At 31.4% G+C, this 72,089-nt stretch overlaps 4 non-coding genes across 4 annotated transcripts; all 4 read left to right on the forward strand.

The window, feature by feature from the left end:
• The first annotated feature begins 24,660 nt into the window (after positions 1–24,660).
• Positions 24,661–24,733, forward strand: TRNAK-CUU (transfer RNA lysine (anticodon CUU)). Its single transcript has one exon. It is a non-coding gene; the product is annotated as a tRNA-Lys (tRNA).
• Positions 24,734–36,795: 12,062 nt separating this feature from the next.
• Positions 36,796–36,868, forward strand: TRNAK-CUU (transfer RNA lysine (anticodon CUU)). The gene has a single exon. It is a non-coding gene; the product is annotated as a tRNA-Lys (tRNA).
• A 12,050-nt stretch (positions 36,869–48,918) lies between these two features.
• Positions 48,919–48,991, forward strand: TRNAK-CUU (transfer RNA lysine (anticodon CUU)). The gene has a single exon. It is a non-coding gene; the product is annotated as a tRNA-Lys (tRNA).
• Positions 48,992–61,060: 12,069 nt separating this feature from the next.
• On the forward strand, positions 61,061–61,133 carry TRNAK-CUU (transfer RNA lysine (anticodon CUU)). The gene has a single exon. It is a non-coding gene; the product is annotated as a tRNA-Lys (tRNA).
• Positions 61,134–72,089: the final 10,956 nt, after the last annotated feature.

Below are 72,089 nucleotides of genomic sequence, written 5' to 3' on the forward strand. Positions count from 1 at the left end.
TGAAGAGAACTAAAAAGTCACTCCAAAGGTAATATAGTATTATCTAGAATGACTATTGCCTAAAACAAGAAGACTAGAAAGTCTTGAAACAAGACTAAGGACTAGAACAACATTGACAAGAGTGAAGAAAGCTTTACTCTTGCCTCCATACATATTCTTAACTAGGAGCTACATGGTGATGTCCTATAGGACCTCCAAAACATGTTGACTTTACTAGCCACATGTCTTAACTTGCAAGGTAAGTTATCTATGTATGCACCACATAGTTAACTTGTTCCACAAACTACCAATATGTGGTTAACTTATTGGCCAAGTTTCTAACCTACAAACACATCTAAAGTCAAAATTGCATCTATGAAGCTTCTAAAAAGTTTTACTAAAAGATTTTATAAAATTAATCTATATTTATTCACTTCTACCTAATCATATAAGTAATTATTGAGGTAAATATATATGTCCTTGACATTATCCGCCCTTCTAGAGATGAGTTCATCGAGGAGCGATCTTCATAAATTGAGGAAGTCTAAGATGCGGCAAATTGTATTTGCCACAAACTCCGATCTTTGCTCTCTTTGAAGATAGTTATTAGGCCCTCTTAGCCATTGATAGTGTCCCATACCAGGGAGAGAAGACCACCTTGTTATTTGGTCGTTGTTGAGGCCTTCGTCACTTCCTTCAAATAAAACATTTAGAGTATCGTCAAGAATTGTACCTACCTCTAATAAAATCACCAAACAATGAGAGTCTCCTTGAAGGTCGTGATACTAGACACATATTTTGCCATCTAATTGAGGAAGAACATGTTGTTCTTTAGGATCTTCATCTTGATTTTTCCATCTTCAAGGTTAAGACAATCACAATGTCACATCTGGTAAATCCACAAATGAAAGCTCTTGAGTTGAATCTGTTGAGAGTTGGTTTTCTATCTCTTTAGCATTACAAATACACATAAGCTATAAAAAAAGATGGAAGGTAGAAGATTATCTTCTTTTGATCTTATTTCTTTTATAACAAAGATTTGCTATTCTTCATCTTGGTTGTGATGGAATTTGTTGATGAAAAGCTTCAACTTTCTTTGTTGCATTTGCAAGATTCTTTGATGGCTATCATGTGCATTCACTAATATCATATCCGCTATCATATTTTAACATGACTATATGATGAAAATATAAATAAAAAAGATATTATTAATATTTAATCATCTTGGATGTTGGAAACAGTGGCCAATTCTAGTGCTAATATTCAGGGTCAGTTAATGTCACCCCATCAGTGTCATCAAATCAAGTACTTTCTATACCAACGGGACAACCAAGAGTCAAGAAAAGGAAAAAGGACCAATTCAATATTCAGGTGAGTTTGATGTGAAGGACCAATTTGACCCAATTATAGGGACATCCAATCCAGGTTTTAGTATGGGCTTCTTATCTAGTATGAGACCTGACTTGGTTGGGCAATCCAATGAGGTCCCGAATACGGAGGCTTCGGTTCCATTTCAAGCTGTTTCGTTCTCTATCCCGTTTTGGGAGAAACATCCTTTTCGTGGAAAGATCCTCTTAGAGATATGAATTTCGGAGAAGCGCGATCGGTTGTTCCGATTTGGAGTCCAAGGCAGGAAAAAATGGGACCACACGGAGTTAAAAGGGAGGAGAGGATAAGAAAAGAGGCATTCGAAGATCAAGATTTTGGGGTCGGAGAGCTAGCTTCAAGCTCCTCCGAAAGGTGTAGAATTGGATTTTTATAGGATTTGAGAGGACTTTTGCAATCGTTTCTGAAAGTTAGTGTTTGTATTGGTGATTTGGATTTTTTATGCAATAAAATTAAGGCTGGTACTCTTGACCGTTTTGTGAAATTGGAAAAACTTCTGCAGTTGAAAATTAGAGGTGTCTAGAGGGTTGAGTATGCCGAGTGCATGCAAAAGTTTGTGTTAATCTGATGGAACAGATAGAGGATATTTGACCATTAGTGTAAAGAGATATCGGAAGTTAGCAGATTGAGATTGTTTAGTGTTTCTGTAATATCTGGAGATCTACTAGCTGGAATAAGGTGACTTTTAGCGTGATAAGTTGAGGACTTCTAAGCGGCAGTCAAGATACATCAGTGTAGATTTACGGTATTTTCTTGCAACCTATAAGTTAGATTGGATTAAAACTTCTTGAGCATTTAGAAGGCTTACAAAGATGCTAGTGGTAGAAGTTTATAACAATCGGACGGTCAGATTGAGAATTACAGCTTGCCAAAGCTCACCGTTCAAGATTAGGGTTAAAAATAAAATAAAATAAAATAAAAATAAAAATAAATAAAATAAAATAAAATAAAAAATAATAACTAATAAATAACAAAAGACTTTGTGCTTATAATATCTTGAAGTTTTTAAAAATAGTATTTCTAAGTACTTTATATTGAGATTAAGCTTTTACATTGAAATCCAAAATAGTTTGTATTTAGATGGTTGAAATCCACTAGCCTACCTGAATACTTGTAAAACATTATTTTATCTTCCACAGCTAGACATCCAATGCATTCTCAAGTAAGATAGTATGTAATACGACATAAGTGGTGAACCCGACGTGAAAGCTTGAGGTAGAAGGTATTGGATTTCATTTATTTTTATTTTATTTTATGGAGAACGAGAATTAAAATTTTGAAGGATCTTTGGGAGGAGCTTCAAGTAGAGCTTTTGGTGGAGTTCCTTCCAAAGGACAAGATATACACATGGATCCATCCATTGTTAGTATGTTTTAAGCCTGATCATTATTTATGCAGTAATAGCAAAGCAATGATCGCAAAGAAGCTTTAGCAACCAAAGCTTTGCAAGCAGTGGTCAATTAAATTGACAAGTTTGATGGAAGGGATATTTCAAAGTATTTAAGATGTTATGTTTGAGAAATAGAATTAAATCAGGTTTTTGAGAAGAAGATGATTGAATTATTTGGACTAGCCATGATACTAGAGATAAGAGAGCATATTACCTCAATTATAGAGTATTATAGAAATTCATGGGAGATTTTTTGATATGCATTAAAAGACAAATATTTATTGGAGGACACTGATTGTGTTACTAAGAAACTATTTCTAAAATGGATTGAGCAGCTTAATAAGAATTTGCAAGTAATAGAGCTACTAAGGGAATTTGAGAGGTAGTATTTTCAATTATCAAAGGTAGAAAAATTGACATTAGAGCCGAACAAGGTTGAATTATTTCTTCAAGTTGCTGATGGAGAATTACAAGGGAAATTAGAGTTTCTTCTTGAAGACAAAGAAGAAGATGAAGGATTGACAATAAAGTAGAAAAATATTGAAAATGTGGTGGGTTTGCATGCAAAAAGAGAAAGGAGGAAAGATAGGAGTAATATTCCAAAAGTAATACAAGCACCTAAAATTTCAATACATACAATAAGACCAACAATGCCTACTATTCAACCTTCAACATCTTTATTGAAGAAATGAGAGATGGAGATTGAAGAAATTATACGTGGAATACAAGATCTTCAAATCAAATTGGCAAGACTTCAAGAAAATACTTCTACAAATAATTTGAAGAATGTTTCAAAACAAGGGTATGTACAAAGATGTATCTGGTGTGATGATGCTTCACATACTAGGAAGGATTGCAATGAATTTAATAATATGATACAGTAAGGAGTTATTTGCTAGAAAGATGGAAAGATTGCATTAAAGGATACAAAAGATCTCTTTCAAACCAATTTTGGCAAAGGAGGTATGAGAGCATTGGTTCAAGATTACTTAATAGAATATGGAATAACAACACGAGAGAGTGTAAGTTATGGTGTTAGAGTAGATGATGACTTTGGCAGAAGTATAGAAACTAGTGAATTTTGGGCTTCTACCATTTTCACAATGTAAAAAGGAAAAATGCCTCGAGAAGCGTTATTGAGGACTGCAGCTACAATAAGAGGTGCAACAGGTTGAGAAGATCATATTGAGTTTCTTTCAGTTCATGCATATATTACTAAGAGCCAATATAAAGCTTTGATGGAAGAAAAGAGATGAAGAAATTTTGATGATACAAGAGAAGGAAATTCTTCTAAGAGGTAGAGTCGAGGAAATGAGGCTCATGAGGCGGTTTCACAAAAATTACATATAAAAGATACTTCAGCAATATTGGAAGAAAAAACAAAGGAGACATAAGATAAAGGTAAATCAATTGCTTATAAGCTACTTTCTAATATTGAAGCGGCAACAAATTTAAAAGAGGTATTGGAAGAATGTATATTAAATACTAAGGTGGAATTTACATTGAAATAAATTTTGGAAATTGCAAAGAAGGAGTTTCATGATGTTATCATTGACAGTATTAAGCAAAAGAGGTAATTAATGGGCGAAGCTGGAATGAGTTATGCTATTGATGCAAAATTATATAAAGATGAAGAAGAGGTTGATAATGGTTACAAGCAATCAACAAATGAAAAAAATAGATATAATCAACGAGTACATTTCGAAGATTATAGTAATAAGGAAATGGAAGCTTCAAGCCATTATACTCAGAAACATTGGATAAGGGCAATTACTGAAGTATTGGTGAAAGTAGGAGATATAGAAGAACTAATTGTTGCTTCAATTGACCATGGTTTTGAAATAAATCTTATATCTAAGGATCTTTATAAGAAGCGGAAATGGCCAATTGATATGGAACATGGATGGACAATATGAGTAGCTAATAACATGTGAGGTGAATTATATGGAGCTTGTCCAGATGTCAAAATTTGGATTGGAGATGTTGCGACAGAACAACATTTTTTTGTTCAAGATACAATGTCTTATCCATTGATTTTAGGACAACCTTATATTATGGCAACATAGATGGAAACAAAAATACTAGATGATGGTTTTGCTTATGCAAGGGTACATAGTAAAGATAGAAGGAAAAATGTACATTTTCTAACAATACCTCCTAATCATGAACGGAATCGAGATAGGTTGAGGGAGAAACCATTGCCAAGGGTTGTTGAAGGATTTAAGGATTTTGGGGAGGTACCACTATAAAGCGAGATTATGGAGGTACAAAAGAGGAGGTACTCTTGCGAGATGAAGGTGCCTTTGATGCGAGTTTTATTGATATTTTTGAGAATGGAAATATTATGTATAAAAAAGTTGATGATTTTAAAAAAAAAGAAAGAAAAAGATTATATATTATTGAAACGGAATTACGCAAGTTAGGAACAATAGAAGATGATGAGAAGATTTTAGGTATTTATGAAGAAAATGGATTGGAGGATTCTTTAGAATTTATTACATCTATTGGATAAGGGATAATGATAAGATTGTGGAAATCCATTCGAGGGAGGTTTATTCTATATTTGAATCTTTTCAAGCACCAAAAGTTATCGTAGAGACAAAATATAAAATAATAGATAAAAAGGTAAAACCTGTTGCCAGACCTTTACCAAAAGATTTTAAAGAACAAATGGAAGAAGCATCAAAAGAAGAGAGTTTAAGAGATCCAAAGAAGATTGGACATCAGTTTATAAAAGAGACTTTTGAAGATTTGAAGATTGGATGTGATGGTTCTTTATTTCCAATAGAAATTGAATATTTTAAAAAAATGCTTGCAAAATGAGGTAAATCATTTGCTTTTGGGTCTCGTGAAATAGGATGTGTAGATCCTAATGTTGTTGCTCCTATGGTTATTTTTACAGTACCTCATGTATCTTGGAACTTAAGGCCAATTCCTGTGCCAAGGGTACATTTATCTAAATTGGTGGAATTATTGAAAGAAAAGATGCAAATGAAAGTTTTGGAGTCTTCTTTTGCTCTATATTCTAGTCATTGGTTTATGGTGCCTAAGAAAAATGGATCATTATGTTTTATTCAAGATATGTAGCCAATGAATGCAGTAACTATAAGAAATGCATGTATAGGACCTTTATTAGACGAGTTTGCAGAAGCGTTTATAGAAAAGGCAATTTATTCAATAGATGATTTATATTTGGGTTATGATCAATTTTAACTTGTGCATGGGAGTAGAGATCTAACAATAATGAGAATTCTACTTGGATTACTTAAAATGTGTACTCTCTCTCAAGGTGCTACTAACTCAGTTGCACATATGATGAATGGAATGAATAAGGTATTAAGAGACTTCATTCTTGAAAAAACTATGCCCTTTTTAGATGATGTTCCTATCAAAGGATATAAAGAAAGAGAAAAAGATGAAACTTTTGATGAGAGGGGATATCGCAAATATGTTATTGATTATATACAAGATTGTGAAAAGATTTTAACTCGACTTGAAGAGATTCATCTTATGCTTTCAGGAGCAAAATCTACATTTGGAGTGCAGGAAGTTCTTATTGTTGGACATTTTTGTGGGTTTTATGGGAGAAAGTCAGATCCAAGCAAAGTTGATGCAATTGGAAGAATGAAAGATTCATGTGACTCTCTAACGGTGTCGTATGGTGTGATTTGCTATCTGGGAATACATTGGGTATCTAGCTATAGAGAGTGTACCTTAAACCTTTATATGATTCTTTTCTTGGCTTCCAAAAATCCTTTATTTTTGTATAAAACTCCAAATATAACAAAATCCCTTCAAAACATATTTTTTCCATGAAGGGGTTTTCTCACCTTGAACTTTAGAAAATCATAACTATTGATCTAACCGTTCAGTTTGTTTCAAATTTACAAGATAAGTAGAATTTACCCTTAAATTTTACCACAAAAAAAACCAACAACAAATTCACTCCCAATCTTTTGGCATCTAAGAAACCCTAGCAGACACTCCAAACCCTAATTTATAAGCATCCAAAAAACTATTTTCCTTATATCTCAAAAATCCGAACTCCAAATGTCATAAAACTTATGCACAAAGTTTATTAACATAAAATTACACATTCCTTGAAATTTTGAGCCAAAACCTTGTCAAATTGCTCAAGATATAGCTCAAGAGACAAACACTAGTAAATCGGTTTACTTACTACCCTTAGTTTGCATGTGCTGACTTCAAAATCCAATAACTCCTTCATCGCAACTTAGAATCCAGTAAGCAGTATGCAAAAAGTATAGCCGCAAAAGTGCTCTCTCCAGTCGCGGTCGCTGATCCTCAATTGCCATCTATACGCGTGCGTTATGCCCAAAAGTATGACAGTAGGTCCAAAACTAACACCTTAACTTTGAGCGCCTATAACTTCTTCATAAAAACCCCAAATGACACAAAACTTACATCAAAACCTTAACTAAAAACCTAAACCTTCTGACCTTAGCCTTCAAAGTTCGAATGCCTCGAGAAACTAACCCTAATCCCTAATATGGCCTCAGGTAGCCTCCTCAAACCTCATTGGTCATGATTTTTGACCAATAGGAATAGAGATTTTTATTTTTCATCTCCATTCATCTATATTGGTGCCCTAATTACTCCTTTTGCTACCAAAATCCTTCTTCAATCCTTTTTCTTATAAGATTTACATAATGTATGCTCTAAATACCAAATAAAAGAACCAAAATAAGTTTTTAAATATCACCAATGTCTAACAAAGGTGACTCTAAATATTTAGAAGTTACTATCAACCAAAACCAATCTTAAAAGCCACTATCAAAAGGAAATTAAAGTTATACAAATTCTATAGTAATCTTTTTAAAAAACCTCTTCTCAAAGTAATAATCAAATTATATTCTACAACCAAATAAAATCTACTTACATGGCTATCACCATGTTACTTAATAAATTATATATTAAGTACATAATTACATTATTTTCATATAGTAGCCGAACCACAAGATGACAACGGAAGTACGTAATTTTTTAGGGGCTTGTGTATTTTATCGTATATGGATTCCTCATTATGCTCATGTAGCAGATCCATTGTATGAATTATTACGTAAGAATTATCAATTTAAATAGAAAAAAAAGCATATTGAAGCAATGCAAAAGCTAAAGGTGTTATTGGTGATACCTCCAATTTTAAGAAAAATTTATTATGACTACAATAGACAAGTAATTCTTATTGTGGATATCAGTCCTATTGCTATTGGATGGACTGTGAATCAAGATGATTCAATTGGAAATAGATTTTCAGTTTGATTCAGAGCTAAATTTTAAGTACTCATCAACGTGCATATTTGCAAGTCAAAAGAGAACATTGGAGAGTTGTTTTGGCTATGAAAACTAAAAGGGATTATTTGATTGGTGCAGTAGTAGTAATTGAAACAGATTGCTTGCCATTGCTTGGAATGTTTACTAATTGTTCAATGCCAGATATTACAATGTTAAGATAGATTGCTTATATTAAGTCATTAAATCTAGAATTTAAACATGTTGCTAGAAAGAACAATTTAGTAGCAGACATGCTATTTCGAGTAAGATATGAAAGAAAAGACGAAATGGTTGAAGACATTGATGATGTTGGATCAAAATTCTATTTAATATCAAATCTTAAGAAAGAAGACAAGGTATTTTTTGAAGAATTTTATAGAAGAGAATTATTGGATATTAGTCATTACTGGAATACCTTGACTAAGCAAAAAAATTGCTCTACAAAAAAATTTAAACAAATAAGAAAAAAAACATATGGATTTTTGCTTCAAGAAGGATTCTTATAGAAGAGACCAAAGAAAAGAATTGGAATGCCATAAAGAGTGATAGGCAATAAGGAATAGAAACAAAAATTATTAAAGAGATTTCATGATAGTTTATGGGTAGGACATAGACAAATTTGGGCTACTTTTGCTAAACTTAAGGAACGATATTTGTGGAAAAATATGTTTAGAAATGTGCTCTTATTTGTAGAATCATGTGAAATTTGTCAAACGTTGTCGTGTTGTAACATGACTATATGGTGAAAGATGATAATATGGATCTTATTATAGGAGAGCCAAGTTAAAAGAAAAGGTAGAAAAATATGGATAAAAGATAGAAAGGAAGTAAAACTTTTAGTAGTAATGCTGCCCTTTTAAAAAGAATAGCTTCTACTTACTTTGTAGGACCAAAAATAAGACAAAATGAAGAATATTGGAAAAATAAATGATATATAAATCTTTAGGAAAAAGTTAAGAGTAAATTCTAGTAAAATTTACTTAGAAAAACTAGATATTAATACCCGGAGAAGGCCGGTTCTGAACGAGGGTCGAAATCAGACCCTGAGGCACAAAACCAAGTCTCGACGACGACTCCAGGATTCTTTGGCATATCGAAGGATGGAGTTTGAGAGAAGATTGAATAGGGTTTCTATGGGTGTTGAATTTGGATGATTTGGAGTTGATATGACTTTGTAAGAGCTTTGCAAATTCAAGGTTTGTTTTGGATGACTTGGATTTTATGAAATAAAACAATGTTTATGTTTTGGGTGATTTCAAGAGTTTTGTAATAGATCTATAGGTGAAATTTTGTGGGCTTATGTTTATAATTTTGTTTAATATGTATTGTAAATTTGAGCTCGATCTAACTATTGAATTTAGGAATATTGAGGTTTAAGTCGGGTCAAGATCTCATAAAGTAGAATTTTAGGTCTAGTGGGGGTTTTTAAGTTTTTTTGCAATCTACTAGTTGGATTGGAGTGAAACTTATGTGAGAGGATATAAGACTTGATTTTCTATGTGTATGAGAATTTTAAGATCAATCAAACAATGCAATTGAGAGATATTGGCTCTAAAAGATTGGCATCAAGTTTGGAGAAGAAGGTCGGCCAATATCCAAGCACATTTTTGAGGTTATCACCAATTTTATAGGTCCGATCCTTTTCAATTTTTTTGTGCTTATTTTAAACTTATTGTTTTAGGATTTGGTTAGGATTTGATTTAGGATTTGATTGAGATTTGGTTTAAGATTTATTTAGGATTTTATTTAGGGTTTAGGATTTTATTAGGATTTAAGATTCAATTAGTTTTGGCCTAAAGTTTGAATAAAATTCAATAGGATTATAAATAGAATTAAATTAAGATTGAATTGACATGTATTTGAGTGATATTTTTGATTCTTCTAATATTTTTTTAAGAATTCTTATTGTTTGTTTGAAATTTCTTTGAGGTTTTGTTGAATTTGATTAAACTTGCTTACCATTATTATGGTATAATTAGAGCATTGTTAGTATTCTATTAGAATTAGGATTTTGTTATTGTAATTTCCATTCTTCCTTCTACAGCCAGATATCCAGAGCATTCTCAAGGAAAACTTCATGTATTATGACAACGTATTCTAATATATGACATCGAGATGGTCTTCATCCTACATATCCTCTAACTATTCATTTTAAATGGATTGTTGATTTGGTTATTATGCCAATCGGGTATGACAAATGAGATATTTAGTCTTAGCTCATGAAAATTTATCAAATCAAGTGGAAGGAAGAGCATTGAGAACAAAATCTATGGAAGAAATTAGTAGATTTTTGCTTAAAGATGTTATTTGCTACTATGGATGTGTAGGAAAAATCACTACAGATCGTGGAGAATTAAATGCACAAGAAGCTCATGAATTCTTTGAAAGATGTAGAATTAAACTATCACTGACTATTGCTTATAATCCTCAAGCAAATACAAAAAGTGAATGTGGTCACTCACCGATTGTGAAAACATTAATTAAAGCTTGTAATGGGAAGGTTAGAGAATGGCCACGACTTTTGTCATTTGCATTATGGACTGATCGAACAACTCATAGCTCAGTAACGGGATATATGCCTATTGAGCTTATAACAAGTCAAAAACCAATTATGCCAATTGAAGAAAAAGTACCTACTTGAAGTATGCTACGATGGGAAGATGGATTGGCAAGAGAAGAACTTCTAGCTATTAGAATTCAACAATTAGAGCAAAGATCAGAAGATGTGCAAATAGCATTAGAAAGGTTAAAAAGAGCAAGGTTTCAAAACAAGGCATGATTTGATAAGCAGCATCAATTGAGGCCTAAAGCAATTGAAGAAGGTGATTGGATTTTGGTCTATGATAGTAGCTTCGACAATCAACATAGTGATTTAAGGAAGTTTTCTAAACGATGGTTTGGACCGTATGTGGTAACAACTGTTCATGATAATGCAACTTACTCATTGCGGGAGTTAGATGGAACAAGGTTAAAAATATCAATTGTAGTGAAACAAGTAAAAATATTTAAACAAAGATACACAGAAATAAATATAAAAGATCTTGGTAAAGATATAGATATTCCTCAACAGGAAGATGAATTTGACATAGATAGCAAAAATAATGAAGAGGATTTGGACAAAGACTTAGAGAACGTATTATGAATCAAACAACAACTGGATTATTTGGTGCATACTAAAGGATGCAGAGGTTCAGAGGGGGTGGATGTCGTATTGTAACACGACTATATGATAAAAATATAAATGAAAAAGATATTATTAATATTTAGTCATCTTAGATGTTGGAAACAGTGGCCAATTTCAGTGCCAATATTCAGGGTCAGTTAATGTCACTCCACCGGCATCATTAAACTAAGTACTTTCGGTACCAACGGGACAACCAGGAGTTGGAAAAAGAAAAAAGGACCAATTCAATATTCGGATGAGTTTGATGTGAAGGACGAATTTGACCTAATTACGGAGACATCCAATCCAGGTCTTGGTATAGGCTTCTTATCCAGTATGAGACTTGACTTGGTTAGGCAATCCAATGAGGTCCTGAATATGGAGGCTTCGATTCCATTTCAAGTTGTTTCGTTCTCTATCCCGTTTTGGGAGAAACATCCTTTCCGTGGAAAGATCCTCTTGGAGACATGAATTCCGGGGAAGCGCTGTCGGGGTAGAGAAGTTTTGCCTCAAGAAAGCGCTCGGCTTCTGGCTGTCACTAATTGCTCAATCAAGCTTAAAATAAGAAAACCCTAATTTTATATATATAAGTTCTCCTTTTGGGACAATTATACCAAATACTTAAGTCTTAAATAACTAACAACACCCAAAATATAGTAGAAGTACTGTAAAACCTTGTATATCCTTGTGTGGAAATTCTCCCGAACCTCAACACCTCATAACTCTTGATCCAAACACCCAAACAAATTCAAATTTTACATGAGGTACTGATGTATTCTTATTAACTTTTACAACAAATTTCAACTACAAATTCGTCGCAGATCTTGAAATATCTTCAAAACCCTAACAGTCGCTTCAAACCCTAATCTTTATATATCCGCGCGCAATTTTCTTCATATCTCACAAACCATAAGTCCAAATGCCACGAAACTTATATAGATAGCTTTTTAACACAAATGTTTACATTCTCCCATAGTTTGAGCCAAAATTTCTTTCGAAAACTCAATTTATGGCTCCTAAATTTATATATATATATATATATATATATTTATAAAACCGTTCACTTACTGCCTTTGATTTGAATGCGCTGTCTTTAACTCCCTATAACTCCTTCACATAAATTCCAAATGCAAAATTTCCTTCGCAAAAGATGTATGTCTTGAAGTTTCCCTTCCAGCCGCACCTTTCGATCTCCAAAAGCTTCCGTAAGACTCCTCGTAAACTCAAAAGAGTAACAGTAGGTCTCAAATTGACACCTTAACTTCAAACGGCTATAACTTATTCACCCTAACTCCAAACCCTATAAAATTTCTACAAAAATTGTAGCCAAAATCCTAAAATTTACAACCCGTGCCTCTGATTTCTTAATGGCTTCTTTAAAGTCACGGAAATCCTTATCAAGGTCACGGGCAGCCTCCTAAAAGTCCATTGGGCATGGATTTCGACCAATGGGGATGAAGATCCTTATTTCTACCTTCATCCAACCATGCCTTGGTTTCATCCCTCTCAATTAACCTCCTATTAGTTTAAATCTTCATCTTTAGGCCCCTATCTCCTCTCAAGGCTTCATACTTAACATTAAGGTTCTATAACTTTTATATACTATAATCAAATTAAGTAAAGAAAATAAAATAAAGTTTTTTCATACCAACTCTTTTTAATTTAATCTATTATCCACTCTAACATACATTTAGATTTATTAACATTTAATGTGTTCTAACTAATTTTTACATACTATAAGCATTTACACTACGACAGTGCCGTCGGCTGTTTCGATTCGGAGTCCAGGGCAGGAGAAAATGGGACCACACGGAGTTAAAAAGGAGAAGAAGATAAGAAAAGAGGCATTCGGAGATTAAGATTTTGGGGTTGGAGAGCTAGCTTCAAGTTCCTCAGAACGGTGTAGAATTGGATTTTTATAGGATTTGAAAAGATTTTTACAATCGTTGTTGAAAGTTAGTGTTTGTATTGGTGATTTGGATTTTTTTTGCAATAAAGTTAAGGTTGGTACTCTTGACTGTTTTGTGAAATTTGAAAAATTTTTGCAGTTGAAATTTAGAGGTGTCTAGAGGGTTGAGTATGCCGAGTGCATGCAAAAGTTTGTGTTAATCTGACGGAACAAATAGAGGATATTTGACCATTAGTGTAAAGAGGTATCGGAAGTTAGCAGATTGGAATTGTTTAGGATTTTTGTAATATCTGAAGATCTACCAGCTGGAATAAGGTGACTTTTGGCATGGTAAGTCGAAGATTTATAGGCAGCAATCAAGATACATCAATGTGGATTTGTGGCATTTTCTTGCAACCTATAAGTTAGATTAGATTGAAACTTCTTAAGCATTTAAAAGGCTTATAAAGATACTAGTGGTAGAAGTTTATCACAATCGGATGATGAGATTGAGAATTATAGCTTGCTAAAGCTCGTTGTCTAGGATTAGGGTTAAAAATAAAATAAAATAAAAATAAAAATAAAAACTAATAAATAACAAAAGACTTTGTACTTATAATATCTTGAAGTTATTAAAAATAATATTTCTAAGCACTTTGTATTGGGATTAAGCTTTTACATTGAAATCCAAAATAGTTTGTATTTAGATGGTTGAAATCCATTAGCCTACCCAGATACTTGCAAAACATTATTTTATCTTCCACAGCCAGACATCTAATGCATTCTCAAGCAAGATAGCATATAATACGACATCGCGTTAATAAATAAGATTTTTCAACCTATTTTGGCATCGCCTAGAGTCTTAAACTTCTTCCACTTCAAACTCTTGATTATTATCTACTTCTAATATACATATTTCATATGAAATATAGGGTGGATCTTCATAGAATCCTATAGATATAATCAATAAGCATTTGGATTGATTTGTTCACAAATAGAAAAAGGCTCCAGTCTATAATAGTCTAACTTATCACAAGGACTAGTAGTCTTGATATTGTGATAAAGTAACCATACCTTGTCACCTATATTGAATTGTGGTTGCTCCTTGCGATAGGCATCCGTAATGATCTTTTGCCATCTTTGATATTCTTTTAATTATATCTTTATTGTTGCATGTAGCTCTAACAAATGATTTGCTAAATCTTTTAGCGCATGATAATCAACTTTTGAAAAGTCAAAAGTATCAAGTCATAGATGATAACCATAATTAATAAAGAAAGGTATTTATTGAATAGAAGAATGTACTAAATCATTGTATGCAAACTCTACCAATGGTAAAAGAGTTGTCCAATCAACTTAATGATAGTTGATGGTACACCTCAAATACTGTTCCAAAATTTGATTCACTCAATCTATTTGCCCATCAGTTTGACAATAAAAAGCAAAAGAAAGCTTTATATCTATCTTTAGAATCTTGAATAAGATTTTCTAAAATCTTGATACAAATTGAATCTCTCTATCCGATATAATATCCTTTGGCAATCTATGATAGCAATAGATATTGTTGATAAAAAGTTGTAATTATCATTTTACTTATTCTATAAATTCCTTTCAGAATAAACTTGTATAGGGAAATTCGAACATAAGGAAAGACTAAGCACATGAGCTTTACTAGTTAGGGTCACACAATTAACTGTATTCCGAACCACTAAAACACCAAAAAATAATACAATGCTTCCTTTCAGTAACAATACTCCTTCATCAACTGATAACTACAATGTGTAATCCTGCACTCTCAAAAGACCGCTCAAAACTCATAATTTCTATCCAACACCAGGAATAACAGACTTCACTCCAACCAATCTGAATTCATAGAATTCCTGTAATCACAGACTTCTTTTGTCCAAAATACAAACAATTCTCTATAAACAACAATCATAATCTTCCATCCATAATCAATCTTCTAATAACTTCTTATATAATTCAATCACCTAATACTCCAATTACATAATCAATAACTCACAAATCAATCTTTGATTTATTCCACAGACTCACTTCTTAGTATTCAAAAACTATCCATTATTCTTCAATAACAAAGAAAACATAAAAACAAAGAGGAAGCACCAAGCTTAACCCCGGCTCATGACTATCACAGTCTGGTCCCCAACAAACTTCTACAACTCCTATATAATTACTATTGATTTCTAGATCCTAACCATAATCCTATAATAACCACTTTTAATAACTTAATCAATCATCCGTCCTCCTAAACTGACTATTCTATGGGCTATTAATCTATTTTACCAATATCTTATAAAAACAAACTAATATCTATTCTACATAGCTCCACTCTTATTTGTGCAGCGTCCTTCCAAACACACAATTGATTCCTATCTAAAAGCTACTTAACAAAAATCTACAAATTCACTAGTTCCTCTAGCCCACCCAATTAATCATTTGCTGCATTATCGAATGTAGGTTCCATCAAATCTGGTTCTAAATTCAAATCTTCTTCTTCTTCCAATCCGTCCATCCGCTCCTTCCTCAAGTGGTTTGATAGATCTTCATTATACTCACCCAGTTCATGGACTTGAGCCTCCAGTTTCAAGATCTGGGCATCCTGAAGTTTCAATTGATGCTGCTGCTGACTCATCCATTCTAGAACATCTTCAATTGACACTTATGACTAGCTTCTCACTATTAACTCTTCCATCAATTTCACCACCTCAGCTTATAAAACTTTGATTTTGGACCTCAACTTCTTCGTTTCACATCTGGATTGGTCACTCAATACCTCTTTCTCTTTCGTCAATAATTTTTTTTTGTCTCCTTCCGCCTGCAATTGGCATTTGAGTTTTTTTCATTCCAAATCCTATGTCTTATGATTCTAGATCAATTTGTCCCGTTGTCCTTCTATAATCCATAAGATGTGTTCTTTTTCTTTCGTCCAAGTCTCACATTGGTGAACCCATTTTTGCTCCAATTCCACCTTAGATTCTCCAATTTCATTTATCATCCGTTCTTACTCTTCAATTCTTTGATTTTGCTCTAATATCACCTTCTTACTGTGCTCTAAATCTCGTTTATTACTGCCCTCTACATCCAATGTTCGCACCATACAATGTATTTATGAAATGTGCTTCAATAAAGCATTCTTAAGAGGTATTTCTTCAAGCAATCGACCTTGTGGAAATGCCAAATGATTAATATCCATCAAAATTGGGGTTTCATTCTCCTTCTCCGCTGCTAAACAAATTGGAATCTGTTCTGATTCAATAATTGGAACAATCTCTTGTGCCACTGTACAACTTGACTCTCTAATTTCATGTATTACATCCACTGTATTGACATTCTGTGCCAACGAATTTCATTCTCTGTGTGGAGGCATTGGCACTGGTATATGACTTTCTTCTACTGGCAATATTTGACGCAATGTGTGCATGATCACAGTATACACGTAATTGGAACAAAGCAAATAAGTGAATTTTTTCAATTACTACTTGGCTCCTATCTCTGTATGAATACAAGTGGCTATATACGTTGTCCAGTTGAACACCATCCATTCCAACACCCCTACCACTGCATATAATAATCATTTGGACATATATGTGGGATGTTGATACAATCCTAACTGCCTTACCACAAAATAGAACCATTCTATGAATTCTAATGATATTACCTCAGCAGTCTGTCAACCTTGGCTCCTCTCAAAGGCCGACATACCTCCCTTGAAATATCTTCCTGGACTGAAGTCGCTTAAGTCATCAACTTCTACCACAATTTCTCCAATGGGAAGACACAGTACATTTTCCAGGATTGTTCCATCAATCCCGATAATTCGCCCTTGTACCACACTCGATCCATCCTCCAAGTCGTAGTTCGTGATATATTCTTCCAGCAATGACACATTAATTGATGGTAAGCAATCTGACAAGTATAAAAATTGGAACAACTGTGCATTTCGAAAGTCTTTTATTTTTTTTGGCATCCAGCAGATATCCAACTTCATCAGTTCTATATTGGTAAAAATTATCACAAAAGGTGGTTTTGATGCACATCTAGCTCTCACATTTTGGCCACTATCCTCTTTGTCTGTAGTTTGCTTTGCACTTTCAATGGCTATGACATTTCCTCTCTCAAACCCTTAATTGGAACTACTACGCTCGAAAACATAAGAAATACAAGAAATAGCAATCTCAGAAAACAACCAAAAATGACAACACAGAATGACCTCTAATTGGTGCTCCACTCCTATTCTCTTACTACCGGTCATCATGACAACATGTTACCCATACTGTCCATTTCTCACCTCCGTCCCATCTGACACATTAACAATTACTAATTATCCTTTCAGCCATCTCTATATTCTAACACACTTATACCATAATTAGGTCTACCCTGTGTCCGTAAAAGGTAATGGAAAGTAATCTCTTAGTGGCTATATTAAGTTTCTAGAAATCCTGTCAAATGTGGATTTTCCCATTCTTTTTTGGCACCATGACAATTGGAGAAACCCACTCACTATTCAGTACTGAGTAAATAAAACCAATTGTAAGAAGTTTATTTAATTCCTCCTTCACCATGAGAGAATATTTAGGATTAATGCAATATTGCCTTTCTCGTACCGGTTTAGCGTTCTCCTCTAAAATGATCCGATGCTCATAGACGTCAATAGGAATACTCTTTAAATCAGCATAAGTCCAAGCAAAAGTGGACTTATGATGCAAGAAAAATTCTGTCCAAGAGGTCAACTCCTGGTCCTTAATACCTTCGTAGACCTTAATTGTCCGTGGCTCTGCTATGTTCGCCAAGTTAATAGTTTGACATAAAGGTGCAACGGCGATGTTTTGTTTCAATCCTTACCCTGGTTGAAAATCAGTCGGTACATCCAACATGTGTGAAGTACTGAATCTTGTGTCTAGAGCACTCATATGGTGCACATCATATTTGGTCATCCAATCAATACCAACATAATCAGAGCTTTTCGAATCTGTCAGGTATATCAAGTACTCTCCCAGACATCTACATTGATATACCACTCTAGGGTGTTGCATTGCCTCCACAGACGCCTCCGTAATCATTACAACTACATCATCATCAGAGCTAAGTTCATTGTCTGATGTCAATTCAGATGCTTGTAATTGAGATTCCCCATAATAGCATACTGGGTACATTTGTAATACCATTTTGTCACCATCCTTGCGAATTGTCAAAGTACCCCGACTCCAATCATTCTTGGCCTTTGCCTGATAAAGCTAGAGTCATTCCAATAAAATTGGATATGATAAAGTTGAACGTTATAGCCAAAAGATGATATAGTCAATTACATATGCAATACCAGTAATTATAGTTTAAACACTCCATAAAATATCTATTGGTTTAATCCGGCTATGATTTGCCATCCGTAATACCAATGTTGTCAGAACTAAGTGATCCAAATCTAAAGCATCCATTGTATCAGTGTTCATTAAATTGATGCTGAAATCACCATCCACCTGAACACCAGAGATCATGACACCGTCAATCGAAACATCGATGGTTGATGCACCTGGATCTGGGTTCAAACCGACTTCACAAACTTCCTTATTGCATTGCCTATGTCGTGTTAACGATGAATTCAATGTAAAATGACACTCTAATGTGATTGTTAGAAGTTGCTTCATAGAAATAGAAGGTCAAATAGCATCCAAATCTTTCAAAATGTCATAGGATTTTATATTTAGGGTAATATCCAATGCCCTCTTTTTTTTCATTAGTTTGAATTTAACTCTGTGAGATAAGATATTCTTCCGCCCTAGACTCGGAATTGGAACAGCAAATGGAGCTTCCTTGGAATTCATGCCTTTGAGAAGATCTTTCAACGAAAAAGACGTTTTTTGAAACGGCATAGAGAATAGAACAGCTTGAAATAGATCCGAAGCCTCCGTAATCAATACCTCATTGGATAGTCCAACCGAATCAGATCTCATATTGAGTAAGAGGCCCGTAATAGGACCTGGATTGGATGTCCTCATAATTGGGTCACATTGGCCCTTCTCTGTAGGATCACCCAAATGTTGAATTGGTCCTTTTCTTTTTTGTTGAGTCTTCATAAGAACGGCTTGGACACATTCCACTCGATTTATTGGAGAATCTTGAGGATCTTGATTTATCTCTTCTATTTTTCTTTGGTTTTGGATTTGCTGATCTCGATTATTGAAATTGAACAGAGCATTACATTGCTGATAAGTATGTCGCGACTGCTTGTAATTCCTACAAACTACGACATAATCGTCACTAGCTCTGAGATTGGGACATTCACTAGCATTATGGCCAATCTGTCTGCAACGAAAATAATGAAGAGGTCTTCTTGCACCCCTATTAGGCATATTGACTGTCTCCATCGGTATATACCTACTAGGCTTCTTCTATGTAGGATTAGAAAATGATCCTGGTTGTCCCGTTGGAACGGAAGAAACTGGGTTTGATGACGCCGGAGGAGCATATTGCTTACACCTTTATTGCTCCTCCACATAGTTCTAGGGGTTTGATACAGACTCCTGATTAAAATTTGAACTTTAAAAATTATTGAATGCTCAATTTTGTCGATTCGATCGATTTTCATTCCATCCAAACATATTTCTCGATTGAACTTGATTGACGTCCCAGTGAGTTGGTGAGATCATGGTAGGATACTTATTCTTAATGGTGATCTTATTGAGTACTTGATAATCCACACATATCTACAGGGATCTATCTTTCTTCTTCACAAAAAAGTTAAGAGACCAAGTTGAAGTTTTAGAATGATGTATAAAGTTTTTTTCTAAGTTCTCATCAATGTACTCTTTTAATGCAACCAATTCATTTTTCTATAAGCTACACATTGGTCCAAACGGTCATTGAGCTCATTCTAGCAAATCAATTGAATAATCATAAGGTCGATGTTTTAGAAGAATATCTGCATTCTTCTTTTCAAAAACATCTTCAAATTCTTCATATTGGCTAAGAATACCACTTGATATTTTTTCAGCATAAAAAATTGGTATAGCATATAAAGCAAAAGTTGACCATTCTTTTACACCATGCATTTAAGCTCTTACACCTACCAATAAAGGCTTAGATGCTCATCTTTCAAAGAATGTGATGAAGTTTGGCTTCAAGTCACTTCCTAAAATACTTTTCATATAAGCTACTATTTAAGCCTTTAACCTCTAATGTCTCTTAATGTCAATACTAGTCTCAAGTCTTTTATTTATTGTTAGAAAAACCATCAATACCTAAAAAATTCTTATGTCTTCTTTGATCTTCTTCAAATCATTCCTCAAATCATAAGACAATGTTTTATCTTCACTCTTCAATTGTGATGAAGAATTCAATTCAAGAACCAAAATTCTAGGCCCTTTTTAATCTTTTTTAGAAGAAACTTCTCTTGTGCATATATCTTCTCTTATTTTTTTTGTAACCTAATTGGCATGGCTTCTAAAATTTGAAGTAATTCCTTGAAAGCTTTGATATTTGTCATTGCTTCTTTAGTGGTTTTATTGAAGTCTAAAAAATAAAAAGAATCTTCAAAAGTGCTTTTATTTTCAATTGAAGTAGGAAGAAGAAGACTAGTGTATCTAGATCTTATCATAACTACTAAAACTAGCATATTATTTTATTATTTTCCTATATAAAAAGCTTCTTAATAAAAGATGTAATTTTTATAAATGAAAGAAGGTTGATCCTTTGTGAATTATGGATTTTATTTTTTATTAGATATTTTTAAATATTTCACATCTTATCAATTTTGGTTATGATTTTATTGGCTATATTGATTTTGTTCCAAATTCAAAGGAATAAATTCCTTCTTGGTATTTAAACTCAATAGAAGATGTAGGTTATGAAGATTATTATTATAATCATAGAAACAATTGAAGGATTTTATTGCATTGTCAAAACTAGGATTTCTTGTCTCTTTGATATTATCCTAAGCTTGTTGTTGATAAAATATTTTAATAAATGTTTTAAAGAAACTATCTTATCACATTGCCTATATACCTCCGTGAGGTGATTACTTCCACAATTTCTAAACACAACTCAATTTTCAATCCAACAACTAATAAGTGGGTGTTTCTTGCCACAAAGATGGTATACTTCTTGTCTTTATCTTTTTTGGTTTTTAAAAAGCTTGATTAGGATACTCATAGCCTTATAGATGAAAATTGGACCACACATTGACTTGGTTTCTATAAAAGAAAACATAAGATTATTGCCTTCCAATATTTTGTTGAAGCCTTTGAGATATAGAACAAAATTGGCTAATATGACTTGATTGGCTGCATTGAGTGCACTAAAATCTTAAAGTGTGTACACTTGATTCTTTAGGTGGTAGAGCTTGGTTGAAATTTTGATTTTTGAGCAACAAGATTTAATTTTTCTTGCAACACCTTTACTTGATGTGCAAGTTGATATTAAAATTTCTTTTGATTTTGAAAGACTTCATTTTTAATCTCTTCCTTCTACCTATTTATGTTGTTTGGATAAGTAAGTTTTAAAATGCTAGGTGAAAACCTAATCTCTAAAGGTGAAGGATAGTAGTCCAAAGATTGGAAATAATTGCCACTCAATCTATGAAAATGTCCTTGCGGACTTCTTATGTTTTAGCCATTGACAAATATGAAACTAAAGATCTTATGGTCTTTCTTCTTTTACATCCTTTTTTATTGTTGGTCAATCTCTTTAATCACCTTTATTATCTTTGTTTAGCATCTTTTAGATGTTTTGGTTGCATCTTTAAGATCTTCCTATTAATACTTTCATTATTGAATCCTTGGATAAAGAAATGAACAAAGGTATTGTTTGTGAAGAAAGTTTCTACAGACCTAATGACTACTAATTCAAATCGCTTAGTTTATGTGGAAATTATTTCTCATTTTTCTTGTCTCAAAGAAGAAAGAGCCATTAGGACATTATTTTGCCCTATTTTTGATTCGAACTTTTCTAATAATGCTCTTATTAGCATGTTTTAGTTCTTAAAGATTTAAGGAGTAGTTCTTATACCATTTATAGGCTCTATCTTTTAAGATACTTGAAAACCATACCAAGTAGTATCCAAAGTTTGTTATTAAATGTAGAGTAAGAGGTTCTACAAAAATTTCTACATGTGCTAATGAATCATCATTTTTAGTGTCTTTAAAATTGAAAACATTATGTTGCATGAGAATTGTTTATAATCCCTTCAAAATCACAATTAATAGAGTCTTTGATTAAACCAAGGGATCTATAGGAATAGCATTAGAAAAAAGCTTCCTTTTATAACCTATTATAGATGAATTGAGTCTTGACTCTTCTCCTTCTTTGTTTATTTCTACAAAGAAATTAAAAGATTTTAGGTCCTCTTCTTCTTGCTCAACTACTTGGTTTGAATCTAAATCAACCAAATTGATGACAAAGAAGTCTTGTTGGTTTCTAGATAGGTTTTGATTATTCAAACATTGGACCTCAATTCTACTATGGTTGGAAATACGTTTTCAAATAACCTTCTTAGAGTTGTTTTTGGATAAGGTTAATTTTAATTGTTTGGATCTAACAAAACAATGCATTTAGCATAATTAAATATATAACGATCAACTTAGACATTCAACTTTAAAAGACCAATCACCTAAAGTTAATTTAATTTAATCGCTTGGTTCATCCACCTCAAATCCATTAAAAATACCTTCTAATACAAAAAAGAAAAAAAAAAAAAAAAAAAAAAAAAAAAAACACAAAACACAAAACACAAAACAAAACAAAACAAAACAAAAACTCACCTATTTCTATTACCTATGAAATTGTCCTATAATAAGGGATATATTATATTCAAACAATAAACCAAACCTTTCACAATTCATTATTTTATGTTGTATTGTTGTTTTCAACATTGATATTAGTACTTTATAATTTAATCATACAACTATCTCAATCAATGTCTAGCTTGTAAAATCCAATAAATTCAAGTGTTCACATTTATGTCAACCCATGCATTTGTAAAAATATGCAAATTAGGATATAGAAACCATAACTTTGTTGTATAACAAGATTATAAATTACAATAATAAAAAACAACATAATAAATACAAATTTGACTTTAAAAGTTTGATAATCATTGGAAATGTGACCCAACAACCAAAAACTTTATATGACCAAATAAACTATATATGTTTTGACAAAAGCCTTAGCAAGATTCAAAGGATTTATATATAAACCATGTATAACTTAAATCATCAATCTATTGATCACCAACACTCACCTCTTCTGGCCTCCGTGATCCTCCGTGATCCTTGACCACCGTTTAACATTTGTTCCGTCGTTGTTGTTTGCTTTGCTCCACTTTGGTGTCTTTCTACGTCCAAATTTCTAATTGCCCTTTCCACCTCATCGCTGGCTCCTCGTACTACTTCTAATTTCTCATACTTCAGCACCCAACATAGAACCCCTGGTTCGATCACCTCGCACAACCGCTCACCCACTGTTCAGATCACACACCTCCCTCTCCAAGAAAAAGGAAAAGAAAAAGGCACCCGATGTCTCGATTTCGACCCAAACACGCTTTATTCATTTGCTAGACTTGTGTATGCACTCCTGACCCAATTGTTCGGCTTGCTTCTAGCCCAGATCTCTTTCAGCTGTTCTCACTCTAACCACCTCTCTGTTCAGCTCTTGCGATGCTCACAGTATTCTCGTACGAAGGGAGTCGACGGTTCGAAGGGAATCGCGCGATAGTGGAGTTAGCGACCCGATTCGGTACTCACGCAGCACCATCCGGTGGAATCCGCAGCGAGGCTGACTCCCGTGCGTGCCGCACTGCACGACGAGACCAAATGCGCATGGCCCATGCCATTCATGCAGAGGGCGGCGTGTGATGTCCCGTTGCGCCAGTGGAACTTCATGGCGTGATCAGGGTCATTCGAGGCGAAGTACGTTGACCAGCACGATGCCTTCAATCTGAACGAGAGCCTGTGAGCAGCGGCTCAGTTTTCACGCAGGAAGCCGAGCATGTCAACGAATGTCCCGCAGCGACTGGAAACGCAAGGCGCGCAACCGGCGGCTGTCCAGTGGGAGGCTGGAGCGGGGGACATTGGGAGGAAGTGAGAGCCGTGGGCCGTGGAGCACCTCCGCCCCGGCAATTGAAGGGTTCGAGAGCGTGGTGTGCGTCAGCTGTGGTGGCGATCGGTGAAGGGCGCATTGCAAGCGCTGCATGTTGCGGGATGGATGGATGGCTGGCTGGTCGGGGGTTGCTCCGACCGATGGATCCGGTTAAGTGTAGAGCGCAGTGAGGAGGTCATTCCGGATGCACGCGGGCAGCGGCAGCGGTGGTGGGATCGCAGGGACACGGTCAGTGGGGCAGCTGGGGCTGCTAGGGAGGTTGGATTGCGTTTAGAGCGGCGTGTGGGCAGGGGCAAGGGGAAGGCTGGAGGTTTGAGTTGCGGTTGCGCGCGAACTTGGACGCGGAAGGGGTGCAGGGTGCGCGGCGCAGCGATAAGTGGCATTGGGAAGCGGGGCGGTCAACGGGTGGCGGGTCAGGCGAAATGCCGGCCCCGGCACGGGAACCGAGATGCCGTCCTAGCTCAGTTGGTAGAGCGCAAGGCTCTTAACCTTGTGGTCCAGGGTTCGAGCCCCTGGGGTGGCGGGTGACTAGTAATATTTTTCCTTTTTGTCTTCACCCGACCCCCGCTTTTGCACTCACCCTCCCTCTTCTCATCCCCCTTTCGTGCCCGACGCGACGCCCTTGCTGGGTGCTGCGACCCCTGTCCCTGGGCAAAACCTGGTGCGCACCGCTCTGCCGTGCTACCCATTCACCCCCACCAACGTCACACCTACTGCCCAGCACTGCCATGCCGCTTCTGCTCACAATCAGAGCCCATGGCAGGCCGGCCCCTCACTGTCCTTCGCACACCTCAGCTCACACTGGGACGTGCCCTTGACTCTGGATCTCGATACCCCCGCCACTTACATGGTTGGCCTGGAACGTAACCACCCTCAAGAGTCACCTGCTTGCGACGCCCCAAATCAAAATGAGGGCCGTCGCAGGTCGTGGGACCTGGCCCGCCTTTGGAAGCACGGATATGAGTGGCACGGTGGTAGCACAACCATTCCAAATCAGAGTGCTTGAGTGTTTGAAGGATGCATGGCAGTGATGTGAGTTGGTCATTAGGGACTAATGTAGGAGTTAATTTTTAGAAAAGGAAATTAAATAGTAGAAACTACATTGGCATGAAAAAACAAAAAATAAAATTCATAGGAGTTTCTTCAACAACTATTCTATTTCAAGTGCTTCTAATGATATGGCCAATAATGTAACATATATTAAGGTGTATTACCTATGAGATGTATAGTTAAAAAGCATGTTATTAATAGTCTTGAATTTTGTAGCAAATCTGGTTTAAATAGAACCATGGACTTTAGTTAGATATTCTAACAACCAAATTCTTTTATGAACAAATTATCACTAGGTTTGGATGTTCCAAAATCTTGATTAGTGATAGAGGCAAACATTTTCTAAATGAGGTGATAAAAGACTTGATTTTAAGGTTTCAAATCAACTATGGGAAGGCCACCTCCTATCACCCCCAAACCAATGGTCACATGGAAAGGATCAATCAAACCTTGGTAAACATCCTTAAAAAGACCATTACTACTTCCAAAAGGAATTGAGATATCAAGCTTCTAGTAGCCTTGTGGGCCTAGAGGACCACTTTTAAGGTGACAACTCATGCCACTTTTTTTTCTTTTTTCTTTCTTAATTTATGGCATAAAAGCCATTTTGTCTATTGAATTTGAAATCCCTTCTTTTCAAATTGCCTTGCCAAAAAGATTGTCACATAAACAATCTTTAGTGGATTGCTTGGAATGTCTTGAAGTTTTAAATGAGGCCAAGAGAAAGAATGCACAACACAAAGAGGCTATATAGAGAAGAAGTAAAATAGCCTTTGACAAGAAGCACACAATTAGAACTCTTAGGGTTAGGATGTTGGTATTCCTACAAGATGTTAGGTGACTACATTTCCTTGAAACTTTTGATGCCTTATAGTTGGATCCTTATATTGTAAAAGAAGTCTTCTCAAACAATTCAATATGGTTGCAAACCCTGAATGGTGAAGCTTTTCCTACTAGGACTTTTAGAAGTAGGTGTCAAGAGTGTAGTATGTGATTTTAATCACCTACAAGAAAAAAAACATTCTATTCCATAGCATCACCTTTAATCAAGGCTCTAGTATACAAAACTATATTACTTTCTTTCATTCATTCTACAATCAAAGACAATCCACATGGAGGAAAGAATTCAAATTAAAATTGATTATGACAACTTAGTAGAGTAAAATAATAATGATAAAATAGATTGTTTAATTAGAAAGTTTGTCATAGTTTACATCCAAGGGTTGTAAAAGAGTTGGCCATATGAGAAGTCTTCTTTTTAGTGAGCTTGATTTAAATCCGGCTAAACAAAGACCTATTGAAAGAGCTAGCATTAATAAAAGAAATGCCAACTATAAAAAATCCAAGGATATGTAGGTCTTTAAGGCTTGAAAAGTATATACTTTGTTATATAAGGAGGATTTTTATGATACGATCTTTTTGGTTTAGTTTTATGCTTTTTTTTTTTTTTTTTTTTTCTAATTTTTATTTTTATATTTTAGATATTAGTTCTAAATTCTCTTCTTTTTCCTATCTTATTCTTCTATGGATTAAATCCTATCTTGTTTTTTCACATTAGTGGCTATTCACCTATCCTTATCTTTGATAAATGTTAATTTTTTTGGATAGTTTTATATTATAATAGATTAATATTATAGATAAAATTCTTTTTGATTTTTTTTTACTAAGTCGTTCTAGATGGCGGCCATGTATGAATCATCAAATTGTTTTATTTTTAATTTCAGAACAAAAAAATGCACTCTTATTGCTATAAAAAATAACTTAAAATTAGACAAGTGTATAAATCTTAGATGAAGAGAGAAAAGAGATTATTGTAGGAATATGGTTCTTTTTAGGATTTCTTGTACAATTTTTGAGACTCAATAGATTTTTTGAGAGTTGGATATCATTTCAGCTTGCCAATTAATAGAAACTGGTAACATCTTTTTGATAAGTGGATTAATTGACCAAAGATTTAAGAAGCTTGCTTTTAGTCTAATTTGTGACAAAACTTCCTATTGAGGCTATAATACTAAGACCATGTTTTAGCACTATCTTTTGAGCACAATTCACACATCCTTTAGCCAACATGTATAGAAGACTCATGGAATTGGACAAATGTGAAAGCTAATACTATAGTAGTATTTATATTTAGTGCAGTAGTAGGAAATATAATGATTATAAAATATTTCTTAAATATAACAAAATGGAGTTTGTGGAAGAACAAATAGTTGATTTTAATGATCTTATTTTGCTTTCTATACAAGATATATGGTATGGATTCTTAAAAAGCAATGCTTAGTTTGGAATTGATTTTTTTTTTCTTCTTTTTATTACTATTATTATCATTATTATTATTAATTCAAACAAGAAGTTGAGCTTAATCATCCTTATTTGTCAAAGCCAGTTTAGAGGTTTGAAGATGAAATCTCTAGATTTTGAAGAACCAATGATTGTAAAGAGTCCGGCAAACCTTGGCTCTTTATTTGTTTTTCTGATTTATGCTTTAATCTTCAAAGTTTTGCTTTTGAGGTATGGTTGTTATTTTAATTAATTAATTTATTTTTGCATGTCATGCTTTGGCTACTTGAAGCCATGGAATTGCCGCAAATTGAAGTATAAATATTGTGGTTGTAGAAATAGCTATGGTTTTTTATTTTTTTATTTTTTATTTTTTTGTTTTGTTTCTTTTAGTTTTGTATTTCAAGTTGGATGTACTGAAAGAATATTTTTATTTGAATGTAAATATAAATTTACTATATAGTTTAATATTTTTAAATTAATATATTTATTTTATTTATAAATAACAAAGATAAATCTTTTTTGATATGTGAGGACTATTGAAAAGTTTTGAAGATCACCTTGAAGAATACATGTTTTATAGCTTTGATTTCAAGAAGTTTTTATCAATTTTCTTAAGTTATATCAATACAAAAATTTATTTATATGGATTATATGTTTTTATATACAATAAATTAAAATGTTTGAAAACTAGATTTTGATTAAGGTTTAAATATTTTAAATATAATATCTTATCTATCTTATTTATAAATTGTGAAAAACATAAACTTTTTGTAATTGTTACTTAGGTAATATGAATACATAGAAGTATATAAAAATAGATTAATTTGATAATATCTTCTAAATATGCTTCCTTAAAGCTTTATACATGCTACTTTGAATTTAGATGTATTTGTAGTTTATTGGTAGGTTTGAAACCTAGTTAACAAATAAATCACATTTGACATGTATCGATAGCTTGCTGAATAAGCCAACTTTGTGGCGCCTATATAGGAAACTTGCCTTGCAAATTAAAATACATGTTGTATAAAATCATTATATTTTGAAGGTCCTAAAGAACATTGCCATGTACTTCTTAAGTAGGTAGTATATATGGAAGCAAGAGTAAAGTCTTTGTCTCTCTTATCAATTCCTTTCTTGCTTCTATTTTAGTTTTAAGAGTCTCTAATTTCCTTGTCTTTTGGCAATAGCCATTCTAATTTTTTTTTTTTTTTAATATATATCTACTTTTCTATTTCTATTTTGTCATACTTCTTTGAATAAGTGTCACTTATTTATTTGCTTTCATCAAGTTGTTATCCTTTACAAATTGAAAAGAATATACTTATAATATCAAAACTTTATCTTTTCTTGATTAAGAGTGAATAATCCTTTTTTCTTGTTAAGACATAAGCTTATTAGAAGTTGCGGATTATCTTTTTTAAAATTGATATTGGTTTTAGTATTTTTTTTTATTCTCAAGTTTTGTCTTTTACTTATCTCGAGCAATATTAGATATCTCTTTTGTTTTAAGTATTATTATAATAGAACTTATCAAAATGAAGATCGCAATGGTAAAAATACAAGAACAATTGAGGAAATTAATGCATTCAATGTATGTTTTTTTTTTTTTTTTTTCTGTTATATATATATTTTTCATATTGTATTCTATTTTGGATTTGTATATCATATTGTATTTTGGAGCTATATAGTGTACTATATTATATATTATGTATGATTTGATATTTGATATAATATTCATGTTTATATGTATATAATGTTTTTTTGTATAATATTAGAATATTGAATAATTAAGATTTTTTTAGATTCTTCTAAAATATTAAAAAGAGGCCACTTTGATGCTTCTAAGATATCTTCTAAAATTAGAATTTTTTAATCAAATTCTTATATTTAACTATGTTTTATCTACTAACTCTATTTTATTTTTATTTAGTATATTCTACACTCATCTTCAAGTATTAATTGCCAATTGACACTCCTATTGCATTCTATTGTCCTAAAAAAACCTATGAATTGATTTGATAATTCACACTTCATTCTTGTCAATGCTTTTTTAGTCTTTAGTCTTATTTCAAGATTCTTTGATTTTCTTATATTTAGCAGTGGCCTTTCTAGTTTCAATATTATATTAATTTTGAATATATATATATATATATATATATATATATATATCTACCCTTTTTAAGTGACATAAGAATATATTGATTTTTATTTTTATTTTTATTTTTTTTCTTTGATTCATATCGTTTACACTTACACTACTAAAATTTGTATTATGTCTAAATGCACAATTTTAAAGTATACTATTAGGTTGTATGCATTTTGAATTAATGTACGGACAAAAGCCAGTAATGCCAATAGAAGAAATAGTGTTTGCACAAAGGATGTTGCCTTGGAAGGGTGATTTTAATAAAAAAATACAGCTTTTAGGATTACACATTCAACAATTAGAAAGATGACCTAAAGATATTGAAATAAAAATAGAGAATTTAAAAGAAGAAAGGAAAAAGAATAAAGAAATATTTGATAAAACACATCAACTATGGCACAAGGCAATTGAAGAAAGTGATTGGGTTTTAGTCAATGATAATAGTTTAGATAATCAACATAATACATTACAAATATTTTCTAAACATTGAATAAGACCATATATTGTTATAGAAGTTTATATCAATAGTACATACTTATAACAAGAACTTAATAGAATAAAATTGAAGATATTTATAGCAAGCAAGCAAGTTAAATTAGTTAAGAAAAGAAGTATATGTACTTATTTTGTTAAAGGAAATTTATTAAATAATATCAAAATAAAAGTCAAGGACCAAATTAAAGATCAAGAATTTGACTAAGATGAAGAACATCTTATACTAATATATTAAAAGAATTGATACATGCTAGAGGATACACAAGTTTAAGAGGGCGGATGTTATGTTGTAACATGGTTATTAGAAGCAAATTATCTAAGAAGCATAAATAATAATCAAGGAGGTAGTAAAATTGATATATAACAATATCACTCTTTTACAAAATGGACTTCTATTTACTTTGTATGGCTATAAATAAGACAAAATCAAATAGATAAGAAAAATAACTAATATAGGCATTTTTAAAAAATAATTAAAAATACTTCATAGAAAACATTCTCTGAAGTAATGAAGAATTGATATTTAGAGAGGACTAATTGTGAACCAAAGCCAAAATCAAAACTCATGGTACAAAACCACACATCTATGGAAATTTTAGAGTTTTTAGATTGATTAAAAAGTGAGATTTGAAAGAAAACTAAAAGAAGGTTCTTTAAGCTATGTTTTTGAGTGATTTGAGTTTTTAATGACTTTTTATAGGCTTTTCAAAGTTAACATTCTTTTGCAATGACTTTGGATTTTTGAGAAATACAAAACTTTTATACTTTAAAAAAATATTTTGAAATCGGTAGATGATCTATGCTTAAAATTTTGTAATTGAATGATTTTTATTGTATTAAATTTGTATTATAAGTTTGAATCTGATTTAAAGTTTTATTTAAAGGTTATCAAAAGTTAAATATATTAGGATCTTAGAAATTAGAGTTTAAAAGATTAGTGAGGGTTTCTGAGATTTATAACAATGTGCTGCTTAATTGAAATAAAAATTTTGCAAAATATTAATAGACTTAATTTTCAATAACAATAAAAAGTTTTAAAGTCATTAAAAAAGGAAATTTAAGAGGTATTGAGGCTAGGATATTGTCATCAAGGTTGAAAAAAGAGGCTAATCAATATCCAAGTTGACTTTGGGATTTATCTTTTATTTATTAAGTTTGATCTTTTTAAAACTTTTTGTACTTGTTTTTAACATAATAATTGTCAATTAGACAAATTTTGAGTCAAAATATATGATTAAATTAATTACTGAGATTTCAACTAGCTCTAGGATTGATTAAGAGTTTATTTAAGATTTAGGATTATATTAAGATTTGATTTAGGATTTAAGATTTTATTAATATTTGATTAAAGTTTTTTTTAGGATTTATAATTTAATCAAGATTTCATTAAGAATTTTTAAGGATTTGATTTAAGGTTTAAAATTTTATTAAGATTTGATTTAAGATTTAGGATTTGATTAGGATTTAATTAATATTTATTTAGAATTTATTTATAATTTCTATATATTTAAAATTTTTAAAGATTTTAAAAAATATATATTTAAGATTTCTTTATGTTCTTTTATAATTTTTTAAGATCTCAATTAGATTTGATTTAGATTTGATAAGAATTCTTAAGCTTTAATTGAGATTTATTTAGTATTTTGTTAAAATTTTTAGAAACTTATTGTTGCAATTTCCAATTTGTCTTCCACACCTAAGTGCCTAATGTATTTTGAAGCAAGTCTTTATATTATACAATGCTATGAATCTATTAGAGGTTTATTTGAAGTTTAAGGATGGATTAAGATCATTTTCTTTTATTATATCCTCTAAGTCATGGATTTGAGTGCCATCAACATTCACCCTATAAACATCTTTGTAATTGATGTCTTCTACTAAAGTTGCTAAATCCACCTTCCATTCATTGTATTACTAAGTGGCAAAATCCTCTATAAAATTAATGGTCATAACTTCATCTAGACTTGACCTAAAATGATTTTTCAACTATTAAATGAACTCTTTGTCATCTTTCCAATTGTATAATTCAAAATCCATACATCATAGTGGAATAGGATTGATAATACTCAAATATATTACTTCTTTAGTTTCTAAATTGGTAAATTTCACCTTCTTCTTTAAACGTTTCTTTGGTTGTGGGCTTAGATGCTCATCTTTCAAAGAATGTGATGAAGTTTGGCTTCAAGTCACTTCTTTAAATACTTTTCATATAAGCTACTATTTAAGCCTTAAACCTCTAATGTCTCTTAATGTCAATACTAGTTTCAAGACTTTTATTTATTGTTAGAAAAACCATCAACACCTAAAATATTGTTATGTCTTCTTTGATCTTCTTCAAATCATTCCACAAATCATAAGACAATGTTTTATCTTCACTCTTCAATTGTGATGAAGAATTCAATTCAAGAACCAAAATTCTAAGCCTTTTTTAATCTTTTTTAGAAGAAACTTCTCTTGTGCATATATCTTCTCTTATTTTTTTTGTAACCTAATTGGCATGGCTTCTAAAATTTAAAGTAATTCCTTGGAAGCTTTGATATTTTTCATTGCTTCTTTAGTGGTTTTATTGAAGTCTAAAAAATAAAAAGAATCTTCAAAAGTGCTTTTATTTTCAATTGAAGTAGGAAGAAGAAGACTAGTGTATCTAGATCTTATCATAACTACTAAAACTAGCATATTATTTTATTATTTTCCTATATAAAAAGCTTCTTAATAAAAGATGTAATTTTTATAAAAGAAAGAAGGTTGATCCTTTGTGAATTATGGATTTTATTTTTTATTAGATATTTTTAAATATTTCACATCTTATCAATTTTGGTTATGATTTTATTGGCTATATTGATTTTGTTCCAAATTCAAAGGAATAAATTCCTTCTTGGTATTTAAACTCAATAGAAGATGTAGGTTATGAAGATTATTATTATAATCATAGAAACAATTGAAGGATTTTATTGCATTGTCAAAACTAGGATTTCTTGTCTCTTTGATATTATCCTAAGCTTGTTGTTGATAAAATATTTTAATAAATGTTTTAAAGAAACTATCTTATCACATTGCCTATATACCTCCGTGAGGTGATTACTTCCACAATTTCTAAACACAACTCAATTTTCAATCCAACAACTAATAAGTGGGTGTTTCTTGCCACAAAGATGGTATACTTCTTGTCTTTATCTTTTTTGGTTTTTAAAAAGCTTGATTAGGATACTCATAGCCTTATAGATGAAAATTGGACCACACATTGACTTGGTTTCTATAAAAGAAAACATAAGATTATTGCCTTCCAATATTTTGTTGAAGCCTTTGAGATATAGAACAAAATTGGCTAATATGACTTGATTGGCTGCATTGAGTGCACTAAAATCTTAAAGTGTGTACACTTGATTCTTTAGGTGGTAGAGCTTGGTTGAAATTTTGATTTTTGAGCAACAAGATTTAATTTTTCTTGCAACACCTTTACTTGATGTGCAAGTTGATATTAAAATTTCTTTTGATTTTGAAAGACTTCATTTTTAATCTCTTCCTTCTACCTATTTATGTTGTTTGGATAAGTAAGTTTTAAAATGCTAGGTGAAAACCTAATCTCTAAAGGTGAAGGATAGTAGTCCAAAGATTGGAAATAATTGCCACTCAATCTATGAAAATGTCCTTGCGGACTTCTTATGTTTTAGCCATTGACAAATATGAAACTAAAGATCTTATGGTCTTTCTTCTTTTACATCCTTTTTTATTGTTGATCAATCTCTTTAATCACCTTTATTATCTTTGTTTAGCATCTTTTAGATGTTTTGGTTGCATCTTTAAGATCTTCCTATTAATACTTTCATTATTGAATCCTTGGATAAAGAAATGAACAAAGGTATTGTTTGTGAAGAAAGTTTCTACAGACCTAATGACTACTAATTCAAATCGCTTAGTTTATGTGGAAATTATTTCTCATTTTTCTTGTCTCAAAGAAGAAAGAGCCATTAGGACATTATTTTGCCCTATTTTTGATTCGAACTTTTCTAATAATGCTCTTATTAGCATGTTTTAGTTCTTAAAGATTTAAGGAGTAGTTCTTATACCATTTATAGGCTCTATCTTTTAAGATACTTGAAAACCATACCAAGTAGTATCCAAAGTTTGTTATTAAATGTAGAGTAAGAGGTTCTACAAAAATTTCTACATGTGCTAATGAATCATCATTTTTAGTGTCTTTAAAATTGAAAACATTATGTTGCATGAGAATTGTTTATAATCCCTTCAAAATCACAATTAATAGAGTCTTTGATTAAACCAAGGGATCTATAGGAATAGCATTAGAAAAAAGCTTCCTTTTATAACCTATTATAGATGAATTGAGTCTTGACTCTTCTCCTTCTTTGTTTATTTCTACAAAGAAATTAAAAGATTTTAGGTCCTCTTCTTCTTGCTCAACTACTTGGTTTGAATCTAAATCAACCAAATTGATGACAAAGAAGTCTTGTTGGTTTCTAGATAGGTTTTGATTATTCAAACATTGGACCTCAATTCTACTATGGTTGGAAATACGTTTTCAAATAACCTTCTTAGAGTTGTTTTTGGATAAGGTTAATTTTAATTGTTTGGATCTAACAAAACAATGCATTTAGCATAATTAAATATATAACGATCAACTTAGACATTCAACTTTAAAAGACCAATCACCTAAAGTTAATTTAATTTAATCGCTTGGTTCATCCACCTCAAATCCATTAAAAATACCTTCTAATACAAAAAAGAAAAAAAAAAAAAAAAAAAAAAAAAAAAACACAAAACACAAAACACAAAACACAAAACAAAACAAAACAAAACAAAAACTCACCTATTTCTATTACCTATGAAATTGTCCTATAATAAGGGATATATTATATTCAAACAATAAACCAAACCTTTCACAATTCATTATTTTATGTTGTATTGTTGTTTTCAACATTGATATTAGTACTTTATAATTTAATCATACAACTATCTCAATCAATGTCTAGCTTGTAAAATCCAATAAATTCAAGTGTTCACATTTATGTCAACCCATGCATTTGTAAAAATATGCAAATTAGGATATAGAAACCATAACTTTGTTGTATAACAAGATTATAAATTACAATAATAAAAAACAACATAATAAATACAAATTTGACTTTAAAAGTTTGATAATCATTGGAAATGTGACCCAACAACCAAAAACTTTATATGACCAAATAAACTATATATGTTTTGACAAAAGCCTTAGCAAGATTCAAAGGATTTATATATAAACCATGTATAACTTAAATCATCAATCTATTGATCACCAACACTCACCTCTTCTGGCCTCCGTGATCCTCCGTGATCCTTGACCACCGTTTAACATTTGTTCCGTCGTTGTTGTTTGCTTTGCTCCACTTTGGTGTCTTTCTACGTCCAAATTTCTAATTGCCCTTTCCACCTCATCGCTGGCTCCTCGTACTACTTCTAATTTCTCATACTTCAGCACCCAACATAGAACCCCTGGTTCGATCACCTCGCACAACCGCTCACCCACTGTTCAGATCACACACCTCCCTCTCCAAGAAAAAGGAAAAGAAAAAGGCACCCGATGTCTCGATTTCGACCCAAACACGCTTTATTCATTTGCTAGACTTGTGTATGCACTCCTGACCCAATTGTTCGGCTTGCTTCTAGCCCAGATCTCTTTCAGCTGTTCTCACTCTAACCACCTCTCTGTTCAGCTCTTGCGATGCTCACAGTATTCTCGTACGAAGGGAGTCGACGGTTCGAAGGGAATCGCGCGATAGTGGAGTTAGCGACCCGATTCGGTACTCACGCAGCACCATCCGGTGGAATCCGCAGCGAGGCTGACTCCCGTGCGTGCCGCACTGCACGACGAGACCAAATGCGCATGGCCCATGCCATTCATGCAGAGGGCGGCGTGTGATGTCCCGTTGCGCCAGTGGAACTTCATGGCGTGATCAGGGTCATTCGAGGCGAAGTACGTTGACCAGCACGATGCCTTCAATCTGAACGAGAGCCTGTGAGCAGCGGCTCAGTTTTCACGCAGGAAGCCGAGCATGTCAACGAATGTCCCGCAGCGACTGGAAACGCAAGGCGCGCAACCGGCGGCTGTCCAGTGGGAGGCTGGAGCGGGGGACATTGGGAGGAAGTGAGAGCCGTGGGCCGTGGAGCACCTCCGCCCCGGCAATTGAAGGGTTCGAGAGCGTGGTGTGCGTCAGCTGTGGTGGCGATCGGTGAAGGGCGCATTGCAAGCGCTGCATGTTGCGGGATGGATGGATGGCTGGCTGGTCGGGGGTTGCTCCGACCGATGGATCCGGTTAAGTGTAGAGCGCAGTGAGGAGGTCATTCCGGATGCACGCGGGCAGCGGCAGCGGTGGTGGGATCGCAGGGACACGGTCAGTGGGGCAGCTGGGGCTGCTAGGGAGGTTGGATTGCGTTTAGAGCGGCGTGTGGGCAGGGGCAAGGGGAAGGCTGGAGGTTTGAGTTGCGGTTGCGCGCGAACTTGGACGCGGAAGGGGTGCAGGGTGCGCGGCGCAGCGATAAGTGGCATTGGGAAGCGGGGCGGTCAACGGGTGGCGGGTCAGGCGAAATGCCGGCCCCGGCACGGGAACCGAGATGCCGTCCTAGCTCAGTTGGTAGAGCGCAAGGCTCTTAACCTTGTGGTCCAGGGTTCGAGCCCCTGGGGTGGCGGGTGACTAGTAATATTTTTCCTTTTTGTCTTCACCCGACCCCCGCTTTTGCACTCACCCTCCCTCTTCTCATCCCCCTTTCGTGCCCGACGCGACGCCCTTGCTGGGTGCTGCGACCCCTGTCCCTGGGCAAAACCTGGTGCGCACCGCTCTGCCGTGCTACCCATTCACCCCCACCAACGTCACACCTACTGCCCAGCACTGCCATGCCGCTTCTGCTCACAATCAGAGCCCATGGCAGGCCGGCCCCTCACTGTCCTTCGCACACCTCAGCTCACACTGGGACGTGCCCTTGACTCTGGATCTCGATACCCCCGCCACTTACATGGTTGGCCTGGAACGTAACCACCCTCAAGAGTCACCTGCTTGCGACGCCCCAAATCAAAATGAGGGCCGTCGCAGGTCGTGGGACCTGGCCCGCCTTTGGAAGCACGGATATGAGTGGCACGGTGGTAGCACAACCATTCCAAATCAGAGTGCTTGAGTGTTTGAAGGATGCATGGCAGTGATGTGAGTTGGTCATTAGGGACTAATGTAGGAGTTAATTTTTAGAAAAGGAAATTAAATAGTAGAAACTACATTGGCATGAAAAAACAAAAAATAAAATTCATAGGAGTTTCTTCAACAACTATTCTATTTCAAGTGCTTCTAATGATATGGCCAATAATGTAACATATATTAAGGTGTATTACCTATGAGATGTATAGTTAAAAAGCATGTTATTAATAGTCTTGAATTTTGTAGCAAATCTGGTTTAAATAGAACCATGGACTTTAGTTAGATATTCTAACAACCAAATTCTTTTATGAACAAATTATCACTAGGTTTGGATGTTCCAAAATCTTGATTAGTGATAGAGGCAAACATTTTCTAAATGAGGTGATAAAAGACTTGATTTTAAGGTTTCAAATCAACTATGGGAAGGCCACCTCCTATCACCCCCAAACCAATGGTCACATGGAAAGGATCAATCAAACCTTGGTAAACATCCTTAAAAAGACCATTACTACTTCCAAAAGGAATTGAGATATCAAGCTTCTAGTAGCCTTGTGGGCCTAGAGGACCACTTTTAAGGTGACAACTCATGCCACTTTTTTTTCTTTTTTCTTTCTTAATTTATGGCATAAAAGCCATTTTGTCTATTGAATTTGAAATCCCTTCTTTTCAAATTGCCTTGCCAAAAAGATTGTCACATAAACAATCTTTAGTGGATTGCTTGGAATGTCTTGAAGTTTTAAATGAGGCCAAGAGAAAGAATGCACAACACAAAGAGGCTATATAGAGAAGAAGTAAAATAGCCTTTGACAAGAAGCACACAATTAGAACTCTTAGGGTTAGGATGTTGGTATTCCTACAAGATGTTAGGTGACTACATTTCCTTGAAACTTTTGATGCCTTATAGTTGGATCCTTATATTGTAAAAGAAGTCTTCTCAAACAATTCAATATGGTTGCAAACCCTGAATGGTGAAGCTTTTCCTACTAGGACTTTTAGAAGTAGGTGTCAAGAGTGTAGTATGTGATTTTAATCACCTACAAGAAAAAAAACATTCTATTCCATAGCATCACCTTTAATCAAGGCTCTAGTATACAAAACTATATTACTTTCTTTCATTCATTCTACAATCAAAGACAATCCACATGGAGGAAAGAATTCAAATTAAAATTGATTATGACAACTTAGTAGAGTAAAATAATAATGATAAAATAGATTGTTTAATTAGAAAGTTTGTCATAGTTTACATCCAAGGGTTGTAAAAGAGTTGGCCATATGAGAAGTCTTCTTTTTAGTGAGCTTGATTTAAATCCGGCTAAACAAAGACCTATTGAAAGAGCTAGCATTAATAAAAGAAATGCCAACTATAAAAAATCCAAGGATATGTAGGTCTTTAAGGCTTGAAAAGTATATACTTTGTTATATAAGGAGGATTTTTATGATACGATCTTTTTGGTTTAGTTTTATGCTTTTTTTTTTTTTTTTTTTTTTCTAATTTTTATTTTTATATTTTAGATATTAGTTCTAAATTCTCTTCTTTTTCCTATCTTATTCTTCTATGGATTAAATCCTATCTTGTTTTTTCACATTAGTGGCTATTCACCTATCCTTATCTTTGATAAATGTTAATTTTTTTGGATAGTTTTATATTATAATAGATTAATATTATAGATAAAATTCTTTTTGATTTTTTTTTACTAAGTCGTTCTAGATGGCGGCCATGTATGAATCATCAAATTGTTTTATTTTTAATTTCAGAACAAAAAAATGCACTCTTATTGCTATAAAAAATAACTTAAAATTAGACAAGTGTATAAATCTTAGATGAAGAGAGAAAAGAGATTATTGTAGGAATATGGTTCTTTTTAGGATTTCTTGTACAATTTTTGAGACTCAATAGATTTTTTGAGAGTTGGATATCATTTCAGCTTGCCAATTAATAGAAACTGGTAACATCTTTTTGATAAGTGGATTAATTGACCAAAGATTTAAGAAGCTTGCTTTTAGTCTAATTTGTGACAAAACTTCCTATTGAGGCTATAATACTAAGACCATGTTTTAGCACTATCTTTTGAGCACAATTCACACATCCTTTAGCCAACATGTATAGAAGACTCATGGAATTGGACAAATGTGAAAGCTAATACTATAGTAGTATTTATATTTAGTGCAGTAGTAGGAAATATAATGATTATAAAATATTTCTTAAATATAACAAAATGGAGTTTGTGGAAGAACAAATAGTTGATTTTAATGATCTTATTTTGCTTTCTATACAAGATATATGGTATGGATTCTTAAAAAGCAATGCTTAGTTTGGAATTGATTTTTTTTTTCTTCTTTTTATTACTATTATTATCATTATTATTATTAATTCAAACAAGAAGTTGAGCTTAATCATCCTTATTTGTCAAAGCCAGTTTAGAGGTTTGAAGATGAAATCTCTAGATTTTGAAGAACCAATGATTGTAAAGAGTCCGGCAAACCTTGGCTCTTTATTTGTTTTTCTGATTTATGCTTTAATCTTCAAAGTTTTGCTTTTGAGGTATGGTTGTTATTTTAATTAATTAATTTATTTTTGCATGTCATGCTTTGGCTACTTGAAGCCATGGAATTGCCGCAAATTGAAGTATAAATATTGTGGTTGTAGAAATAGCTATGGTTTTTTATTTTTTTATTTTTTATTTTTTTGTTTTGTTTCTTTTAGTTTTGTATTTCAAGTTGGATGTACTGAAAGAATATTTTTATTTGAATGTAAATATAAATTTACTATATAGTTTAATATTTTTAAATTAATATATTTATTTTATTTATAAATAACAAAGATAAATCTTTTTTGATATGTGAGGACTATTGAAAAGTTTTGAAGATCACCTTGAAGAATACATGTTTTATAGCTTTGATTTCAAGAAGTTTTTATCAATTTTCTTAAGTTATATCAATACAAAAATTTATTTATATGGATTATATGTTTTTATATACAATAAATTAAAATGTTTGAAAACTAGATTTTGATTAAGGTTTAAATATTTTAAATATAATATCTTATCTATCTTATTTATAAATTGTGAAAAACATAACTTTTTGTAATTGTTACTTAGGTAATATGAATACATAGAAGTATATAAAAATAGATTAATTTGATAATATCTTCTAAATATGCTTCCTTAAAGCTTTATACATGCTACTTTGAATTTAGATGTATTTGTAGTTTATTGGTAGGTTTGAAACCTAGTTAACAAATAAATCACATTTGACATGTATCGATAGCTTGCTGAATAAGCCAACTTTGTGGCGCCTATATAGGAAACTTGCCTTGCAAATTAAAATACATGTTGTATAAAATCATTATATTTTGAAGGTCCTAAAGAACATTGCCATGTACTTCTTAAGTAGGTAGTATATATGGAAGCAAGAGTAAAGTCTTTGTCTCTCTTATCAATTCCTTTCTTGCTTCTATTTTAGTTTTAAGAGTCTCTAATTTCCTTGTCTTTTGGCAATAGCCATTCTAATTTTTTTTTTTTTTTAATATATATCTACTTTTCTATTTCTATTTTGTCATACTTCTTTGAATAAGTGTCACTTATTTATTTGCTTTCATCAAGTTGTTATCCTTTACAAATTGAAAAGAATATACTTATAATATCAAAACTTTATCTTTTCTTGATTAAGAGTGAATAATCCTTTTTTCTTGTTAAGACATAAGCTTATTAGAAGTTGCGGATTATCTTTTTTAAAATTGATATTGGTTTTAGTATTTTTTTTTATTCTCAAGTTTTGTCTTTTACTTATCTCGAGCAATATTAGATATCTCTTTTGTTTTAAGTATTATTATAATAGAACTTATCAAAATGAAGATCGCAATGGTAAAAATACAAGAACAATTGAGGAAATTAATGCATTCAATGTATGTTTTTTTTTTTTTTTTTTTTTTTTTTTTTTTCTGTTATATATATATTTTTCATATTGTATTCTATTTTGGATTTGTATATCATATTGTATTTTGGAGCTATATAGTGTACTATATTATATATTATGTATGATTTGATATTTGATATAATATTCATGTTTATATGTATATAATGTTTTTTTGTATAATATTAGAATATTGAATAATTAAGATTTTTTTAGATTCTTCTAAAATATTAAAAAGAGGCCACTTTGATGCTTCTAAGATATCTTCTAAAATTAGAATTTTTTAATCAAATTCTTATATTTAACTATGTTTTATCTACTAACTCTATTTTATTTTTATTTAGTATATTCTACACTCATCTTCAAGTATTAATTGCCAATTGACACTCCTATTGCATTCTATTGTCCTAAAAAAACCTATGAATTGATTTGATAATTCACACTTCATTCTTGTCAATGCTTTTTTAGTCTTTAGTCTTATTTCAAGATTCTTTGATTTTCTTATATTTAGCAGTGGCCTTTCTAGTTTCAATATTATATTAATTTTATATATATATATATATATATATATATATATATATATATATATCTACCCTTTTTAAGTGACATAAGAATATATTGATTTTTATTTTTATTTTTATTTTTTTTCTTTGATTCATATCGTTTACACTTACACTACTAAAATTTGTATTATGTCTAAATGCACAATTTTAAAGTATACTATTAGGTTGTATGCATTTTGAATTAATGTACGGACAAAAGCCAGTAATGCCAATAGAAGAAATAGTGTTTGCACAAAGGATGTTGCCTTGGAAGGGTGATTTTAATAAAAAAATACAGCTTTTAGGATTACACATTCAACAATTAGAAAGATGACCTAAAGATATTGAAATAAAAATAGAGAATTTAAAAGAAGAAAGGAAAAAGAATAAAGAAATATTTGATAAAACACATCAACTATGGCACAAGGCAATTGAAGAAAGTGATTGGGTTTTAGTCAATGATAATAGTTTAGATAATCAACATAATACATTACAAATATTTTCTAAACATTGAATAAGACCATATATTGTTATAGAAGTTTATATCAATAGTACATACTTATAACAAGAACTTAATAGAATAAAATTGAAGATATTTATAGCAAGCAAGCAAGTTAAATTAGTTAAGAAAAGAAGTATATGTACTTATTTTGTTAAAGGAAATTTATTAAATAATATCAAAATAAAAGTCAAGGACCAAATTAAAGATCAAGAATTTGACTAAGATGAAGAACATCTTATACTAATATATTAAAAGAATTGATACATGCTAGAGGATACACAAGTTTAAGAGGGCGGATGTTATGTTGTAACATGGTTATTAGAAGCAAATTATCTAAGAAGCATAAATAATAATCAAGGAGGTAGTAAAATTGATATATAACAATATCACTCTTTTACAAAATGGACTTCTATTTACTTTGTATGGCTATAAATAAGACAAAATCAAATAGATAAGAAAAATAACTAATATAGGCATTTTTAAAAATAATTAAAAATACTTCATAGAAAACATTCTCTGAAGTAATGAAGAATTGATATTTAGAGAGGACTAATTGTGAACCAAAGCCAAAATCAAAACTCATGGTACAAAACCACACATCTATGGAAATTTTAGAGTTTTTAGATTGATTAAAAAGTGAGATTTGAAAGAAAACTAAAAGAAGGTTCTTTAAGCTATGTTTTTGAGTGATTTGAGTTTTTAATGACTTTTTATAGGCTTTTCAAAGTTAACATTCTTTTGCAATGACTTTGGATTTTTGAGAAATACAAAACTTTTATACTTTAAAAAAATATTTTGAAATCGGTAGATGATCTATGCTTAAAATTTTGTAATTGAATGATTTTTATTGTATTAAATTTGTATTATAAGTTTGAATCTGATTTAAAGTTTTATTTAAAGGTTATCAAAAGTTAAATATATTAGGATCTTAGAAATTAGAGTTTAAAAGATTAGTGAGGGTTTCTGAGATTTATAACAATGTGCTGCTTAATTGAAATAAAAATTTTGCAAAATATTAATAGACTTAATTTTCAATAACAATAAAAAGTTTTAAAGTCATTAAAAAAGGAAATTTAAGAGGTATTGAGGCTAGGATATTGTCATCAAGGTTGAAAAAGAGGCTAATCAATATCCAAGTTGACTTTGGGATTTATCTTTTATTTATTAAGTTTGATCTTTTAAAACTTTTTGTACTTGTTTTTAACATAATAATTGTCAATTAGACAAATTTTGAGTCAAAATATATGATTAAATTAATTACTGAGATTTCAACTAGCTCTAGGATTGATTAAGAGTTTATTTAAGATTTAGGATTATATTAAGATTTGATTTAGGATTTAAGATTTTATTAATATTTGATTAAAGTTTTTTTTAGGATTTATAATTTAATCAAGATTTCATTAAGAATTTTTAAGGATTTGATTTAAGGTTTAAAATTTTATTAAGATTTGATTTAAGATTTAGGATTTGATTAGGATTTAATTAATATTTATTTAGAATTTATTTATAATTTCTATATATTTAAAATTTTTAAAGATTTTAAAAAATATATATTTAAGATTTCTTTATGTTCTTTTATAATTTTTAAGATCTCAATTAGATTTGATTTAGATTTGATAAGAATTCTTAAGCTTTAATTGAGATTTATTTAGTATTTTGTTAAAATTTTTAGAAACTTATTGTTGCAATTTCCAATTTGTCTTCCACACCTAAGTGCCTAATGTATTTTGAAGCAAGTCTTTATATTATACAATGCTATGAATCTATTAGAGGTTTATTTGAAGTTTAAGGATGGATTAAGATCATTTTCTTTTATTATATCCTCTAAGTCATGGATTTGAGTGCCATCAACATTCACCCTATAAACATCTTTGTAATTGATGTCTTCTACTAAAGTTGCTAAATCCACCTTCCATTCATTGTATTACTAAGTGGCAAAATCCTCTATAAAATTAATGGTCATAACTTCATCTAGACTTGACCTAAAATGATTTTTCAACTATTAAATGAACTCTTTGTCATCTTTCCAATTGTATAATTCAAAATCCATACATCATAGTGGAATAGGATTGATAATACTCAAATATATTACTTCTTTAGTTTCTAAATTGGTAAATTTCACCTTCTTCTTTAAACGTTTCTTTGGTTGTGGGCTTAGATGCTCATCTTTCAAAGAATGTGATGAAGTTTGGCTTCAAGTCACTTCTTTAAATACTTTTCATATAAGCTACTATTTAAGCCTTAAACCTCTAATGTCTCTTAATGTCAATACTAGTTTCAAGACTTTTATTTATTGTTAGAAAAACCATCAACACCTAAAATATTGTTATGTCTTCTTTGATCTTCTTCAAATCATTCCACAAATCATAAGACAATGTTTTATCTTCACTCTTCAATTGTGATGAAGAATTCAATTCAAGAACCAAAATTCTAAGCCTTTTTAATCTTTTTAGAAGAAACTTCTCTTGTGCATATATCTTCTCTTATTTTTTTGTAACCTAATTGGCATGGCTTCTAAAATTTAAAGTAATTCCTTGGAAGCTTTGATATTTTTCATTGCTTCTTTAGTGGTTTTATTGAAGTCTAAAAATAAAAAGAATCTTCAAAAGTGCTTTTATTTTCAATTGAAGTAGGAAGAAGAAGACTAGTGTATCTAGATCTTATCATAACTACTAAAACTAGCATATTATTTTATTATTTTCCTATATAAAAGCTTCTTAATAAAAGATGTAATTTTTATAAAAGAAAGAAGGTTGATCCTTTGTGAATTATGGATTTTATTTTTTATTAGATATTTTTAAATATTTCACATCTTATCAATTTTGGTTATGATTTTATTGGCTATATTGATTTTGTTCCAAATTCAAAGGAATAAATTCCTTCTTGGTATTTAAACTCAATAGAAGATGTAGGTTATGAAGATTATTATTATAATCATAGAAACAATTGAAGGATTTTATTGCATTGTCAAAACTAGGATTTCTTGTCTCTTTGATATTATCCTAAGCTTGTTGTTGATAAAATATTTTAATAAATGTTTTAAAGAAACTATCTTATCACATTGCCTATATACCTCCGTGAGGTGATTACTTCCACAATTTCTAAACACAACTCAATTTTCAATCCAACAACTAATAAGTGGGTGTTTCTTGCCACAAAGATGGTATACTTCTTGTCTTTATCTTTTTGGTTTTTAAAAAGCTTGATTAGGATACTCATAGCCTTATAGATGAAAATTGGACCACACATTGACTTGGTTTCTATAAAAGAAAACATAAGATTATTGCCTTCCAATATTTTGTTGAAGCCTTTGAGATATAGAACAAAATTGGCTAATATGACTTGATTGGCTGCATTGAGTGCACTAAAATCTTAAAGTGTGTACACTTGATTCTTTAGGTGGTAGAGCTTGGTTGAAATTTTGATTTTTGAGCAACAAGATTTAATTTTTCTTGCAACACCTTTACTTGATGTGCAAGTTGATATTAAAATTTCTTTTGATTTTGAAAGACTTCATTTTTAATCTCTTCCTTCTACCTATTTATGTTGTTTGGATAAGTAAGTTTTAAAATGCTAGGTGAAAACCTAATCTCTAAAGGTGAAGGATAGTAGTCCAAAGATTGGAAATAATTGCCACTCAATCTATGAAAATGTCCTTGCGGACTTCTTATGTTTTAGCCATTGACAAATATGAAACTAAAGATCTTATGGTCTTTCTTCTTTTACATCCTTTTTTATTGTTGATCAATCTCTTTAATCACCTTTATTATCTTTGTTTAGCATCTTTTAGATGTTTTGGTTGCATCTTTAAGATCTTCCTATTAATACTTTCATTATTGAATCCTTGGATAAAGAAATGAACAAAGGTATTGTTTGTGAAGAAAGTTTCTACTGAGACCTAATGACTACTAATTCAAATCGCTTAGTTTATGTGGAAATTATTTCTCATTTTTCTTGTCTCAAAGAAGAAAGAGCCATTAGGACATTATTTTGCCCTATTTTTGATTCGAACTTTTCTAATAATGCTCTTATTAGCATGTTTTAGTTCTTAAAGATTTAAGGAGTAGTTCTTATACCATTTATAGGCTCTATCTTTTAAGATACTTGAAAACCATACCAAGTAGTATCCAAAGTTTGTTATTAAATGTAGAGTAAGAGGTTCTACAAAAATTTCTACATGTGCTAATGAATCATCATTTTTAGTGTCTTTAAAATTGAAAACATTATGTTGCATGAGAATTGTTTATAATCCCTTCAAAATCACAATTAATAGAGTCTTTGATTAAACCAAGGGATCTATAGGAATAGCATTAGAAAAAGCTTCCTTTTATAACCTATTATAGATGAATTGAGTCTTGACTCTTCTCCTTCTTTGTTTATTTCTACAAAGAAATTAAAAGATTTTAGGTCCTCTTCTTCTTGCTCAACTACTTGGTTTGAATCTAAATCAACCAAATTGATGACAAAGAAGTCTTGTTGGTTTCTAGATAGGTTTTGATTATTCAAACATTGGACCTCAATTCTACTATGGTTGGAAATACGTTTTCAAATAACCTTCTTAGAGTTGTTTTTGGATAAGGTTAATTTTAATTGTTTGGATCTAACAAAACAATGCATTTAGCATAATTAAATATATAACGATCAACTTAGACATTCAACTTTAAAAGACCAATCACCTAAAGTTAATTTAATTTAATCGCTTGGTTCATCCACCTCAAATCCATTAAAAATACCTTCTAATACAAAAAAGAAAAAAAAAAAAAACACAAAACACAAAACACAAAACACAAAACAAAACAAAACAAAAACTCACCTATTTCTATTACCTATGAAATTGTCCTATAATAAGGGATATATTATATTCAAACAATAAACCAAACCTTTCACAATTCATTATTTTATGTTGTATTGTTGTTTTCAACATTGATATTAGTACTTTATAATTTAATCATACAACTATCTCAATCAATGTCTAGCTTGTAAAATCCAATAAATTCAAGTGTTCACATTTATGTCAACCCATGCATTTGTAAAAATATGCAAATTAGGATATAGAAACCATAACTTTGTTGTATAACAAGATTATAAATTACAATAATAAAAAACAACATAATAAATACAAATTTGACTTTAAAAGTTTGATAATCATTGGAAATGTGACCCAACAACCAAAAACTTTATATGACCAAATAAACTATATATGTTTTGACAAAAGCCTTAGCAAGATTCAAAGGATTTATATATAAACCATGTATAACTTAAATCATCAATCTATTGATCACCAACACTCACCTCTTCTGGCCTCCGTGATCCTCCGTGATCCTTGACCACCGTTTAACATTTGTTCCGTCGTTGTTGTTTGCTTTGCTCCACTTTGGTGTCTTTCTACGTCCAAATTTCTAATTGCCCTTTCCACCTCATCGCTGGCTCCTCGTACTACTTCTAATTTCTCATACTTCAGCACCCAACATAGAACCCCTGGTTCGATCACCTCGCACAACCGCTCACCCACTGTTCAGATCACACACCTCCCTCTCCAAGAAAAAGGAAAAGAAAAAGGCACCCGATGTCTCGATTTCGACCCAAACACGCTTTATTCATTTGCTAGACTTGTGTATGCACTCCTGACCCAATTGTTCGGCTTGCTTCTAGCCCAGATCTCTTTCAGCTGTTCTCACTCTAACCACCTCTCTGTTCAGCTCTTGCGATGCTCACAGTATTCTCGTACGAAGGGAGTCGACGGTTCGAAGGGAATCGCGCGATAGTGGAGTTAGCGACCCGATTCGGTACTCACGCAGCACCATCCGGTGGAATCCGCAGCGAGGCTGACTCCCGTGCGTGCCGCACTGCACGACGAGACCAAATGCGCATGGCCCATGCCATTCATGCAGAGGGCGGCGTGTGATGTCCCGTTGCGCCAGTGGAACTTCATGGCGTGATCAGGGTCATTCGAGGCGAAGTACGTTGACCAGCACGATGCCTTCAATCTGAACGAGAGCCTGTGAGCAGCGGCTCAGTTTTCACGCAGGAAGCCGAGCATGTCAACGAATGTCCCGCAGCGACTGGAAACGCAAGGCGCGCAACCGGCGGCTGTCCAGTGGGAGGCTGGAGCGGGGACATTGGGAGGAAGTGAGAGCCGTGGGCCGTGGAGCACCTCCGCCCCGGCAATTGAAGGGTTCGAGAGCGTGGTGTGCGTCAGCTGTGGTGGCGATCGGTGAAGGGCGCATTGCAAGCGCTGCATGTTGCGGGATGGATGGATGGCTGGCTGGTCGGGGTTGCTCCGACCGATGGATCCGGTTAAGTGTAGAGCGCAGTGAGGAGGTCATTCCGGATGCACGCGGGCAGCGGCAGCGGTGGTGGGATCGCAGGGACACGGTCAGTGGGGCAGCTGGGGCTGCTAGGGAGGTTGGATTGCGTTTAGAGCGGCGTGTGGGCAGGGGCAAGGGGAAGGCTGGAGGTTTGAGTTGCGGTTGCGCGCGAACTTGGACGCGGAAGGGGTGCAGGGTGCGCGGCGCAGCGATAAGTGGCATTGGGAAGCGGGGCGGTCAACGGGTGGCGGGTCAGGCGAAATGCCGGCCCCGGCACGGGAACCGAGATGCCGTCCTAGCTCAGTTGGTAGAGCGCAAGGCTCTTAACCTTGTGGTCCAGGGTTCGAGCCCCTGGGGTGGCGGGTGACTAGTAATATTTTTCCTTTTTGTCTTCACCCGACCCCCGCTTTTGCACTCACCCTCCCTCTTCTCATCCCCTTTCGTGCCCGACGCGACGCCCTTGCTGGGTGCTGCGACCCCTGTCCCTGGGCAAAACCTGGTGCGCACCGCTCTGCCGTGCTACCCATTCACCCCCACCAACGTCACACCTACTGCCCAGCACTGCCATGCCGCTTCTGCTCACAATCAGAGCCCATGGCAGGCCGGCCCCTCACTGTCCTTCGCACACCTCAGCTCACACTGGGACGTGCCCTTGACTCTGGATCTCGATACCCCCGCCACTTACATGGTTGGCCTGGAACGTAACCACCCTCAAGAGTCACCTGCTTGCGACGCCCCAAATCAAAATGAGGGCCGTCGCAGGTCGTGGGACCTGGCCCGCCTTTGGAAGCACGGATATGAGTGGCACGGTGGTAGCACAACCATTCCAAATCAGAGTGCTTGAGTGTTTGAAGGATGCATGGCAGTGATGTGAGTTGGTCATTAGGGACTAATGTAGGAGTTAATTTTTAGAAAAGGAAATTAAATAGTAGAAACTACATTGGCATGAAAAAACAAAAAATAAAATTCATAGGAGTTTCTTCAACAACTATTCTATTTCAAGTGCTTCTAATGATATGGCCAATAATGTAACATATATTAAGGTGTATTACCTATGAGATGTATAGTTAAAAAGCATGTTATTAATAGTCTTGAATTTTGTAGCAAATCTGGTTTAAATAGAACCATGGACTTTAGTTAGATATTCTAACAACCAAATTCTTTTATGAACAAATTATCACTAGGTTTGGATGTTCCAAAATCTTGATTAGTGATAGAGGCAAACATTTTCTAAATGAGGTGATAAAAGACTTGATTTTAAGGTTTCAAATCAACTATGGGAAGGCCACCTCCTATCACCCCCAAACCAATGGTCACATGGAAAGGATCAATCAAACCTTGGTAAACATCCTTAAAAAGACCATTACTACTTCCAAAAGGAATTGAGATATCAAGCTTCTAGTAGCCTTGTGGGCCTAGAGGACCACTTTTAAGGTGACAACTCATGCCACTTTTTTTTCTTTTTTCTTTCTTAATTTATGGCATAAAAGCCATTTTGTCTATTGAATTTGAAATCCCTTCTTTTCAAATTGCCTTGCCAAAAAGATTGTCACATAAACAATCTTTAGTGGATTGCTTGGAATGTCTTGAAGTTTTAAATGAGGCCAAGAGAAAGAATGCACAACACAAAGAGGCTATATAGAGAAGAAGTAAAATAGCCTTTGACAAGAAGCACACAATTAGAACTCTTAGGGTTAGGATGTTGGTATTCCTACAAGATGTTAGGTGACTACATTTCCTTGAAACTTTTGATGCCTTATAGTTGGATCCTTATATTGTAAAAGAAGTCTTCTCAAACAATTCAATATGGTTGCAAACCCTGAATGGTGAAGCTTTTCCTACTAGGACTTTTAGAAGTAGGTGTCAAGAGTGTAGTATGTGATTTTAATCACCTACAAGAAAAAAAACATTCTATTCCATAGCATCACCTTTAATCAAGGCTCTAGTATACAAAACTATATTACTTTCTTTCATTCATTCTACAATCAAAGACAATCCACATGGAGGAAAGAATTCAAATTAAAATTGATTATGACAACTTAGTAGAGTAAAATAATAATGATAAAATAGATTGTTTAATTAGAAAGTTTGTCATAGTTTACATCCAAGGGTTGTAAAAGAGTTGGCCATATGAGAAGTCTTCTTTTTAGTGAGCTTGATTTAAATCCGGCTAAACAAAGACCTATTGAAAGAGCTAGCATTAATAAAAGAAATGCCAACTATAAAAAATCCAAGGATATGTAGGTCTTTAAGGCGCTTGAAAAGTATATACTTTGTTATATAAGGAGGATTTTTATGATATGATCTTTTTGGTTTAGTTTTATGCTTTTTTTTTTTTTTTTTTTCTAATTTTTATTTTTATATTTTAGATATTAGTTCTAAATTCTCTTCTTTTTCCTATCTTATTCTTCTATGGATTAAATCCTATCTTGTTTTTTCACATTAGTGGCTATTCACCTATCCTTATCTTTGATAAATGTTAATTTTTTTGGATAGTTTTATATTACAATAGATTAATATTATAGATAAAATTCTTTTTGATTTTTTTTTACTAAGTCGTTCTAGATGGCGGCCATGTATGAATCATCAAATTGTTTTATTTTTAATTTCAGAACAAAAAAATGCACTCTTATTGCTATAAAAAATAACTTAAAATTAGACAAGTGTATAAATCTTAGATGAAGAGAGAAAAGAGATTATTGTAGAAATATGGTTCTTTTTAGGATTTCTTGTACAATTTTTGAGACTCAATAGATTTTTTGAGAGTTGGATATCATTTCAGCTTGCCAATTAATAGAAACTGGTAACATCTTTTTGATAAGTGGATTAATTGACCAAAGATTTAAGAAGCTTGCTTTTAGTCTAATTTGTGACAAAACTTCCTATTGAGGCTATAATACTAAGACCATGTTTTAGCACTATCTTTTGAGCACAATTCACACATCCTTTAGCCAACATGTATAGAAGACTCATGGAATTGGACAAATGTGAAAGCTAATACTATAGTAGTATTTATATTTAGTGCAGTAGTAGGAAATATAATGATTATAAAATATTTCTTAAATATAACAAAATGGAGTTTGTGGAAGAACAAATAGTTGATTTTAATGATCTTATTTTGCTTTCTATACAAGATATATGGTATGGATTCTTAAAAAGCAATGCTTAGTTTGGAATTGATTTTTTTTTTCTTCTTTTTATTACTATTATTATCATTATTATTATTAATTCAAACAAGAAGTTGAGCTTAATCATCCTTATTTGTCAAAGCCAGTTTAGAGGTTTGAAGATGAAATCTCTAGATTTTGAAGAACCAATGATTGTAAAGAGTCCGGCAAACCTTGGCTCTTTATTTGTTTTTCTGATTTATGCTTTAATCTTCAAAGTTTTGCTTTTGAGGTATGGTTGTTATTTTAATTAATTAATTTATTTTTGCATGTCATGCTTTGGCTACTTGAAGCCATGGAATTGCCGCAAATTGAAGTATAAATATTGTGGTTGTAGAAATAGCTATGGTTTTTTATTTTTTTATTTTTTATTTTTTTGTTTTGTTTCTTTTAGTTTTGTATTTCAAGTTGGATGTACTGAAAGAATATTTTTATTTGAATGTAAATATAAATTTACTATATAGTTTAATATTTTTAAATTAATATATTTATTTTATTTATAAATAACAAAGATAAATCTTTTTTGATATGTGAGGACTATTGAAAAGTTTTGAAGATCACCTTGAAGAATACATGTTTTATAGCTTTGATTTCAAGAAGTTTTTATCAATTTTCTTAAGTTATATCAATACAAAAATTTATTTATATGGATTATATGTTTTTATATACAATAAATTAAAATGTTTGAAAACTAGATTTTGATTAAGGTTTAAATATTTTAAATATAATATCTTATCTATCTTATTTATAAATTGTGAAAAACATAAACTTTTTGTAATTGTTACTTAGGTAATATGAATACATAGAAGTATATAAAAATAGATTAATTTGATAATATCTTCTAAATATGCTTCCTTAAAGCTTTATACATGCTACTTTGAATTTAGATGTATTTGTAGTTTATTGGTAGGTTTGAAACCTAGTTAACAAATAAATCACATTTGACATGTATCGATAGCTTGCTGAATAAGCCAACTTTGTGGCGCCTATATAGGAAACTTGCCTTGCAAATTAAAATACATGTTGTATAAAATCATTATATTTTGAAGGTCCTAAAGAACATTGCCATGTACTTCTTAAGTAGGTAGTATATATGGAAGCAAGAGTAAAGTCTTTGTCTCTCTTATCAATTCCTTTCTTGCTTCTATTTTAGTTTTAAGAGTCTCTAATTTCCTTGTCTTTTGGCAATAGCCATTCTAATTTTTTTTTTTTTTTAATATATATCTACTTTTCTATTTCTATTTTGTCATACTTCTTTGAATAAGTGTCACTTATTTATTTGCTTTCATCAAGTTGTTATCCTTTACAAATTGAAAAGAATATACTTATAATATCAAAACTTTATCTTTTCTTGATTAAGAGTGAATAATCCTTTTTTCTTGTTAAGACATAAGCTTATTAGAAGTTGCGGATTATCTTTTTTAAAATTGATATTGGTTTTAGTATTTTTTTTTATTCTCAAGTTTTGTCTTTTACTTATCTCGAGCAATATTAGATATCTCTTTTGTTTTAAGTATTATTATAATAGAACTTATCAAAATGAAGATCGCAATGGTAAAAATACAAGAACAATTGAGGAAATTAATGCATTCAATGTATGTTTTTTTTTTTTTTTTTTTTTTCTGTTATATATATATTTTTCATATTGTATTCTATTTTGGATTTGTATATCATATTGTATTTTGGAGCTATATAGTGTACTATATTATATATTATGTATGATTTGATATTTGATATAATATTCATGTTTATATGTATATAATGTTTTTTTGTATAATATTAGAATATTGAATAATTAAGATTTTTTTAGATTCTTCTAAAATATTAAAAAGAGGCCACTTTGATGCTTCTAAGATATCTTCTAAAATTAGAATTTTTTAATCAAATTCTTATATTTAACTATGTTTTATCTACTAACTCTATTTTATTTTTATTTAGTATATTCTACACTCATCTTCAAGTATTAATTGCCAATTGACACTCCTATTGCATTCTATTGTCCTAAAAAAACCTATGAATTGATTTGATAATTCACACTTCATTCTTGTCAATGCTTTTTTAGTCTTTAGTCTTATTTCAAGATTCTTTGATTTTCTTATATTTAGCAGTGGCCTTTCTAGTTTCAATATTATATTAATTTTGAATATATATATATATATATATATATATATATATATATATATATATATCTACCCTTTTTAAGTGACATAAGAATATATTGATTTTTATTTTTATTTTTATTTTTTTTCTTTGATTCATATCGTTTACACTTACACTACTAAAATTTGTATTATGTCTAAATGCACAATTTTAAAGTATACTATTAGGTTGTATGCATTTTGAATTAATGTACGGACAAAAGCCAGTAATGCCAATAGAAGAAATAGTGTTTGCACAAAGGATGTTGCCTTGGAAGGGTGATTTTAATAAAAAAATACAGCTTTTAGGATTACACATTCAACAATTAGAAAGATGACCTAAAGATATTGAAATAAAAATAGAGAATTTAAAAGAAGAAAGGAAAAAGAATAAAGAAATATTTGATAAAACACATCAACTATGGCACAAGGCAATTGAAGAAAGTGATTGGGTTTTAGTCAATGATAATAGTTTAGATAATCAACATAATACATTACAAATATTTTCTAAACATTGAATAAGACCATATATTGTTATAGAAGTTTATATCAATAGTACATACTTATAACAAGAACTTAATAGAATAAAATTGAAGATATTTATAGCAAGCAAGCAAGTTAAATTAGTTAAGAAAAGAAGTATATGTACTTATTTTGTTAAAGGAAATTTATTAAATAATATCAAAATAAAAGTCAAGGACCAAATTAAAGATCAAGAATTTGACTAAGATGAAGAACATCTTATACTAATATATTAAAAGAATTGATACATGCTAGAGGATACACAAGTTTAAGAGGGCGGATGTTATGTTGTAACATGGTTATTAGAAGCAAATTATCTAAGAAGCATAAATAATAATCAAGGAGGTAGTAAAATTGATATATAACAATATCACTCTTTTACAAAATGGACTTCTATTTACTTTGTATGGCTATAAATAAGACAAAATCAAATAGATAAGAAAAATAACTAATATAGGCATTTTTAAAAAATAATTAAAAATACTTCATAGAAAACATTCTCTGAAGTAATGAAGAATTGATATTTAGAGAGGACTAATTGTGAACCAAAGCCAAAATCAAAACTCATGGTACAAAACCACACATCTATGGAAATTTTAGAGTTTTTAGGTTGATTAAAAAGTGAGATTTGAAAGAAAACTAAAAGAAGGTTCTTTAAGCTATGGTTTTGAGTGATTTGAGTTTTTAATGACTTTTTAAAGGCTTTTCAAAGTTAACATTCTTTTGCAATGACTTTGGATTTTTGAGAAATACAAAACTTTTATACTTTAAAAAAATATTTTGAAATCGGTAGATGATCTATGCTTAAAATTTTGTAATTGAATGATTTTTATTGTATTAAATTTGTATTATAAGTTTGAATCTGATTTAAAGTTTTATTTAAAGGTTATCAAAAGTTAAATATATTAGGATCTTAGAAATTAGAGTTTAAAAGATTAGTGAGGGTTTCTGAGATTTATAACAATGTGCTGCTTAATTGAAATAAAAATTTTGCAAAATATTAATAGACTTAATTTTCAATAACAATAAAAAGTTTTAAAGTCATTAAAAAAGGAAATTTAAGAGGTATTGAGGCTAGGATATTGTCATCAAGGTTGAAAAAAGAGGCTAATCAATATCCAAGTTGACTTTGGGATTTATCTTTTATTTATTAAGTTTGATCTTTTTAAAACTTTTTGTACTTGTTTTTAACATAATAATTGTCAATTAGACAAATTTTGAGTCAAAATATATGATTAAATTAATTACTGAGATTTCAACTAGCTCTAGGATTGATTAAGAGTTTATTTAAGATTTAGGATTATATTAAGATTTGATTTAGGATTTAAGATTTTATTAATATTTGATTAAAGTTTTTTTTAGGATTTATAATTTAATCAAGATTTCATTAAGAATTTTTAAGGATTTGATTTAAGGTTTAAAATTTTATTAAGATTTGATTTAAGATTTAGGATTTGATTAGGATTTAATTAATATTTATTTAGAATTTATTTATAATTTCTATATATTTAAAATTTTTAAAGATTTTAAAAAATATATATTTAAGATTTCTTTATGTTCTTTTATAATTTTTTAAGATCTCAATTAGATTTGATTTAGATTTGATAAGAATTCTTAAGCTTTAATTGAGATTTATTTAGTATTTTGTTAAAATTTTTAGAAACTTATTGTTGCAATTTCCAATTTGTCTTCCACACCTAAGTGCCTAATGTATTTTGAAGCAAGTCTTTATATTATACAATGCTATGAATCTATTAGAGGTTTATTTGAAGTTTAAGGATGGATTAAGATCATTTTCTTTTATTATATCCTCTAAGTCATGGATTTGAGTGCCATCAACATTCACCCTATAAACATCTTTGTAATTGATGTCTTCTACTAAAGTTGCTAAATCCACCTTCCATTCATTGTATTACTAAGTGGCAAAATCCTCTATAAAATTAATGGTCATAACTTCATCTAGACTTGACCTAAAATGATTTTTCAACTATTAAATGAACTCTTTGTCATCTTTCCAATTGTATAATTCAAAATCCATACATCATAGTGGAATAGGATTGATAATACTCAAATATATTACTTCTTTAGTTTCTAAATTGGTAAATTTCACCTTCTTCTTTAAACGTTTCTTTGGTTGTGGGCTTAGATGCTCATCTTTCAAAGAATGTGATGAAGTTTGGCTTCAAGTCACTTCTTTAAATACTTTTCATATAAGCTACTATTTAAGCCTTAAACCTCTAATGTCTCTTAATGTCAATACTAGTTTCAAGACTTTTATTTATTGTTAGAAAAACCATCAACACCTAAAATATTGTTATGTCTTCTTTGATCTTCTTCAAATCATTCCACAAATCATAAGACAATGTTTTATCTTCACTCTTCAATTGTGATGAAGAATTCAATTCAAGAACCAAAATTCTAGGCCCTTTTTATTCTTATTTAGAAGAAACTTCTCTTGTGCATATATCTTCTCTTATTTTTTTTGTAACCTAATTGGCATGGCTTCTAAAATTTAAAGTAATTCCTTGGAAGCTTTGATATTTTTCATTGCTTCTTTAGTGGTTTTATTGAAGTCTAAAAAATAAAAAGAATCTTCAAAAGTGCTTTTATTTTCAATTGAAGTAGGAAGAAGAAGACTAGTGTATCTAGATCTTATCATAACTACTAAAACTAGCATATTATTTTATTATTTTCCTATATAAAAAGCTTCTTAATAAAAGATGTAATTTTTATAAAAGAAAGAAGGTTGATCCTTTGTGAATTATGGATTTTATTTTTTATTAGATATTTTTAAATATTTCACATCTTATCAATTTTGGTTATGATTTTATTGGCTATATTGATTTTGTTCCAAATTCAAAGGAATAAATTCCTTCTTGGTATTTAAACTCAATAGAAGATGTAGGTTATGAAGATTATTATTATAATCATAGAAACAATTGAAGGATTTTATTGCATTGTCAAAACTAGGATTTCTTGTCTCTTTGATATTATCCTAAGCTTGTTGTTGATAAAATATTTTAATAAATGTTTTAAAGAAACTATCTTATCACATTGCCTATATACCTCCGTGAGGTGATTACTTCCACAATTTCTAAACACAACTCAATTTTCAATCCAACAACTAATAAGTGGGTGTTTCTTGCCACAAAGATGGTATACTTCTTGTCTTTATCTTTTTTGGTTTTTAAAAAGCTTGATTAGGATACTCATAGCCTTATAGATGAAAATTGGACCACACATTGACTTGGTTTCTATAAAAGAAAACATAAGATTATTGCCTTCCAATATTTTGTTGAAGCCTTTGAGATATAGAACAAAATTGGCTAATATGACTTGATTGGCTGCATTGAGTGCACTAAAATCTTAAAGTGTGTACACTTGATTCTTTAGGTGGTAGAGCTTGGTTGAAATTTTGATTTTTGAGCAACAAGATTTAATTTTTCTTGCAACACCTTTACTTGATGTGCAAGTTGATATTAGAATTTCTTTTGATTTTGAAAGACTTCATTTTTAATCTCTTCCTTCTACCTATTTATGTTGTTTGGATAAGTAAGTTTTAAAATGCTAGGTGAAAACCTAATCTCTAAAGGTGAAGAATAGTAGTCCAAAGATTGGAAATAATTGCCACTCAATCTATGAAAATGTCCTTGCGGACTTCTTATGTTTGAGCCATTGACAAATATGAAACTAAAGATCTTATGGTCTTTCTTCTTTTACATCCTTTTTTATTGTTGGTCAATCTCTTTAATCACCTTTATTATCTTTGTTTAGCATCTTTTAGATGTTTTGGTTGCATCTTTAAGATCTTCCTATTAATACTTTCATTATTGAATCCTTGGATAAAGAAATGAACAAAGGTATTGTTTGTGAAGAAAGTTTCTACAGACCTAATGACTACTAATTCAAATCGCTTAGTTTATGTGGAAATTATTTCTCATTTTTCTTGTCTCAAATAAGAAAGAGCCATTAGGACATTATTTTGTCCTATTTTTGATTCGAACTTTTCTAATAATGCTCTTATTAGCATGTTTTAGTTCTTAAAGATTTAAGGAGTAGTTCTTATACCATTTATAGGCTCTATCTTTTAAGATACTTGAAAACCATACCAAGTAGTATCCAAAGTTTGTTATTAAATGTAGAGTAAGAGGTTCTACAAAAATTTCTACATGTGCTAATGAATCATCATTTTTAGTGTCTTTAAAATTGAAAACATTATGTTGCATGAGAATTGTTTATAATCCCTTCAAAATCACAATTAATAGAGTCTTTGATTAAACTAAGGGATCTATAGGAATAGAATTAGAAAAAAGCTTCCTTTTATAACCTATTATAGATGAATTGAGTCTTGACTCTTCTCCTTCTTTGTTTATTTCTACAAAGAAATTAAAAGATTTTAGGTCCTCTTCTTCTTGCTCAACTACTTGGTTTGAATCTAAATCAACCAAATTGATGACAAAGAAGTCTTGTTGGTTTCTAGATAGGTTTTGATTATTCAAACATTGGACCTCAATTCTACTATGGTTGGAAATACGTTTTCAAATAACCTTCTTAGAGTTGTTTTTGGATAAAGTTAATTTTAATTATTTGGATCTAACAAAACAATGCATTTAGCATAATTAAATATATAACAATCAACTTAGACATTCAACTTTAAAAGACCAATCACCTAAAGTTAATTTAATTTAATCGCTTGGTTCATCCACCTCAAATCCATTAAAAATACCTTCTAATACAAAAAAGAAAAAAAAAAAAAAAAAAAAAAAAAAAACACAAAACACAAAACACAAAACAAAACAAAACAAAACAAAAACTCACCTATTTCTATTACCTATGAAATTGTCCTATAATAAGGGATATATTATATTCAAACAATAAACCAAACCTTTCACAATTCATTATTTTATGTTGTATTGTTGTTTTCAACATTGATATTAGTACTTTATAATTTAATCATACAACTATCTCAATCAATGTCTAGCTTGTAAAATCCAATAAATTCAAGTGTTCACATTTATGTCAACCCATGCATTTGTAAAAATATGCAAATTAGGATATAGAAACCATAACTTTGTTGTATAACAAGATTATAAATTACAATAATAAAAAACAACATAATAAATACAAATTTGACTTTAAAAGTTTGATAATCATTGGAAATGTGACCCAACAACCAAAAACTTTATATGACCAAATAAACTATATATGTTTTGACAAAAGCCTTAGCAAGATTCAAAGGATTTATATATAAACCATGTATAACTTAAATCATCAATCTATTGATCACCAACACTCACCTCTTCTGGCCTCCGTGATCCTCCGTGATCCTTGACCACCGTTTAACATTTGTTCCGTCGTTGTTGTTTGCTTTGCTCCACTTTGGTGTCTTTCTACGTCCAAATTTCTAATTGCCCTTTCCACCTCATCGCTGGCTCCTCGTACTACTTCTAATTTCTCATACTTCAGCACCCAACATAGAACCCCTGGTTCGATCACCTCGCACAACCGCTCACCCACTGTTCAGATCACACACCTCCCTCTCCAAGAAAAAGGAAAAGAAAAAGGCACCCGATGTCTCGATTTCGACCCAAACACGCTTTATTCATTTGCTAGACTTGTGTATGCACTCCTGACCCAATTGTTCGGCTTGCTTCTAGCCCAGATCTCTTTCAGCTGTTCTCACTCTAACCACCTCTCTGTTCAGCTCTTGCGATGCTCACAGTATTCTCGTACGAAGGGAGTCGACGGTTCGAAGGGAATCGCGCGATAGTGGAGTTAGCGACCCGATTCGGTACTCACGCAGCACCATCCGGTGGAATCCGCAGCGAGGCTGACTCCCGTGCGTGCCGCACTGCACGACGAGACCAAATGCGCATGGCCCATGCCATTCATGCAGAGGGCGGCGTGTGATGTCCCGTTGCGCCAGTGGAACTTCATGGCGTGATCAGGGTCATTCGAGGCGAAGTACGTTGACCAGCACGATGCCTTCAATCTGAACGAGAGCCTGTGAGCAGCGGCTCAGTTTTCACGCAGGAAGCCGAGCATGTCAACGAATGTCCCGCAGCGACTGGAAACGCAAGGCGCGCAACCGGCGGCTGTCCAGTGGGAGGCTGGAGCGGGGGACATTGGGAGGAAGTGAGAGCCGTGGGCCGTGGAGCACCTCCGCCCCGGCAATTGAAGGGTTCGAGAGCGTGGTGTGCGTCAGCTGTGGTGGCGATCGGTGAAGGGCGCATTGCAAGCGCTGCATGTTGCGGGATGGATGGATGGCTGGCTGGTCGGGGGTTGCTCCGACCGATGGATCCGGTTAAGTGTAGAGCGCAGTGAGGAGGTCATTCCGGATGCACGCGGGCAGCGGCAGCGGTGGTGGGATCGCAGGGACACGGTCAGTGGGGCAGCTGGGGCTGCTAGGGAGGTTGGATTGCGTTTAGAGCGGCGTGTGGGCAGGGGCAAGGGGAAGGCTGGAGGTTTGAGTTGCGGTTGCGCGCGAACTTGGACGCGGAAGGGGTGCAGGGTGCGCGGCGCAGCGATAAGTGGCATTGGGAAGCGGGGCGGTCAACGGGTGGCGGGTCAGGCGAAATGCCGGCCCCGGCACGGGAACCGAGATGCCGTCCTAGCTCAGTTGGTAGAGCGCAAGGCTCTTAACCTTGTGGTCCAGGGTTCGAGCCCCTGGGGTGGCGGGTGACTAGTAATATTTTTCCTTTTTGTCTTCACCCGACCCCCGCTTTTGCACTCACCCTCCCTCTTCTCATCCCCCTTTCGTGCCCGACGCGACGCCCTTGCTGGGTGCTGCGACCCCTGTCCCTGGGCAAAACCTGGTGCGCACCGCTCTGCCGTGCTACCCATTCACCCCCACCAACGTCACACCTACTGCCCAGCACTGCCATGCCGCTTCTGCTCACAATCAGAGCCCATGGCAGGCCGGCCCCTCACTGTCCTTCGCACACCTCAGCTCACACTGGGACGTGCCCTTGACTCTGGATCTCGATACCCCCGCCACTTACATGGTTGGCCTGGAACGTAACCACCCTCAAGAGTCACCTGCTTGCGACGCCCCAAATCAAAATGAGGGCCGTCGCAGGTCGTGGGACCTGGCCCGCCTTTGGAAGCACGGATATGAGTGGCACGGTGGTAGCACAACCATTCCAAATCAGAGTGCTTGAGTGTTTGAAGGATGCATGGCAGTGATGTGAGTTGGTCATTAGGGACTAATGTAGGAGTTAATTTTTAGAAAAGGAAATTAAATAGTAGAAACTACATTGGCATGAAAAAACAAAAAATAAAATTCATAGGAGTTTCTTCAACAACTATTCTATTTCAAGTGCTTCTAATGATATGGCCAATAATGTAACATATATTAAGGTGTATTACCTATGAGATGTATAGTTAAAAAGCATGTTATTAATAGTCTTGAATTTTGTAGCAAATCTGGTTTAAATAGAACCATGGACTTTAGTTAGATGTTCTAACAACCAAATTCTTTTATGAACAAATTATCACTAGGTTTGGATGTTCCAAAATCTTGATTAGTGATAGAGGCAAACATTTTCTAAATGAGGTGATAAAAGACTTGATTTTAAGGTTTCAAATCAACTATGGGAAGGCCACCTCCTATCACCCCCAAACCAATGGTCACATGGAAAGGATCAATCAAACCTTGGTAAACATCCTTAAAAAGACCATTACTACTTCCAAAAGGAATTGAGATATCAAGCTTCTAGTAGCCTTGTGGGCCTAGAGGACCACTTTTAAGGTGACAACTCATGCCACTTTTTTTTCTTTTTTCTTTCTTAATTTATGGCATAAAAGCCATTTTGTCTATTGAATTTGAAATCCCTTCTTTTCAAATTGCCTTGCCAAAAAGATTGTCACATAAACAATCTTTAGTGGATTGCTTGGAATGTCTTGAAGTTTTAAATGAGGCCAAGAGAAAGAATGCACAACACAAAGAGGCTATATAGAGAAGAAGTAAAATAGCCTTTGACAAGAAGCACACAATTAGAACTCTTAGGGTTAGGATGTTGGTATTCCTACAAGATGTTAGGTGACTACATTTCCTTGAAACTTTTGATGCCTTATAGTTGGATCCTTATATTGTAAAAGAAGTCTTCTCAAACAATTCAATATGGTTGCAAACCCTGAATGGTGAAGCTTTTCCTACTAGGACTTTTAGAAGTAGGTGTCAAGAGTGTAGTATGTGATTTTAATCACCTACAAGAAAAAAAACATTCTATTCCATAGCATCACCTTTAATCAAGGCTCTAGTATACAAAACTATATTACTTTCTTTCATTCATTCTACAATCAAAGACAATCCACATGGAGGAAAGAATTCAAATTAAAATTGATTATGACAACTTAGTAGAGTAAAATAATAATGATAAAATAGATTGTTTAATTAGAAAGTTTGTCATAGTTTACATCCAAGGGTTGTAAAAGAGTTGGCCATATGAGAAGTCTTCTTTTTAGTGAGCTTGATTTAAATCCGGCTAAACAAAGACCTATTGAAAGAGCTAGCATTAATAAAAGAAATGCCAACTATAAAAAATCCAAGGATATGTAGGTCTTTAAGGCTTGAAAAGTATATACTTTGTTATATAAGGAGGATTTTTATGATACGATCTTTTTGGTTTAGTTTTATGCTTTTTTTTTTTTTTTTTTTTTCTAATTTTTATTTTTATATTTTAGATATTAGTTCTAAATTCTCTTCTTTTTCCTATCTTATTCTTCTATGGATTAAATCCTATCTTGTTTTTTCACATTAGTGGCTATTCACCTATCCTTATCTTTGATAAATGTTAATTTTTTTGGATAGTTTTATATTATAATAGATTAATATTATAGATAAAATTCTTTTTGATTTTTTTTTACTAAGTCGTTCTAGATGGCGGCCATGTATGAATCATCAAATTGTTTTATTTTTAATTTCAGAACAAAAAAATGCACTCTTATTGCTATAAAAAATAACTTAAAATTAGACAAGTGTATAAATCTTAGATGAAGAGAGAAAAGAGATTATTGTAGAAATATGGTTCTTTTTAGGATTTCTTGTACAATTTTTGAGACTCAATAGATTTTTTGAGAGTTGGATATCATTTCAGCTTGCCAATTAATAGAAACTGGTAACATCTTTTTGATAAGTGGATTAATTGACCAAAGATTTAAGAAGCTTGCTTTTAGTCTAATTTGTGACAAAACTTCCTATTGAGGCTATAATACTAAGACCATGTTTTAGCACTATCTTTTGAGCACAATTCACACATCCTTTAGCCAACATGTATAGAAGACTCATGGAATTGGACAAATGTGAAAGCTAATACTATAGTAGTATTTATATTTAGTGCAGTAGTAGGAAATATAATGATTATAAAATATTTCTTAAATATAACAAAATGGAGTTTGTGGAAGAACAAATAGTTGATTTTAATGATCTTATTTTGCTTTCTATACAAGATATATGGTATGGATTCTTAAAAAGCAATGCTTAGTTTGGAATTGATTTTTTTTTTCTTCTTTTTATTACTATTATTATCATTATTATTATTAATTCAAACAAGAAGTTGAGCTTAATCATCCTTATTTGTCAAAGCCAGTTTAGAGGTTTGAAGATGAAATCTCTAGATTTTGAAGAACCAATGATTGTAAAGAGTCCGGCAAACCTTGGCTCTTTATTTGTTTTTCTGATTTATGCTTTAATCTTCAAAGTTTTGCTTTTGAGGTATGGTTGTTATTTTAATTAATTAATTTATTTTTGCATGTCATGCTTTGGCTACTTGAAGCCATGGAATTGCCGCAAATTGAAGTATAAATATTGTGGTTGTAGAAATAGCTATGGTTTTTTATTTTTTTATTTTTTATTTTTTTGTTTTGTTTCTTTTAGTTTTGTATTTCAAGTTGGATGTACTGAAAGAATATTTTTATTTGAATGTAAATATAAATTTACTATATAGTTTAATATTTTTAAATTAATATATTTATTTTATTTATAAATAACAAAGATAAATCTTTTTTGATATGTGAGGACTATTGAAAAGTTTTGAAGATCACCTTGAAGAATACATGTTTTATAGCTTTGATTTCAAGAAGTTTTTATCAATTTTCTTAAGTTATATCAATACAAAAATTTATTTATATGGATTATATGTTTTTATATACAATAAATTAAAATGTTTGAAAACTAGATTTTGATTAAGGTTTAAATATTTTAAATATAATATCTTATCTATCTTATTTATAAATTGTGAAAAACATAAACTTTTTGTAATTGTTACTTAGGTAATATGAATACATAGAAGTATATAAAAATAGATTAATTTGATAATATCTTCTAAATATGCTTCCTTAAAGCTTTATACATGCTACTTTGAATTTAGATGTATTTGTAGTTTATTGGTAGGTTTGAAACCTAGTTAACAAAGTCTTTTATAGAAACCAAGTCAATGTGTGGTCCAATTTTCATCTCTAAGGCTATGAGTATCCTAATCAAGCTTTTTAAAAACCAAAAAAGATAAAGACAAGAAGTATACCATCTTTGTGGCAAGAAACACCCACTTATTAGTTGTTGGATTGAAAATTGAGTTGTATTTAGAAATTGTGGAAGTAATCACCTCACGGAGGTATATAGGCAATGTGATAAGATAGTTTCTTTAAAACATTTATTAAAATATTTTATCAACAACAAGCTTAGGATAATATCAAAGAGACAAGAAATCCTAGTTTTGACAATGCAATAAAATCCTTCAATTGTTTCTATGATTATAATAATAATCTTCATAACCTACATCTTCTATTGAGTTTAAATACCAAGAAGGAATTTATTCCTTTGAATTTGGAACAAAATCAATATAGCCAATAAAATCATAACCAAAATTGATAAGATGTGAAATATTTAAAAATATCTAATAAAAAATAAAATCCATAATTCACAAAGGATCAACCTTCTTTCTTTTATAAAAATTACATCTTTTATTAAGAAGCTTTTTATATAGGAAAATAATAAAATAATATGCTAGTTTTAGTAGTTATGATAAGATCTAGATACACTAGTCTTCTTCTTCCTACTTCAATTGAAAATAAAAGCACTTTTGAAGATTCTTTTTATTTTTTAGACTTCAATAAAACCACTAAAGAAGCAATGAAAAATATCAAAGCTTCCAAGGAATTACTTCAAATTTTAGAAGCCATGCCAATTAGGTTACAAAAAAAATAAGAGAAGATATATGCACAAGAGAAGTTTCTTCTAAATAAGAATAAAAAGGGCCTAGAATTTTGGTTCTTGAATTGAATTCTTCATCACAATTGAAGAGTGAAGATAAAACATTGTCTTATGATTTGTGGAATGATTTGAAGAAGATCAAAGAAGACATAACAATATTTTAGGTGTTGATGGTTTTTCTAACAATAAATAAAAGTCTTGAAACTAGTATTGACATTAAGAGACATTAGAGGTTTAAGGCTTAAATAGTAGCTTATATGAAAAGTATTTAAAGAAGTGACTTGAAGCCAAACTTCATCACATTCTTTGAAAGATGAGCATCTAAGCCCACAACCAAAGAAACGTTTAAAGAAGAAGGTGAAATTTACCAATTTAGAAACTAAAGAAGTAATATATTTGAGTATTATCAATCCTATTCCACTATGATGTATGGATTTTGAATTATACAATTGGAAAGATGACAAAGAGTTCATTTAATAGTTGAAAAATCATTTTAGGTCAAGTCTAGATGAAGTTATGACCATTAATTTTATAGAGGATTTTGCCACTTAGTAATACAATGAATGGAAGGTGGATTTAGCAACTTTAGTAGAAGACATCAATTACAAAGATGTTTATAGGGTGAATGTTGATGGCACTCAAATCCATGACTTAGAGGATATAATAAAAGAAAATGATCTTAATCCATCCTTAAACTTCAAATAAACCTCTAATAGATTCATAGCATTGTATAATATAAAGACTTGCTTCAAAATACATTAGGCACTTAGGTGTGGAAGACAAATTGGAAATTGCAACAATAAGTTTCTAAAAATTTTAACAAAATACTAAATAAATCTCAATTAAAGCTTAAGAATTCTTATCAAATCTAAATCAAATCTAATTGAGATCTTAAAAAATTATAAAAGAACATAAAGAAATCTTAAATATATATTTTTTAAAATCTTTAAAAATTTTAAATATATAGAAATTATAAATAAATTCTAAATAAATATTAATTAAATCCTAATCAAATCCTAAATCTTAAATCAAATCTTAATAAAATTTTAAACCTTAAATCAAATCCTTAAAAATTCTTAATGAAATCTTGATTAAATTATAAATCCTAAAAAAAACTTTAATCAAATATTAATAAAATCTTAAATCCTAAATCAAATCTTAATATAATCCTAAATCTTAAATAAACTCTTAATCAATCCTAGAGCTAGTTGAAATCTCAGTAATTAATTTAATCATATATTTTGACTCAAAATTTGTCTAATTGACAATTATTATGTTAAAAACAAGTACAAAAAGTTTTAAAAAGATCAAACTTAATAAATAAAAGATAAATCCCAAAGTCAACTTGGATATTGATTAGCCTCTTTTTTCAACCTTGATGACAATATCCTAGCCTCAATACCTCTTAAATTTCCTTTTTTAATGACTTTAAAACTTTTTATTGTTATTGAAAATTAAGTCTATTAATATTTTGCAAAATTTTTATTTCAATTAAGCAGCACATTGTTATAAATCTCAGAAACCCTCACTAATCTTTTAAACTCTAATTTCTAAGATCCTAATATATTTAACTTTTGATAACCTTTAAATAAAACTTTAAATCAGATTCAAACTTATAATACAAATTTAATACAATAAAAATCATTCAATTACAAAATTTTAAGCATAGATCATCTACCGATTTCAAAATATTTTTTTAAAGTATAAAAGTTTTGTATTTCTCAAAAATCCAAAGTCATTGCAAAAGAATGTTAACTTTGAAAAGCCTTTAAAAAGTCATTAAAAACTCAAATCACTCAAAACCATAGCTTAAAGAACCTTCTTTTAGTTTTCTTTCAAATCTCACTTTTTAATCAACCTAAAAACTCTAAAATTTCCATAGATGTGTGGTTTTGTACCATGAGTTTTGATTTTGGCTTTGGTTCACAATTAGTCCTCTCTAAATATCAATTCTTCATTACTTCAGAGAATGTTTTCTATGAAGTATTTTTAATTATTTTTTAAAAATGCCTATATTAGTTATTTTTCTTATCTATTTGATTTTGTCTTATTTATAGCCATACAAAGTAAATAGAAGTCCATTTTGTAAAAGAGTGATATTGTTATATATCAATTTTACTACCTCCTTGATTATTATTTATGCTTCTTAGATAATTTGCTTCTAATAACCATGTTACAACATAACATCCGCCCTCTTAAACTTGTGTATCCTCTAGCATGTATCAATTCTTTTAATATATTAGTATAAGATGTTCTTCATCTTAGTCAAATTCTTGATCTTTAATTTGGTCCTTGACTTTTATTTTGATATTATTTAATAAATTTCCTTTAACAAAATAAGTACATATACTTCTTTTCTTAACTAATTTAACTTGCTTGCTTGCTATAAATATCTTCAATTTTATTCTATTAAGTTCTTGTTATAAGTATGTACTATTGATATAAACTTCTATAACAATATATGGTCTTATTCAATGTTTAGAAAATATTTGTAATGTATTATGTTGATTATCTAAACTATTATCATTGACTAAAACCCAATCACTTTCTTCAATTGCCTTGTGCCATAGTTGATGTGTTTTATCAAATATTTCTTTATTCTTTTTCCTTTCTTCTTTTAAATTCTCTATTTTTATTTCAATATCTTTAGGTCATCTTTCTAATTGTTGAATGTGTAATCCTAAAAGCTGTATTTTTTTATTAAAATCACCCTTCCAAGGCAACATCCTTTGTGCAAACACTATTTCTTCTATTGGCATTACTGGCTTTTGTCCGTACATTAATTCAAAATGCATACAACCTAATAGTATACTTTAAAATTGTGCATTTAGACATAATACAAATTTTAGTAGTGTAAGTGTAAACGATATGAATCAAAGAAAAAAAATAAAAATAAAAATAAAAATCAATATATTCTTATGTCACTTAAAAAGGGTAGATATATATATATATATATATATATATATATATATATATATATTCAAAATTAATATAATATTGAAACTAGAAAGGCCACTGCTAAATATAAGAAAATCAAAGAATCTTGAAATAAGACTAAAGACTAAAAAAGCATTGACAAGAATGAAGTGTGAATTATCAAATCAATTCATAGGTTTTTTTAGGACAATAGAATGCAATAGGAGTGTCAATTGGCAATTAATACTTGAAGATGAGTGTAGAATATACTAAATAAAAATAAAATAGAGTTAGTAGATAAAACATAGTTAAATATAAGAATTTGATTAAAAAATTCTAATTTTAGAAGATATCTTAGAAGCATCAAAGTGGCCTCTTTTTAATATTTTAGAAGAATCTAAAAAAATCTTAATTATTCAATATTCTAATATTATACAAAAAAACATTATATACATATAAACATGAATATTATATCAAATATCAAATCATACATAATATATAATATAGTACACTATATAGCTCCAAAATACAATATGATATACAAATCCAAAATAGAATACAATATGAAAAATATATATATAACAGAAAAAAAAAAAAAAAAAAAAAAACATACATTGAATGCATTAATTTCCTCAATTGTTCTTGTATTTTTACCATTGCGATCTTCATTTTGATAAGTTCTATTATAATAATACTTAAAACAAAAGAGATATCTAATATTGCTCGAGATAAGTAAAAGACAAAACTTGAGAATAAAAAAAAATACTAAAACCAATATCAATTTTAAAAAAGATAATCCGCAACTTCTAATAAGCTTATGTCTTAACAAGAAAAAAGGATTATTCACTCTTAATCAAGAAAAGATAAAGTTTTGATATTATAAGTATATTCTTTTCAATTTGTAAAGGATAACAACTTGATGAAAGCAAATAAATAAGTGACACTTATTCAAAGAAGTATGACAAAATAGAAATAGAAAAGTAGATATATATTAAAAAAAAAAAAAAATTAGAATGGCTATTGCCAAAAGACAAGGAAATTAGAGACTCTTAAAACTAAAATAGAAGCAAGAAAGGAATTGATAAGAGAGACAAAGACTTTACTCTTGCTTCCATATATACTACCTACTTAAGAAGTACATGGCAATGTTCTTTAGGACCTTCAAAATATAATGATTTTATACAACATGTATTTTAATTTGCAAGGCAAGTTTCCTATATAGGCGCCACAAAGTTGGCTTATTCAGCAAGCTATCGATACATGTCAAATGTGATTTATTTGTTAACTAGGTTTCAAACCTACCAATAAACTACAAATACATCTAAATTCAAAGTAGCATGTATAAAGCTTTAAGGAAGCATATTTAGAAGATATTATCAAATTAATCTATTTTTATATACTTCTATGTATTCATATTACCTAAGTAACAATTACAAAAAGTTTATGTTTTTCACAATTTATAAATAAGATAGATAAGATATTATATTTAAAATATTTAAACCTTAATCAAAATCTAGTTTTCAAACATTTTAATTTATTGTATATAAAAACATATAATCCATATAAATAAATTTTTGTATTGATATAACTTAAGAAAATTGATAAAAACTTCTTGAAATCAAAGCTATAAAACATGTATTCTTCAAGGTGATCTTCAAAACTTTTCAATAGTCCTCACATATCAAAAAAGATTTATCTTTGTTATTTATAAATAAAATAAATATATTAATTTAAAAATATTAAACTATATAGTAAATTTATATTTACATTCAAATAAAAATATTCTTTCAGTACATCCAACTTGAAATACAAAACTAAAAGAAACAAAACAAAAAAATAAAAAATAAAAAAATAAAAAACCATAGCTATTTCTACAACCACAATATTTATACTTCAATTTGCGGCAATTCCATGGCTTCAAGTAGCCAAAGCATGACATGCAAAAATAAATTAATTAATTAAAATAACAACCATACCTCAAAAGCAAAACTTTGAAGATTAAAGCATAAATCAGAAAAACAAATAAAGAGCCAAGGTTTGCCGGACTCTTTACAATCATTGGTTCTTCAAAATCTAGAGATTTCATCTTCAAACCTCTAAACTGGCTTTGACAAATAAGGATGATTAAGCTCAACTTCTTGTTTGAATTAATAATAATAATGATAATAATAGTAATAAAAAGAAGAAAAAAAAAATCAATTCCAAACTAAGCATTGCTTTTTAAGAATCCATACCATATATCTTGTATAGAAAGCAAAATAAGATCATTAAAATCAACTATTTGTTCTTCCACAAACTCCATTTTGTTATATTTAAGAAATATTTTATAATCATTATATTTCCTACTACTGCACTAAATATAAATACTACTATAGTATTAGCTTTCACATTTGTCCAATTCCATGAGTCTTCTATACATGTTGGCTAAAGGATGTGTGAATTGTGCTCAAAAGATAGTGCTAAAACATGGTCTTAGTATTATAGCCTCAATAGGAAGTTTTGTCACAAATTAGACTAAAAGCAAGCTTCTTAAATCTTTGGTCAATTAATCCACTTATCAAAAAGATGTTACCAGTTTCTATTAATTGGCAAGCTGAAATGATATCCAACTCTCAAAAAATCTATTGAGTCTCAAAAATTGTACAAGAAATCCTAAAAAGAACCATATTCCTACAATAATCTCTTTTCTCTCTTCATCTAAGATTTATACACTTGTCTAATTTTAAGTTATTTTTTATAGCAATAAGAGTGCATTTTTTTGTTCTGAAATTAAAAATAAAACAATTTGATGATTCATACATGGCCGCCATCTAGAACGACTTAGTAAAAAAAAATCAAAAAGAATTTTATCTATAATATTAATCTATTATAATATAAAACTATCCAAAAAAATTAACATTTATCAAAGATAAGGATAGGTGAATAGCCACTAATGTGAAAAAACAAGATAGGATTTAATCCATAGAAGAATAAGATAGGAAAAAGAAGAGAATTTAGAACTAATATCTAAAATATAAAAATAAAAATTAGAAAAAAAAAAAAAAAAAAAAAAGCATAAAACTAAACCAAAAAGATCGTATCATAAAAATCCTCCTTATATAACAAAGTATATACTTTTCAAGCCTTAAAGACCTACATATCCTTGGATTTTTTATAGTTGGCATTTCTTTTATTAATGCTAGCTCTTTCAATAGGTCTTTGTTTAGCCGGATTTAAATCAAGCTCACTAAAAAGAAGACTTCTCATATGGCCAACTCTTTTACAACCCTTGGATGTAAACTATGACAAACTTTCTAATTAAACAATCTATTTTATCATTATTATTTTACTCTACTAAGTTGTCATAATCAATTTTAATTTGAATTCTTTCCTCCATGTGGATTGTCTTTGATTGTAGAATGAATGAAAGAAAGTAATATAGTTTTGTATACTAGAGCCTTGATTAAAGGTGATGCTATGGAATAGAATGTTTTTTTTCTTGTAGGTGATTAAAATCACATACTAC

The sequence above is a fragment of the Physcomitrium patens genome, chromosome 24 (assembly GCF_059467195.1).
Source record: "Physcomitrium patens ecotype Gransden chromosome 24, ASM5946719v1, whole genome shotgun sequence".
Lineage (NCBI taxonomy): Eukaryota > Viridiplantae > Streptophyta > Bryopsida > Funariales > Funariaceae > Physcomitrium > Physcomitrium patens.